Source organism: Dermacentor andersoni, chromosome 7 (assembly GCF_023375885.2).
Source record: "Dermacentor andersoni chromosome 7, qqDerAnde1_hic_scaffold, whole genome shotgun sequence".
Taxonomy (NCBI): Eukaryota; Metazoa; Arthropoda; class Arachnida; order Ixodida; family Ixodidae; genus Dermacentor; species Dermacentor andersoni.
The window spans coordinates 160,622,368-160,683,315 of NC_092820.1; the positions used below are offsets into that span (position 1 = coordinate 160,622,368).

The 60,948-nt window shown below is 48.4% G+C and overlaps 2 protein-coding genes across 2 annotated transcripts; both read right to left on the reverse strand.

Annotated features, from left to right (window-relative positions):
* Nucleotides 1-10,923: 10,923 nt before the first annotated feature.
* Nucleotides 10,924-34,014, reverse strand: LOC129385308 (uncharacterized). The gene is made up of 5 exons (XM_055071887.2): nt 33,602-34,014; nt 25,506-25,684; nt 21,420-21,539; nt 12,815-12,940; nt 10,924-11,036 (listed from the first exon to the last, which is right to left on the reverse strand). Exons 1-5 carry the CDS (start codon nt 33,739-33,741, stop codon nt 11,023-11,025), a joined length of 579 nt encoding a protein of 192 aa, XP_054927862.1. The 5' UTR covers nt 33,742-34,014; the 3' UTR covers nt 10,924-11,022.
* A 2,040-nt stretch (nt 34,015-36,054) lies between these two features.
* LOC126533324 (kelch-like protein 10) lies at nt 36,055-53,475 on the reverse strand. The gene is made up of 7 exons (XM_055071625.1): nt 52,657-53,475; nt 43,053-43,272; nt 41,155-41,304; nt 40,586-40,788; nt 38,907-38,985; nt 37,566-37,765; nt 36,055-36,244 (listed from the first exon to the last, which is right to left on the reverse strand). The coding sequence occupies exons 1-7, from the start codon at nt 52,911-52,913 to the stop codon at nt 36,055-36,057; spliced, it is 1,299 nt and encodes a 432-aa protein (XP_054927600.1). The 5' UTR covers nt 52,914-53,475.
* Nucleotides 53,476-60,948: the final 7,473 nt, after the last annotated feature.

Here is a 60,948-nt window from a genome sequence, read left to right on the forward strand (position 1 = left end):
TCGATTACGCACCGACCGTCGACCAACCAACCGTGAACGCGGTGCGACACCGTTCCGACAAAAGCGCGTTTATCCTCGCCGCGACGGCGGCCATTACGATCAATGCGCCCTCTCGCGGGCAGAACCCGCTTTCCTTCGCAGCCTTCGAGCGGCAACTCGGGCGTACGCGCCGCATTTGAAAGGTTGTTTGAAAGGTTGAGAGATCGCGACAACGATCTGGGCACAATGAAAGAGAGAGAAAGCGTGTGCCGGAGGCGTTTCCTAGAAAAAACACGGCACTTAAAACCACTCTCTCGGCGTGGCGCCAGAGCCCCCCTTGCAAATGCGCCACGAGGACCTTGTGTATATGATCTCCAACACGCACAGAACGCACGTGTCCCAGCGGCCGCGTGTGAGAGCAGTCAACCGTTGAGAGCTCGTGAGCGCTTGTAAAAGGACGCGGTGTCGAGCTCTCGTCGTTTCGTTTTGTGTATGCGCGTGTATACGTGAGACCCGAAACGAATGCTGTTATGCTATCACCCCTCAACTCTCACGCCTATACATACCGCGGCTCACCAACCTCACTCGGCACCACCTCCTCCCGGCATCCGCCTATACTGGGTGTTGTGAGCGACTGTTTGACGCCCCTTCGCATTCGCTGTCATACGAACGATCCGACGCACGTTTTTGTAGACACGCTACGCTTTATGCGAAAAAGCACTTCCTTCGCTTTATGCGAAATCGAATCTCCGGACGTATAGCGAGCACGAGGGACTATATACCGGAAACATTAAAAAATCCACAAAGAAGCGGCAAACGCAGAGCAAGAATATACGCAGAATTGCCCATGCGCATCGCTTAAAGCAACCAGACAGTTGGCGCTGTGACTTCTGTTGAAAGGGTAATTCTATTTAGTTGTGTTTGCTAATTTTCGCGTTCAGCATGTTAAGCAGCTGAGCTCTCTAAACAAGTATCGACATATGCTCAGTACTTACCTCATTACTGCTTTTCTTTGCGGATTATATCGTAGCGCATCGACACAAGTTTAACACGTACGCGCATATCGCAGTCAGCGCCTCTGCGTAATGGATAATCATAACTTTCCCGCGTTGCCGTACCGATGATACGAGTATCCTAACCTTGTACCGATAGCCGCATCGAGTAAGTACAGCATTTAGTGCGCTTTGCTGATTGTTCTCAGTTGGCCGGCAAAGATAGACGCGTACGGTGCAATGAAAGTGAGATAATTTTAGCGCTGCAAAAAACTGCGTTGCACATGCTTTGTTTTTGTCGGGCGGAAAGATTCACCTTACGGTCAGATGCGTTTTTCTGTGAGGAAATACCGTGTTGCTAAAACTCACTAACAGATAGTTAAAGCACCACCATACTGGATCAAAGCATTGTTGTACTACTGATAAGAATTACGTGGTGCGGTTAAACCTCTCTAATAATAGAGCTGGCGAGACACATCCACTGCAGACTCCCTAAAGTTTCCGACTCGCAGCGTCAGCAAGACCTTAGCATGAGAAAGTTTACTATTCTGTCATACGCATGTGTTTTATCCCTTCATATCCAACTATTTGAGACTGTGTGCTTCGTTTCTCAATATCCATATGCGCCCATCCTGCCAGGCTTAAACAACGGGTCTGCAGATGTGTAAACAAATAAAGAAAGTATGGCTGTAACCATTGTACCACCATTACCAAATACCACTTAACCCCAGCTGAGCATGCGCGATAAACAATGTGTATGCGCACTCGATGACAGGGTGTATCTACAAACGTCGAACACTGGCGTTACGCTAAAGACGCTATACTTCTGCATCTGGTATCCATTTGTCTGTACATATACGTGAGCGTTATAACTGACGTGTCATACCCGTGACTTTAAGCGGCCCTACCGTTCACCTTATATAACAGCGCTTCCGAAAGTGAACGGACATATATATAGACTCGAGGTCGCCATAGCGGCACTGCATTTAGCGGGCCACCGAACAATAATATAAAAAAAGCAAACCCGAAGAAACTTGAAACGGACCGCGAGAAACGGAAGGGGCAGGGCCGCGCGTTGAAAAGCGATCGGTGCTCCAGACGCAGCGTGCGTTCCCTTCGGCATAGTGCTCCTGCGAGCGGCCATACCTAATGGTTTGGGTATAGATTTCGGGGTTGCACGCCCCAACGCGCCCCTTGAACGGGACGGACAATGGCCAGCTTGCGCGCGCTACGCGGGACACACCACTCTATACACCTATACTCGCACCGTGAACTCACCCCCCCGACGCCATGGCCACCCCCCTTTGCGCTACCTCACTTTAGTACCAATCCCTCGCAGAAAGCATTAGCACCGGTCTCTTTGCGCGCGCGCGCGCATTCACACACCCGCTGAGCGCGCGCGCCGGTAAAGGATACCGGGCTTGAGCGTCGACCACGCCGGGCAAAACAGGCAGGAGTGCGAGACCGGACGAGATGGAAGAACTATACCTGGCTCCTTTGTAACAGTTGCGTGCACCACGACCCAAATATGGATGTGTGCGTGTGTTTGTGTGTGCGGGGGTAAGCGGGTGAGGAGGGGGGGTGAAAGTGGTATTAGCACACACATACGGGAGAGCCAGTCTGGGGTCCCGCAAATTTTCGTGCCCTAAGTGCACGGAAGCGTTTTCTCAGGAGAAACTACGCAAGGAATGTGTTTCTGTTACTAATATATTAATGTTTTTTAAACGCGCAATATACTGTTTTGTAGATTTAAAAAAGAACGCAGGAGAAGTGTATGCACTTGCTGGCGGAGTTATACCCCAGTCACACGGGGGCCACTTTCGATGTTCGATCGAGCCCGATCGGTATCGAATTTCGCCGATAGCGTCCGGCGCCTTTGCGCGAGGGAGCCAATTAGGATAGAGAAATTTTCTCCCGATCATTTCTCCCATCGCGATTGAACCCGTGCGAGATGGGTGTTATTACGCGGGCAAACTCAACCCCTGCCTCCGCTCTGGTCAACCCGCCACTGCGACTTTTACAGTCACTGCACCAAACTATATCGGCACGGGGTTAAGTGTCGGCGAGTGCTCTGGACAGAGAGCGTCGGGTAACGTAGGTGTCGGTGCTTATTCGCGCACCGGGGGATGGGTAAAAAAAGTACATATATATAGAAAGATAAAACGACGCCAAAGTGAGCGGAGGCGTGAAGGTGTGAGTTAGTTTGAGAGGTCTGACGAAGACCCGGGCTATATACGGTTTCGCTGCAATTGTGCTGCCATCCGTTGTTGTTGTGCGCGCGCCGAGAGATAATGCATCCCACGCCGTTTGTCGGCATGGGTGCGCGTTTCACGAGAGAGCGGCCGCAGTACGTTTCATTGGCGCTGGCGGCCTTCCTAAATATACGTGTTCATCGAATGAGAGGGATTTCTTCTATACATTCGTTTCTTTTATTCCTCCTTGAGTCCCCCCTCTCTCTCATTTTTTTTTCTTTCTTTACGCGAAGGATGGTAACGATCGCGCCCTGTGAGAGCGGAAGTGCGGCTCTGCTGCAAGGCTCATCTCTTATTTATTATTTATCTATTTTCCTGTCGTCATGCAGCAGTCTGTAAGTGCCGGCAAATATCGTTCGATTGCTCTTATCCGTATGCACCAATATTACGCCCCCTTTATGCCCGTAGGAATTGAAAAAAAAAAAAAAGGCGTTGCAGAATTTCTTTTCCTTTACCTAATTTTATGGGCGTTCCAGGGGTGAAACCTTCGCGCAGAGTCGAATAAGCCCATTTGAGAAAAACGACCTTCAAATAACTAATCGAATACTGCATATTCCGATTGCTATCAGCGAATACCGATGTAAACTGAAATATAAAGCTCATACGTAGAGTCCGCTCGGTAAAGAGAAGAAGAGAGGCTTACTATTTACGTTATTCTGTACACGTAACGCTCTTCACAGCTGGACTTCCGGTCAACTAACTGGGGAGATCGTTAATGCGAAACTGAAAGATTGTCGTGCACCTGGCGCGCCATGACGTTACAACAATGTCAGCCTTCTGATGACAACAATGAAAACAATGTCAAAGTTCTGTTTTGTTGAACAATGAAAGACAGCAACGGCACGTGTAAACGGATGCCCAAAGGAGGCAAGTGTAACACTGCAGCACGACGAATGTCGCCCTATAGAAAGATACGAACGCGCTGAAATTGACCAAATAAAAAAAAAAAATATCTGCTAGATAAATGGCGAAAACAAATATTAGGCTGCACGTAATTTAACCGAGCAGACACGTAGTCTTTAATCAGCGTGCACAGGCTGGGGGAACTAACGCCGTAACTCAAGAGTTTATGGATAGGAACGTCATGAGAAACAACGTCAAATGCTTTTCACAGGTAGAAGCACACGGTGCCAAATTGTCTGCGGTTAGCAACTGCGGGTCCCACAGAATCAAGAAAAGAAACAATTGGTTTGTTTCCACTGACTTACCATGACCAAAACCATGTTGGCGTATACTAATCGTATGCTCAACGAAAAACGACGGATATGTAAACATGGCTATTTCAAACCCTTTTGCAAACGGAGACAAGAAGGGAAAACACGGGGCGATACGTTTTCATGCCGCTCATGCTGCCACATTTATGAAATAGCACAACTATTATATTCTTCCAACAAGAAGGAAAGGCAAAGAGGTACGCAAGGCAAGGCTTAAAATGTGCGTAGGGAGAGGAACCAAAATAGAAGAACAGCCTTTGATAACAAAACTTCGTATTCGGTCGTAAGCAAGAGAATGCCTTGGTTTCAACTTATACTTACGGTCGCCGCGATATCGTGTTTGGGTTGTGTGTATGAGAGCGGGACTATGCATCTTCGCGAAAGAACAAATTTGATGCAAAATATAATGCTCGTACAGGCTGTACTCTTTCTTGGCACCGTTTGGTGTAGAATATATAGGTAAGGAAATTAAAATTCCGACAGTGTTCACGATTAACATAGCGTGCCGACTGCCACACTACAATAAAAAATCCCAGCAGTGACAAATAACTGTCTGAAGAAAGGGAACGAGATTTTCTTTCAGCTTGCGTCAAACTCTTAAAGGATATGTAATGTAAAACTAACCCCAAAACAAATCTCCATAAGGGATCTAGCCAACATATTGAAGCTATCAATTAGTCGCTCCAGGAAGACGTCATACAATTTTAGTGAAACTCCCACTATATAGATGGAGCTGCGGGAAACGTGCTCCGTTTCTTAAAACATTGTATAAAGCTTTTTAGAAGTGACCTTGATATTTCTTGCGAGTTTTCTGCAAATTAAACGTATTTTCGCAGACGGAAAATACACGCGCAACTGCATGGCGTATCACATATGATACGCGATCAATTTTGCATAATATAGTCGCAACCGATCGTTTGTTTATAAACGCGAGCTTGGCATAGGCATATCTGGCTTGAGTAAAGGCTTGTAAATGATTTCTTTCACTAGAAAATTAACATGCACGCAGTGAGAGGTTAACTGAAGAAAATGAGTAACAGGCGCTGGAGAACAGGACGGGACTGAGACAGACAAAGCGTTGTTGTCTAGCGCTGTTACTCATTTTCTTCAGACATGTACCAAAGCAGCTCAAGTTAGCGCGTTATTGGAGATGTTAACTACTGCGTGTATTTGCTGGTGGAGTCTCCGCAACTTCACTGCCGTAAGAATTCCATCCCATACCCCTATGTCCAAATCCACATTGAAATTGCTTGAGTCACAGCTGAGCTTCTAAGTAATGTAGATAATCTTGCTGATATGACCTCGGCACATATTCTAGCTGCCTCCTCGACTTCGGCCAGCACATTTTTTCAACATTTGGGAGAATTACAAAACTCGCAGTGTCTCATTAAGGAGTTATGTCAAGAGCATGGATGTTTTAGCATAACGTCGTCAAATTGTGAATAACTAGAGAAAGAGAAAAAAAAAACGAAAAGGAAAAAGTATGGAGGTTAACGAAGGACGTGGCCGGTTGGCTACCCTACACTTGGGAAGAGGGAAGGGAAGGAAAGAGAAGACAAATAATAAAGAGTCAGTCATTGAGAACAAATTCGCTGAGGAATGTCCGCTGTCACTTCTTTAAGGCAACTGGACTGTACGAACGCTTTAGACAGTGAATAACCAGGGTGTATCGCCTTTCTACCTAGCTAAGAGTACGTTTATCACTTACGCTACCCGTGCCTAGCCTCTTACTGCTACATTCCAAGCCAGTTTGTAGAAAGAGGCTTCTGCCATCCTCACGCCGTTGTCATCCTTCGTTACTTCTCCACTAGTTCAGTACTTAGCATAACATTACCGTTACTGCTTCCCACAACTTCCTACGCGCAGTTAGGGGGAATCGGTAGCAGTAGAATGGTAACACTAAAACAAAATGATTTAAGGTGAGTTTCGAACTTTATGAGCCTCGTCCGCGTCCATCTGTTGCCACGCGACCAAAGAACCACAGAACTTGATCGGCGATTTCAAACTATCGCCGAAGACAAAGAAAATGGGGTATAGCAACCTGATATTTCGCACAAACAGTGTGATGTGTGGGAGAGATCGAATACGGCTCTCTAATTTTTTTTTATAAATGAGCTGATGTAATTACGGCGAGTACAAATGATTACTACATTTGTCATAATTGCCTAGTGAGAGAGTGTCCTCAGAAGCGTGTTTGCGATCTGCAAGCGGTCCCTGAGGATGAAGCGATAGAAGTGTTGTGATGAAATTTTCCAGAGAGCTGCAGTTGAAGCTGAACATATGCAATTTCTGAGGCTGCCATAGTAACCATCTAGTGTACAGCCACCGCTATACGTAACCTGAACAGTTAAGACCCATCTAAGTGGCTTTACTTTAACAAACACGGGCTGCAAAAAGTAAAATAAGCATCGAATGCTTTGGAAGGAAGATGCATTCAGCTATAACACATTCAAGGCCCCCCAACCAGAAACTTCCCGCACCCTCCGCAGGTGAAGTATAAAGGCGTTTCAGGCGTTTTCAGGTTAAGTATGGCGGTGACAGTGCCTCCCGCAGCTTCTTGGTGTTAATTTGTATACTGCATTTCCATTGGTTTGTCTCCCTTTCTTTTTTTTTTCTGTCTTCCATCCGTTGGGGTGCTGTTGCTTACAACGGATTAACAGCTACAGGTCGGTCAGACACCGTCAACTTGCTTACCGCTGACACCTGAGTACCTCGATCATGAAAACCAATTAACTGTGCTCAGTGGCATTGCCTATTTTGTTACGTTCTATGAATACCATCAGCACGCACACTTACCAAAAAAAAAGAACTATTTCATATAGGACAACCTGACTTGAAGATTGCGTGCGAGAATACAGCTCTAAAGGTCGAAACTACGGCGAAAAGTTGTCGTCATGAGGACACTTCCACAGAGCGCGGGCTTCGCATCTAAAATTCCATTTTTCCCTGGCGATCGCCCAAACGCCTTCGAAACCACAGCAGAAAACAGGGAGAGCGAGAAAGATGGACGCAGAGGGGTGTATACCCGTTACAAAAACAAATTTCGCACCCGAAATCTCGCACCAGATACGCGCATTACTGCCCGAATATCCTAATAGAAATTAAAAAAAAAAAAAGACGGAGAAAGGAAAAGTAAGCGTGGCTTCCGAAGAACGAACAAAGTCAAAAAGAAAAAAAGATCAACACACGAGAACAGTCGCAGTGATAAGACACCCATTACATCCGATCAACCTCGAAAGCGTTTCATTATCTTGACAGGGGAAGCGCGTTTCTTGGTCTCCTGTCCGTCCCCGACAATTTGCGCTCCTTCTGAACCGTTTATTCGTAGACTCGATTTCTCTTAGATAACCGTCTAGCTGTTCTCAATATACATACAAACACACTCATATAAGTCTCTCGCCACGTCTTTCAGCTTTGGAGTTCGGCATCAGGGGGACGATCATGTGGTAGCCGGTATATATATATATATATATATATATATATATATATATATATATATATATATATATATATATATGGGCGCAGTGTTCGATTACCGGTCGCTCTATAGTCGTCTCGTCGCCCCGACGCCCTCGCGATTTCTCGCTTTCTGCTGCAAGTATACGCGGACACTTGCTGCATCCGCGCCACTTTCTAACACCCATCACTTTACCCGTGGGTTGACTTCTCGCGTGACCGCGGCTAGAGGGCACCGACGATAACTTGGAAACGTTGCGTACATAAAGACCGGGGACCGTAGACGGAGTTCATAACATATTAAGAGCGTCAATACGAAGAACCTTGTTTTTTTTTCTTTCTTTCTTTCTTTCGGTCTGAAGGCAAGCACACGAGCGCGCAACAAGAACCAAATAGAGAATACTTGACACGACGGCCAGTGTCGTGACGGTTGGGGGTGGGGGGCCGACGATGATCGCGTCGATAGGGCGAGCGGTTTTCAGGGCCGTGCGCGTGTCGATGGCGGTTTGTCAGCTAACGCCATCTCGCGACAAGCGACGGAGCGTTTCCCCACCACACCGCGGCGGCTTCATGAATTATTTAGCCGGGAACGCGCGCCGAGGTGACCGCGACGACGCACCTCGGTCAGTGTTCTGTCTCTGTTGTTCGACGTTGCTTTGTTTTGTTCAACGTTTCTTCTTTTTTTTTATCAACGAAGCTGTTAATATTCCTGCAGGGGGGCGGGGGGGAGCGAACTGAACGGGCTGTAATTTCAGGGGAGCGGTCGCAAAATGTCTCGCTTGCTGCCGCGCGCGACGTGCGATGAACAAACGCAAGCCGTGGTACGCGGGCGTGGCAACAGTGGCTCGCCCGTGCGGTATCGGGTGATTTTGCATGCAAATTGGGGCGCCGCCCTCCCCCCCCCCCCCCTCCCCCGCCCGTTCGAAAGTGTCAAGTGTCATTTCGAGCGTGTCGCGTCGCGCTTTCGTCTCGTCGTCACGGTTTTCTGTTACCCACCCGTTGCCATGGGTAGGATTTGACTTTCTTTTGTAGCGCGGCGAAGGAAAAAATGTGGTTGTTGCCGCGGGATCATTAACGCGCGTTTTTCGTGCTGTAAAACGCCCAGTGGGGGACAGGGGGCGAAGTTGTACAAATGCTGTACAAATGTGCAGGCTACGTATATGAAAGGGACACTAAAGATAATCGATAAATCAGCGCGCACTGATAAAGCATACCTTCAAAACTCTTATTTTCGTTATTTTAGTGGTATAACTAGATTTTTCTTAGAAAGGGAAATATCGATTATTGAACATGATGTCGAAACTTTATTGCAGGTACGTCAGTGTGACGTCACTGATTTCAACGTTGTATTTCCGATCGTTTTTTTTTCTCTAATGTTCTTTAGCAGTAGAAGAAAGCAAGTGGTTTTAAATCAAGCGGCATGCACGAATAATTAAATTACGATAACGAGAATGAACACTATAGTTGGCTTCTCCTCAAACTAACTGCAAACGCAGTGAAGCCCACTTTAACAAAGTCCGCTTTGCTCCTTGTTTTTTTTTTTTTTAATATTGTTTATGTAACAGAGCAAACAGCTGTGTACGCACGTCCGACAGCTATTAGCGCTTTATAAACGCTTTATTTTTGCTTGAATAGATGTATGAAATAACTTCATTGGCATCCCATTCGAAATGGGCTGGTAGCTGCCGTTACCAAGCTAGCTATTTTGACCTTTCCGCTGCATTCATGGTCGGTCCTTAAGGCCAGTGGTTGATGCTAATTAACCACCTAACTTCGAAGAAATAACGTTCGTTCATTCTTCCTGTGTCCTGCGTTTGCGCCACTACTCCAGTAGTCTTTTACTTTTCGCCACGAGATATTCACCTACCTTTTTCTTTAGGGTCTTCTAAGGCCAAATGCAACCGCGTTTCGCTTTGGCACATTAGTTGTAGTTCAGTAGTACATACTAACGAAGCCATCCTGACCATAGTGAAGGGCTGGATGTTGTCTATTTTATTATTATTCTTGTGTTTAGTAGCTTTTATATGGCCCCTCACCAGACGACGAGAGCACCTCGCCATTCGCATATATGACGCCGATCCGAAGTAAAGAGAACAGTTTTCTGCTGATTCGGAGATACGTGGTTGTCAAATTTTTAAGTATAGTTAGAAATACATGTGCCCCGTATTAGCGATCCAGAATCGCACGCACTAAACAACGTAATAACACACAGCGCTTCAACGTCAACATTCACGACACAAATACATTGAACAATAAGTTCAGAATGTGATCAATAATTTCACTAGGCAAGTATTAGATATACCACCTCTACGTTAGTTACTTCGGAACTGGGAAATGTCTCTATATTCTTCAATACTAAGCACTTGTTCGCAACGTCGTTCTCTGCCGAACGCTAACACATAAGACTTCACATGCACATCATTGCATAATGTTGTCAATTCATCACCTTTCTTTCGCAAGCTAAAGTCAGTCAGGTGAAAATGAGAAATAAAGCTGCCAAGGTCACTACAGAGTCATTGCGAAAAAGAACGCAGGCATGTACTAATCAAAGCTTTGTGTTCGTGCTCGAGTATTTGTGGATTCCCTGGGTTATTCACATGCGACCTGCGAGTTAAAGCCAGATGAGAACCTTGCGGTTCCGTCTAGATATAGATGCAAGCCCATTGGACGCCGCGCTCACCTCTGATTTAGTTCCCCGCTGCCTCCCTGCAAGGACACCTTGCCACCCCTATAAAAAACAAATGCGTAGCCTTATAGCGCGCTCGGGATTTAGGAAAACCCAGAACCTCTCCATCCTGCTTCGTGATATTTTCGATTATTAAAGTAAACAATTGACATTTCCTCTTAGTGGCGTTTGCGTCCGGGTCACTGAGTGACATCGACCGCGTTGCAGGAGAGACAAGAGCATGCAGATCATAAGCATATATTGCGGTGTTTCATGCCATCATGCCAGAGAACTAATGGGTGACATAGACCGAGTTCCCATACATGACGCAAGACAGAGAAATGAAGACAGAAACGAGAGATATATAAACGTTTCGAAGCCAAGCGGGAACATTTTTAATTTGATTGGGGAGACGGGATCGATCGCTGTAGATCTATTCCGCAGGTGAAAGCGACGTGGCTGGCTCATATCCACGACTCTAGATAGAGAAATGAGAAAAGAAAGGAAGAAAGAATCGTTATGAAAAAGACAAGACAAGAGAAGACACTACGAGACAAGGCAAGAGGAGACAATGCGTGACCAGACCAGGCAGACAGACAGATGGATAGACAGACGGTCCTTTCGAGACGCGACAAAAAGCTCAGCAAAACGGTTTGTCAACTTGACTTTGGACAACGGCAACGGCTCGCCACAGATTCAGTGCGCTAGCGACCGTCACGTTGCTGATGAGCTCCAACGAATCGCTACACTAAGTAGTTCGTCTCTGGCGTCCTTGTGCGCAACTCGATTCGGCGGCACTGAGACACGAACGATGTTTTTCCGCGGAGAGACTCAGCGAATCGTACCGCTCCATCAAATCATGATTTATAAAGGCGAAAAAAGAACCGCATCGATTGCTCAAACACCCGGCATGCTGAAAAAAAAAAATTTAGCCAAATCTTAAACAATTCTTCAGAACCACGCAGCAGGATTAGCAGTATCTTATGGGGTCCTGAATCGGCGGCCCGTTTTCACAGCGTCTGAAGCGCACGCGAAACTTCGAACGTTATTGGTTGTTATACCTCAAAGCTGTATTTCATCCTTTCCGGCAACCGAGACTTTCTATGCGAAGCATACTAGCCGCACAACCACGCTCTTCCTTGCTGCGCCGCGCGCGGCCGCGTAGCTACCATATGACGTCATAACAGCTGCAAAAGCGGAGGCTCAGCTCGTGCGCTCGCCTGCGGTCGCACAGATGGTACTGTGGCCTAACTCCCGCTAGGGCACTGACGTCACAACAGCTGCATGCCGGGCTCAACTCTTGCAAGATGGGCTGGGTGGGAATCGAACCAGGGTCTCCGGAGTTTGAGACGAAGACGCTACCACTGAGCCACGAGTACGATGCTTCAAAGCGGTACAAAAGCGCCTCTAGTGAATGCGGTGTTGCCTTAGAAACTAGCTGTTTCTAAGGCTCCGGCGTGCGTCGCTTGCTCAGGCGCACATTTCGTTGCCGCGCCGAACGCTGCGTTGCTCGCCGCTCACCGCGTCCAATGCGGGGCGCGTAGTCGCTGCGCCGTAGCCCATTGTCTTACACCCCTTGGCGGGTCGACGGGAACGCTTTCGCGTTCCACTCTTGAAGGCGAAGCAGAGTAACGCATGAGTTGTTTCTTCGTCTAGCCGAACCAAATATAGCCAAGCAACAGCAGTTCACCAGGCTAAAGAGTGGTTCAACAACTAAAATAAAGGCTAGTATGCTTCGCATCCTGGGCTTAACCTTAGCTAAGCCACAGCCATTTTTTTTTCGCCCATCGCGGTTAGTTATGATCAGAACAGAAATAAGTTCTAATCTTAGCCTCACGCATTGGGGGTGGGTGTGGGGTGGGGAACTAATCAACACCGACATACATTTGTGTATTCGGCCTGTCCCAGTAAACGTGTAATCCACGATCACTAGCTTGGGTCACGTGGTCGGGGTCTCGGCGTCTTGCCGGCAAGGCAGTAATCGCTACGCCGCAAAACGCGCTGCAGTTTTATAGGATTTAAACAAAAAAACTTTACAAAAGGTTCGCTTCACATATAAATTCCGATATGTTCGTTGGATCAGCATTTCTTTTTTCCGGAGCGCTTTCATCACACAGAGGTGACGAAAAGGTGACACATAGTAACGTGAGCCGGTAATTTTTGCAATTATCGCTTCACGCTCCTAATCATTACTGCCAATGGCAAACTGGACATAATTGGGATGATGATCGTGCTCACGATGCCGATGACACCTACCAGCGTTGCCCACGTCGCGAACGACGAAAGCGGCGGTCGCGCTGCAGCTCACGTCAATCTCGTGAGCCGAGTCCCACTTTCCGGCTTCGATGTCGTATCGCTCCACCGTCCGTACGGTCGTGACTCCTGTTCATAGATAGAGAAGAGCGACGTAAAAGATATCGTAAGAAGCAAAAATGATAACTTCTCGCACACGATACTCCTAAAGATTAATATATGGAAATTTTTGTTATGCTTAATGTGACGCGGAAAGTGAGGGGGTTGTTGAGAATACACGGCTTGTCGGAAAACGCTGCAAACTGTTAAGGCTGCAGAGACTTTTTAACTAGGGCGCCAAAACATCAAAAGCGCTCCACGAAATCCGAGCAGCGCAGTTAAACCTAGGAAATCAATCAATCAATCAATCAATCAATCAATCAATCAATCAATCAATCAATCAATCAATCAATCAATCAATCAATCAATCAATCAATTAATTCCATCAATCAATCAATCAATCAATTAATTCCATCAATCAATCAATCAATTCCATCAATCACTTGGGAAATAAAACCAAGAAAGTGGCCTGTTCTCGTGTTCCATGCCGCAATCATTCCGAGCGTGGCACCAAGTTAGACGCAAGAACTACGGTTGAAACACTAGAGGAGCGTTCCGTTTAATTCAACAGCAACTAAGCGCTCGAAAGGGAGTCTGCTGTGTCCGCCCGTCCACTGCTACTTATATGTCCTCTTATAGGGAAGTACTCACGTGACGTCACCGTGCGCTATGTTGTTGTGCGCTGTACACTATTTCCCCTGTGCTGCTGCAGATAAGCGTGGTAGAGATAAAGGGCAATCCAATCTCAGTACTACAACATGGCGGCCACGATGATGTCAGTGCACACCCCTTATGTTAAAATTAAAAAAAAATGAAATTATGCGGTTTCACACGCGAAAACCACGATCTGATTATGCGGCACGCTGTAATGGGCCGACTCTGCATTAGTTTCGACCACCTGGGGATCTTTAACGTCCACCTAAATTTAAGTATACGGTTGTCTTTGCATTTCGCCCCTGTCAGGATTAGGGGCTCAATCCCATCGCTCGTGATCCGTTGTCAAGCTTGGAGTCGGGCATGAATTAGAAGGTAGCTGGCCCATGTCGTCGTCCAACTTATCCACGCTGAGGACGTTGATGAAGGGAAGGACTGCTTCTCATCGAGAAAACGGGAATATGGGTTTACTTACAGTATTTATATCAGTCTAACATGACTGCTTGAGAGAGAGTGTCCTGAGCAGCCGCTGTTACGTTTCGCCTACAACGCGCGGTAATACCGGCGCGGATGCAACGGACGCCGGGGCTTTGTCAAAGCGGCGGACATTTTGGCCCGTTCGAAGCCGCCACAACGCCTCCCCGCCAAGCGTGTCCAGGCGTGTTTCAGTGCCACGTGTCTTCGTGTGTGCGTGTGTGTGTGTGTGCCCTCGCTTGTCAAAGCGCGGCAGCCGGGGAGCGGAGTTCCCCGAATGGAGGTCTCTCGGCTCAACCGTTCGCGCCGTCGTGTGGGCGGGTTGGCGATGCGTCACTGCACTCGGTTCAGCAGGTCTCTCGGCTCGACCGTGCGCGCCGTCGTGGGCTCATGCTCCGCCGTCCCGTGACCTTCATCCCGTGACCTTCATCCCGTGACCTTCCCTTTTGGACCGCGACGCCGAGGGTATAAGAGCAGCTGCCCCCGGACGCCAGGAGAGAGAGGCTCCGATTTGTACTGTTGAGTTACGTGCTCTCCCGTCTCTCCACTTCGGTCGAACTGACCGGCCGCTCTTTTGCTATGTTAGAATAAACAAGTTGTTCTGTTACCAGTGTTCTCATGCTTTGCCGGGACCTTCGGATGCTTCCAGTGCCCCAGGCCGCCAGGCCAACGCTACCCTTGGGGCTTGCGACCCATTGGCAATAACGGGCGTCAGCACCGAGACCCCAACAACTCGTGCCAGCGGTGCGATTCTAACATCTGGTTGCCAGCGGTGAGATCGCGACAACGGAGGCCAGCAGCGAAGAGATGCGGTTGACTGTATGCTGAGCAGCACAACGACCATCCGGGAGCAGTGCAACGAGCCCTGTGTGACGACTGGTTGCCTGCAGCGGAACGACTGCGCTGAAGTCTTGGCTGCGAGGTTTGGTGAGTGCGGGACTTTCTTCTTCTGAGTTTTGCCAGGCTTTTGTTAGTGTTAGAAACAGAGCTGGTAATTGTGGTTGTCGTTGCTACCGGGTTAGTTTGCGGCAAGACAATAGTAGGCAGTAGAGAAAGCAGCATTCAGAGCAGCCATGGATTTGAAGTCGTTGCGCAAACCGAAATTGCTGGAGCTTGCGAGAGAGTTGGGTCTGGATGTCTCAGACAAACTCAGAAAACCAGAACTGCTAAGGGCTATTCTTGAGTTAGAAGCTGAGGATGACGAGCTGTCGGAATGCCTTGAGACCATTGAGGAGAGGGAGACGGCAAAAAGACAGGAGCGTGAACTTAAAGAACAGAAAGAGAAAGATGAGCGTGAACGAAAAGAACAGAAAGAGAAAGATGAGCGTGAACGAATAGAACAGAAAGAAAAAGAAGAGCGTGAACACGCTTTGGAAATGAAGCGTCTCGAGTTAGAGATGGAACGCGCTCGTAATGGAAGTCAGGCACACGGTGCAGGAGAACGAGTATTGTTCAAAATGACTGACCTGATGTGGCCGTTTAAGCTTGGAGAGGACATTGGTTTGTTCCTGGTTAACTTTGAGCGAACGTGCGAGAAGCAGGGGTTCTCTCGGGAAACGTGGCCACAGCGCTTGCTCACTTTGCTACCCGGCGAGGCGGCCGACGTAGTCGCTCGCTTGGAGAGAGAGGAGGCAGAGGATTTCGACAAAGTGAAATCGAGTCTCCTAAAAAAGTACAGGCTGTCAGCGGAGGCGTTCCGTCGGAAGTTTCGGGAAAATGAGAAGGACAAGAGTGAGTCATATACAGAGTTTGCCTATAGGCTTATGTCAAACATGCATGAGTGGCTCAAAGAAGAGAAAGCGTTTGGTGACCACGAGAAAGTTCTGCAGTGTTTCGGGCTAGAACAGTTTTATAGTCGGTTACCTGAGAACGTGCGGTACTGGGTCTTGGATAGGCCAGACGTTAGTACGGTGGCTAGAGCCGCTGAGTTAGCCGAGGAGTTTGTGACGCGTCGGGCTCGCGGAGCTAAGGACGGTCAAAAGGGTGAATTTGGCTCCAAGTTTGAGAGGCCAAAGTTCACACCCATGAGAGCAAAGGGGGATACACGTAGTGCGGATGCGAGTGAAAGCAGTCCGACCGAATGTAAGGAGACGGCGGCAACCGAAGCCGAACGCAGAAAGCGGTTCGAGACGAGGCAAGCGCGCGTTTGTTATACGTGCCAGAAGCCGGGTCACTTTTCGGCGCAGTGTCCAGAAACAAAAACACAAGTCGTGTTTTTGTCTATATGCAGCACTGACGAGAACATGAAGCTTCTCGAGCCTTACATGCGAGACCTCCTCGTGAACGGGAAAGAGTGCCGAGTGCTTCGCGATTCCGCAGCTACAATGGATGTAGTTCACCCCTCTTACGTAGAACCCGATATGTTCACGGGCGAGTGCGCATGGATCAAGCAAGCAGTGGAAGCTCATAGCGTGTGTCTGCCGGTAGCAAAAGTGCTTATTGAAGGACCTTTCGGAGCACTTGAGACGGAGGCCGCAGTGTCATCTATGCTGCCCCCCCAGTACCCGTACTTATTTTCAAACAGGTCCGATCACCTCCTGCGCGAGAAGGGGCTTTTGTTTGGTGAGGCTAGCGTTCAGGCCTTAACCAGATCGAAGGTTCGGGAGCTCGCTGAAAAGGCGGTAGTTGCGGGGCCGACGTTGTTGAATGATGAGAAAGGGTCAGAGGCGCAGCAAGCTGGTATTCAGAGCACGCCCGAACGGGATAAAATTGAGCCTGTAGCGTTAAAGGCACCAGATACTGGAGAGGAAATTCCCGATGCGGGAAAGTTAGAAGAGCTTCCGGTCGAGCTTCCGGGACTAGGCTCAGTGACGAACAGGAAAGACACCGATCAAGTCATTAGTGACTTAATAAGTAAAGCATCGCTGTCGCCTGAGCAGAAAACCGAACTACACCAGCTCTTACAAGAGTTTCAAGGTCTGTTCTCTGAGAGGCCTGGTAGGACTTCTGTCCTTACTCATGACATAGAACTTACCTCCCCAGAGCCAGTACGATCCAAGGCGTACCGGGTGTCACCCCGCCAGAGCGATATTATGGAGGCTGAGGTAAAGAAAATGCTACAGCTCGGTGTTATTGAAGCGGGTGAGAGTGATTATACCTCCCCTTTGATTTTAGTTGAGGTACCGGGCAAGGAACCTCGTCCTTGCGTCGACTACCGCAGGCTTAATTCCATCACTAAGGATCAAATTTATCCGATCCCTAACATCGAGGAGCGCCTTGAGAGAGTGAGTAGCGCTCAGTTTATTTCCACCCTAGATCTTGTCAGGGGTTATTGGCAGGTTCCACTTACAGAAGAGGCTAGTAGGTATGCGGCGTTCATTTCACCAATGGGGACATTCCGTCCTAAAGTTTTGAGTTTTGGTTTGAAGAACGCGCCATACTGCTTTTCAAGCCTCATGGATAAAGTGTTGCGGGAACAGCAAGAATTCGCTTTACCGTATCTAGACGACGTAGCGATATTCTCCGCATCCTGGCCCGAGCATATGGCGCACTTGCGGGCAGTGCTAACCCGCCTGCGCGATGCGGGCTTGACAGTCAAGGCTCCCAAGTGCCAGTTAGCACAGGCCGAGGTTGTCTACCTCGGACACGTGATTGGTCGGGGTCGTCGCCGCCCCTCTGAAATAAAGGTGGCCGCTGTGCGAGACTTCCCGCAACCGCGCACGAAGACCGATATTCGGTCGTTCTTAGGTGTCGCCGGCTACTATCAGAGGTACATCCCCAGGTACTCTGATATCGCGGCTCCCTTGACGGATGCTCTAAGAAAGACAGAGCCGCAAACAGTCGTCTGGGATGAGACGAAGGAAAGAGCTTTTAGCGCCCTAAAGAGCGCCCTAACAAGCCAGCCTGTGCTACGATCGCCCGACTACACAAAAGGGTTCGTTGTTCAGTGTGATGCTAGTGAGCGAGGCATGGGCGTTGTACTGTGCCAACGGGAAAATGGAGAAGTAGAACACCCCGTCCTGTATGCTAGTCGTAAGCTGACGAGTCGTGAGCAGGCGTATAGCGCCACCGAGAAAGAGTGTGCGTGTATCGTGTGGGCCGTTCAGAAATTGTCATGTTACCTAGCTGGCTCGAGGTTTATCATTGAAACGGATCACTGCCCTCTCCAATGGCTGCAGACCATCTCTCCCAAAAATGGCCGCCTCCTGCGCTGGAGCCTCGCTTTGCAACAATATTCCTTTGAGGTGCGTTACAAAAAGGGGAGTCTCAACGGTAACGCCGATGGCTTAAGTCGAAGCCCCTAACGTGGGAATCAGCCTCAAAATTGCTTGTTACTGATGTTTTTCTTCCTGAGGCAGGATTTTTAACCTATTGCTTTTGTGTAGTGTTTCAAAGTGATGATGTGCTTTTTAGTGCAAATTTTCCGATTTGTGGACGCGTTCTGAGTGCTGCTAAACTACTGTAAGGAACTAGGCAGCAGTATAAAAGGGGAAAGAGCCTGGCAGGGCTTAGTGAGGGTTGTGCCGTGCTTGCTGACTGAGCGGTTGACTTTCGGCGTAGTTCTAACGCTTGCCGGAAACGAGAACAAAAATGTCAACTCTCCCGAAGTCACTTTGCAGTGTCCTGTGTGCACCTGAACGTGAGAACGAGGCCTTCTCTGTGCGCTGCGCTCAAGAAACGCCAAAGGACGCCCGACTACGGTTATGAGCATCATCGAGCGACATCCCTCCGGACAGCGGATGCAGTCCCCTGACCATCGGGATCTCCTTCCCCCGGCGGGGCGGTCTGTTACGTTTCGCCTACAACGCGCGGTAATACCGGCGCGGATGCAACGGACGCCGGGGCTTTGTCAAAGCGGCGGACATTTTGGCCCGTTCGAAGCCGCCACAACGCCTCCCCGCCAAGCGTGTCCAGGCGTGTTTCAGTGCCACGTGTCTTCGTGTGTGCGTGTGTGTGTGTGTGCCCTCGCTTGTCAAAGCGCGGCAGCCGGGGAGCGGAGTTCCCCGAATGAGGAGCCTGGAGGTCTCTCGGCTCAACCGTTCGCGCCGTCGTGTGGGCGGGTTGGCGATGCGTCACTGCACTCGGTTCAGCAGGTCTCTCGGCTCGACCGTGCGCGCCGTCGTGGGCTCATGCTCCGCCGTCCCGTGACCTTCATCCCGTGACCTTCATCCCGTGACCTTCCCTTTTGGACCGCGACGCCGAGGGTATAAGAGCAGCTGCCCCCGGACGCCAGGAGAGAGAGGCTCCGATTTGTACTGTTGAGTTACGTGCTCTCCCGTCTCTCCACTTCGGTCGAACTGACCGGCCGCTCTTTTGCTATGTTAGAATAAACAAGTTGTTCTGTTACCAGTGTTCTCATGCTTTGCCGGGACCTTCGGATGCTTCCAGTGCCTCAGGCCGCCAGGCCAACGCTACCCTTGGGGCTTGCGACCCATTGGCAATAACGGGCGTCAGCACCGAGACCCCAACAACTCGTGCCAGCGGTGCGATTCTAACACCGCACAACAGCGGTTTTTAAACACTCGGTCCTCTCCCGATACAAGGTGATGCGAACGCTCGTTTCGTCATCGCAAACTAGCCGCCTCCCCGCAGGACGGTCTACACACACACACGCATACACACAGGTGCGAAGGTCCGGTGCCGACGTCAGAGGGGCCCCGTAGAACTCGGAGCCATTCCGGGTAGCGCGTTGTCTTGCGTCTTGGTCGGTGCGTGGGAAGCAGCGCAAAACGGCGTTCCCGCGGCAAGTCGCGCACCCGTAGCAGATCAGGTCCGCGTTGGGGAGTTTGGGAACAATAGTTGGCCCGCCGAGGCTAGAGGTTGGCGGCGATGCTCCCGAGATGTTGCTTCCACAGTCGCAGCTGGGTGGCAAACTTGCACTGCAGCTGGCTGTTCTTAACACCCCCCATCGAAACGCGGCCGCCGTGGCCGAGGTTTGATCCCGTGACCTCGTGCTTAGCAGCGCAAGAACACAGCCGCTAAGCACGCGTGCCGGTTACCCCCCTATATTCTTATGATCACGTTGTGCCGTCGCCGTGAGCCACCACCGTACAATATTGGACGAGCGCTTACTATCAACCAAAAGGACTTATTACGAACATAGTTATCGTTTCGGATGCGCAGTTATCGTTTCAGGCCATAGCTCACATGTCAGTGGCGCAGGGGAAGGTGCGTCTCCAAAAAACACAGAAAAGGCCACAGGCTGAGAAACACGCCCACAATCAGAGGCACGCCGTAGCGGACGACTCTGACTTAGCCTTAAGCACCTGGGATTCGTTGACGTACACTTAAATCTAAGCGCACGAGTGTTTTCGCATTTCGCCTCCATTCGAAATTCAGTCGCCGCATCCGGGATCAAAACCGCAACCTCAAGCTCGGGAACGTGTTGCGAAGGCGGCGCTTCGCACTCTCGGATGCCGGTCGGAGAAGTGCCATTGTCACTGTCATTTTGTCATTGTCCTCTCGTCGCAGTCGCAGACAGTTGTTCGGTTGGTGCGCATGCAGACGAATTGCAGCAGTTCAGCACAAAGGTGGCGACGTATGGAAAATAGAGGAACAGTAATTGCCACAGCAAGTTAACTTCAGCAAAACTGAGAAAAAGGCGGCTGTAATTCAGTTGTAAGTCGTGTATGTCTCCTCCCTACTCGTGTTTCGTTCTCGTTTTCTTTCTTGTTCTTTTGTTTTTCTTTTGATACACATAAATACGGTCACAGTAAATGAGTCGGAAGTGAGGCGCAGTTATCGGCCGACACGCAAGTGAGAGTAATCGCGTTCGGCTCCGGCACGTGCGACTTTGCTCGTTTCTTGCATGCATGACGACGGTTCTCGTTGTCATGCCAATGTCTAGCCACACAAACGGTGGCTTCTCTGCACAAACGATCCTATTGCAGGAAAGCCAGCCGTCGAGCAAAGAAAAGGTATGCACGCCCGGACATTTCTCGACGCGAATCAGCATTGCTGTATTGCGAAAAAAAAAGTACCAGTCGACTAAATTTGTCCAGCCTCCATAGCGTAAGTTTTTTCTTCATTTACTCTTGCTCGCTGCTGATGTAGTTATCTTAATTAAACTCTAAATAAAGTTTACTACAGAAAAGGATGTGGGTAAAAATACGAAAAAGGACAAAGGAATGTATCAAAACAAAGTTGCAGGTCATGGTGATCACGGCAGTACGCAATCACATCATACTGCTGTTTTCGAGCCGTATGGTGAAACCCCACTTCCGGAATGTAGGGCTTGCGTGTGGGGACGTGGAAATTCCTGGACTGTTCCGTTCAAGTAGTTGCAAATAATAATAATAATAATAATAATAATAATAATAATAATAATAATAATAATAATAATAATAATAATAATAATAATAATAATAATAATAATAATAATAAGTGAGAATGGTCTGGCAGCACCGCAAGTAGTGTCAACCGACGCGTACGCTTATCTTACCATCATGTCCCCCTATAGCGTAGATTTGGCCTTCGAGAACGACGGCGCCAAAGTTCATCTTCGGTCGCGGCATGGCGGGGAGGTCGGAGACTCGAGCTCTCCTGATGTCCAGCAACGTCACTGGAAAAACAGAGAAGCAAAAGTCGGAAGAACGAGTCAGAAGGTGCGACACGCCTGCAGGAACTATGCGCGAAGGCTGGTATCCTCAATCGAGCTCGAGCCGAATTCTTTAGTTTTCGATAAGAGGAAGACATGAACGAAGATTTAATCATGTCATAGTAATCAAGCCGACACGCGTATACCGTGAGAGCAGGAACTGATAAGCCATTTCCGGCCAAATGAACAAAATGTAACAAATTAATATTTTTATATATATACTTTTTGATTTACATAATACCGCCAGTCGCCTTTTGGCACCCAAAGCAGGGCGGGATTACAATACATTGCAACAAAACTAAAGAAATAAGAATGATGCAACTGATATTACTCGCGAATAAAAGTACTCTTTAGTGTGTCTTTGCATCAACCCAACAGCACGCAACTCGTAACATGTATTAGAGTTTGCTAGGTAGGGGGAGTGGGCGCGGGCTCCACGATCAAGCGTCTTTTATTGAAATGTTGGTGGCGCCAAAGTCGCATTCACCAGAATGGGCGGCTCCGCGCACCAGCCGGACGCGCGTCTCGTCGGAGACTCTGTCGCAGCTGCATGGAGCTTGGACAGGCGTTTCTCTTTGCTGTGTCCAGTTTTGTTTCTCACTGGCGGAAACAGTGGTTGCATTCCACACAGACGTGTCGTATTGAAAATGGAGAAGGAGTGACGGAAACATCGCAAGCGAAGCAAGAACGACGACGCGTTGAGCAGATGACAGCAACTTGACGCGCGAGCTCACGGGATTCAGTTGGCGTAGCCGAAATGGTCGGAGCTTGAGGATATGGTGACGGCAGCGCCACCGCAATTTCAACACTTTAACGCGAGAGCGTTAAGAGGCCCGTGTCACAGAAAATTTGGCATCGGCGCCCCGCGTCCAGCGCCAACCGTCTTTTCGCTAAAAGTAATTCCCAGCAACGCATGCCCAACTACGCAGGCCCTCTGCATAGCGCAGAAACATTACTGAACTAATTGAATTACTCAAAGTAAAATGCGTCAGAAAAATCGTAAAGTATGACCTACCCACACACTATAGACAGACATGATAGCGTCGGATTGTAAATTCACTCTAAAAAAAGTTTACACCCTTTGGGGTGTATATCTGCCACACAACAATAATCGTCATGTGCCTTGATTGCTCTTCCTTTCTTGAAAACGCCGTGCCCGCTACTTTCCTGTCGGCAATGCTATGTCATGCTGATAACGTGCATGCCGTTCGTTACTGGAAAGTACAGGGTTCGCAGCGTTAAAGAAAGGAAATGTGGACTAGACAGATGTCGTCGATTGTTGTGTGACAAGATATGATTCAAAGGGTGTAAACTTTTCTTAGAGTTTGAATATACGAGAAAATATAGTTCTGTTGCGCGGAAACTAAAACACAAACCCATTTTCCAGCCTTTCTGCCATTCACAGAGCGGCGCGCCCGGCTCCTTGCAACACCTCCAGATGGCGCGCTCTCCGCGCATCCACTGCCCATGCGAGAGGTCGCATTTCTACCAGAAAGCTCGCCTTCGTACATAGCTTTCGCCGACAGCGTTTCCCGGTAAACATTACGGTTACATAAGCTGCAGTTGCCGGGAAGCGTGAGAAGCAGTCAGGGATCTTTTAATGATATCGTGATCCACTCTTAAAAGCGAAGCTTAAGCGTCCTCCATTCTTTTTTGTTTTTTGCATAACCCTCTGCGCTTGCCGTGACGTCCGCTGGACCCACTCCCCCCAATCTAGTACACCCTACACATATCAAAGGCCATCCACCTAATCGTGACGGCCATTAGCCGTCGTCCTTATTGGTGCATCACATTTAAGCCCAAGAAGTGGCGGCGATTACGAGGAAGAGGCAGAAGGTCTTCATGGACAAATTGCGTGCGCTCTGCTGCCTGTCACAGCACAAATACACTTCGAAGGTATTCGTGAGAGCATCTATAGCGACTCGGCGGGCTCAGACGCGTTTCACTTTTCCTAGTTGGATTAATCTGATCAGAGTTGCGGGCAATTCGTTGCGTAGTGCTTATTCTTTTTTCGCCACGCGGTGGATCGTCCCGAAGGGCGTACGAACGTGTGTGCGCACAGTGCTTGTCTCCCGCACCAGCCGCACGTCATTCAAGCCGACCCTGTAAACACGATGCTTATTTTTCACATGATTAGTGGGAAATATACGCCCTAAATAAGAACAAATGTCCCCTAATTAACGGTAGCTCTCCTCAAATAATGCAAATAACACCAATGATGTTGTCAAGGTCATAGATTCAGTAAAGCTGACATCATCCACTGCTATAGATGGCATCAGCGCTAAAATATTGAAGAATACCAAAAGTGTGACAAGTGTGATCCTGTCGGCATGTGTTTCAGCAATTTCTTTCACTTGGACTGGTCCCACAGACTGGAAGGTGGGCAAAGTCATTCCGGTCCCAAACAAAGGTGCCCGCATCTTCGCTCAAAATATTATCGCCCTATATCCCTGACAGGAATACGCACAAAAGTAATGCAACATACTATCTATTCGCACGTAGTTAAATTTTTAACATCTCTGAATTTTTTTCAATGAATTTCAACGTGGCTTAGAGAAAAGTGTTTCCTGCAATACTCAACTTGCGCTGCTTGTTAACGACGCTAGCTCTGGCGTTGGCGTAAATGCACTGGTTGGCGTTCTTTTTCTAGATTTCCCGAAAGCATTTAACAAATTTCCTCCATAGACGCCTCTTTCTAAAAAAAAAAAAAAAAAAAAACGTGCTTATAACCTCGATCATATTGTTTTTCAGTGGATTCGTGATTTGTTAACTAACCACCAGCGATTCGTTTGCGCAAATCAATCTTATCCCTCGCGCCCTGTTATTTCAGGCGTGCCTCAGGGTACAGTACTTGGTTCACTGCTATATTTAATTAACATGAATGATTTCCCGGGTAGCATTTCTATTAAAATGATACTCCTCGCAGACGACTGCGTCATTTATCGTCCAATTAACAACGCATCTGATGTTCACTCGCTTCAATCTGGCCTTCATTAAATTGAAACCTGGTGTAACAAATGACTGATGCCCTTGAACACATGCAACGCATTGCTGCTTTCCTTTCGTTGCCGGAAATTCCACTCAGCGCTAAAAGATCTCATTAACAACACCTGAATTTCATATGTAAGTGCATACAAGCATCCAGCTGTTAATTTGTCGTCAGATTTAACATGGTCTCTTCACTTCATGCTCGTCACTAGCGAAGCTAGCCGCGTTCTTGTTTGTCTGCGTAGAAACCTTTATCTAGCAGCGCTTACCGTCAGACTACTCACCTACCAGAGATTGATCAGACCGAAACGTAAAGACGCATGCGCCGTTTTGGATGCTTCATCAATGCAACTTTATTAAAATGCTATGAAATCCTTGCTAAATCGTGAAGCATGGTTTCTACAGATTTTAACTTAAGTCTCCTACTAACCTTGCAAGCTTTTCATCACACCGTTGCACAGCTCTATCGTTTGTGCCTGTTCTTCAAGTTTTATTGCGCATCCTGCACCTCGTGCTCTAGCCATTAAGCAACCCCATCGTCATTCAGATCGCGTAAAACGCGGAAAAGCTATACGTACACGCCATCTGCTTGCGCCACTGCGCACTTTTCTTCGTTTTCCTTTCTTTCCTTTCTTTTTTTTTGTCTAGACTGCCCAACATTGGATTATGGCCTTCCTCCTGACCGCTCTACTTCTACAGTACCATCAACTTCAATGCAACGATCGGACAGCTGTATAACAATCAACTCTGCCGTAATAGCCCAACCGTTGTGTAAAGCCCTTTTTCGTTTGGGCCTTTGAAGTATTCCAAGTAAAATATGAGTCACAATTTGACGGGAGCACGGTATAGGATTGCGCGTATTGCCTATAGCACAAATAATAACTAACATTGTTGCAACCTTCCGACAGTGGCTAGAGTGCTAACTAGCGAATAAAGGCGTACTGGAGGACATATATCCATGGAAGCCGTAGCCGCCGATGAGGTAGATCATATTCTTGTGGGCGACCGCCTTGAGGCCACGGCAAATCGACGGCATAGTCAGCACCAGAGTCCAGGCGTCAGTCGACGGGTCATAACACTCCACGGTGCCCAGAGTCACTTGACCCGTGAATCCGCCCGCGCTGTGCGAGAGGGGTAATGTCGTAATCATTCATCTTCGCCATCATATTAAGTGCACTGTGGGGATAGCGTTCTCATCCTAGGATCATTATTAGGGACTTTTAGCTTGTCCGCTATTCCGGCAAACGGGAGTGGTTTGGGCGGATTGCCGGATGGGCGGGGGCGTAAACATGAACGGCCGGAGCGGTGCAGCCGCCTGGTGGCGTAGAGCTTAACCACACAAACACAGAGCTAAAATTCCATTAACCTACTATATTCTGCTTCGCTGCTGGTGCAAATTTACGGCAGCGGCGTAATTTTGAACACGATTATGGCGCTGTCAAAAATTTACACCAGCAGCTATGCAGAACATAGTAATTGGCTCTGTGTTTGTGTGGTTCAGCTTTGCACCACCAGCTGGCGCCAGCAATCTGGCCGCTCCCGTTTACGCCTCTGCTCATCCGGCAAACCACCCGCGCTTGCCGGAATACCGGACGCACTAAAATTCTCTATTGACCCTTGTACTGCGTGAATACGAAGAACTTCTTTATCAGGCCTTCGAACTTCGCCTTTATTACTACAGACGACGCCACGAAAACCTGCGCAGAACTGCAATGGAACAGACGAAAAATGGAAATGAAACAGACAAATGGTTTTCTGCGTTCACGTCTCAAGTCCCACCAAGGCGCCTTCTAAGTGGTACTTTATGCATATACAGTCGACTCCAGTTAATATTGGACTCGGTTAATTCAAATTTCGCTTTATTCGAACGCACTGAAAAGACCCGGCAAGATAATATAAATCTCGTTTAGTTCGAACGCAATAGCAAACTACCCATACTACGGAATGTGGCGAGTGAACCATGGTTCGCGAGTCATGTTTAGAATACAGAAAAGAAATAAAGAGAAATGAATGAAATGAAGACGGATTGCTTGATTCAAAAGTTTGCTTCAATTTCAATGCGTTTTCTCCCTGTTGTTGCGCCACTCTATCTCCACGAAAGGCTCTTTTACGTTGCCCTGACTGATATCGAAATTTAAACCTTCCGGAAAGCTAATTACTTCCACTTTGAGCGCTGCATGGATACTATAACCCTTTACCAGAACGTGTTCAACGGTAGTAGTTCTTGTTGGGCTAGGGGGTGGAACATAAATATTAGAAGGGAGCAAGTCAATGCGCATACGCAGATGAAGTATACAAAGGACGAGTGCTTCCTGTCGATATACTTCATGCACCTACTGTCCATGCCCTGCCACTACTGTCCCTGATGCACATATCTCTAAAGAAAGAAAGAATAAAGAAAGAAAGAAAGAAAGAAAGAAAGAAAGAAAGAAAGAAAGAAAGAAAGAAAGAAAGAAAGAAAGAAACAACGAAGATACCGTCGACTGTCGTTATTTTGACCCTTGCGAGAACGCAATATTTGGTCGAGTTATCCGAACTATCAAGTTAAAAAACGGCTGCGAAAATTAACCGACTCAACATTGTTTCCTTTATATTGCTTGATGTAGTCTGTAGTCCTTTCCTTGTTCCCCTTGAAGCGCGAATCAACCAGGATGCGTCAAAAAGCACTGACATATTTAAACGCTGTCTCAGCTTTGGCCTTTCGCGCTCCTGTCAGTGCCGTCGTCCGTGTGTGGTCCACAAACCTCGACAATGTCGTCGGCGCTGATAAAATGCTCAGCAGAGACAAAAGAACAGCGCCGTCTGGTGAATTTTTTGTGTTCTGAATGTTTTAATGTTTTATTAACCACTAAGCGCGTGAGGGGACACCTGTGGGGGACGAATCAACCGAAAAGACAGGCTATCGCGTTCGAACTAAGCGAGTATTCCTTCCATAAGAATGTATATTATCTTGCCGGGTCTTTTCAGTGCGTTCGAATTAAGCGAAAAGTCGAATTAACCCAGGTAAAGTTAACTAGAATCGACTGCATATGCATCAAGTACCACTTAGAAAGCGCCTTGGTGGAACCTGTGACATGAACGCGGAAAACCATTTATCTGTTTCATTCCCGTTTTCCATCTGTTCTGTTGCAGTTTTGCGCAGGTCTTCAAGGTGTCGTCTGCAGCAATATAGGCGAATTTCGAAGGCCTAATAAAAACGTTGGTAGTTGTGCTCGCCCTATGTGTATTTCATCTGGCTATGTGTGTTAATTTATACGCCTCTCATTTTAATAGCTACGTTCAGTGGAATCTGCGGCATTTGCACGTGCCATGCAGTAGGAACCTATGGTTCTTCTTGCTTTTCTCGATATTTTTGAAAACAGTTAACGGAGCGATTCTTCAGACACCCACGCACATTTTCCGAATCTATGTGGTTTCGTACCTAGCAAATGCGCCTGATAGGGTCCTTATGTATGTGAGCTCTAAACTACTGTCGGAAACAGTTATTTTTATGAACGTTAACCTTTTGACCAATATTGTACACCTTAGAGTCTATAGTACATCACTGTTGCACTCATTTGTTCTTGCTTGCTACAGTGTTGCGGTTGAGGGCGTCACCCACATAAAAATTAAATTCCCCTTAATATTCTCTTCGGCAGTTGGTCTTGCATATATAGCGCCTTATTCGTCTATGCCAACGGCACTGTTTCTACACTGCAATGGCTGTCTTTTTTTTTTTCCTGAGAATTAAGTTTTAAAATGGCTCTGAAATGTACTAGTCCCTCTGAATTAAGCACGATTGTTGCGCATCAGCGCCTATCGACTCTGAGTTTCCTGCATATGAACATACAGTCAGCCCGTTCTAAAGAAGACGAATTGTGGAATTTTCTAGATGAATTTAAATTTAAATTTTCTGTCATTATGTTGACTGAAACTTGGTACCGCAATGACACCGATATTGTGCATATTGATGGGTATAATGTGGCCTATATAAATAGAGAAACTAGAGGCGGCGGTGTATGCATATATGTGGAAACAAGTATTGGCTATCAGTATATTGATGAATGGTCTCGATGCTGTGAAGACATTGAAATTCTGTGTTTAAAATTCGAAAGCTCTCTATTTACTGTTGTGTATAGACCTCCTCAGGGCAACATAAACAAGTTTCTTCAATATTTAGATGAATTCTTTTGGTTTGTTAATGAAAATAATTATACATTAGTACTCAGAGGTGACCTCAACATTGACATGCTCACAAAGACTAGCAAACAAACTGACCTGTCAAATCTACTTCTTTCGCATGGCCTTTCAAATGTTATAACTACCCCAACTCGCATTACAGCTGCTACAGCCACCTTGATAGATCTATTTATAACAAATTCTGCTAACCTACTACACCATGGTCCGATAAGTATCGCTATCAGTGATCATTTGCCAATTTGCCTAATTACTACGGTTGAAATTAAACAGAGGCACCCGGTGAAATCAGACATTTATTTCCAAGACATTAATTCACAATCTCTTTCTTGCTTTCGTGACGAAATAAGCTCGCTGAGCTGGGATTACATACTCTCCTCTTCATCACCTGATAGCGCCTATGACCACTTCATTAAGATCGTGTGCACAGTATACCAAAAACACTTTCCTTACAGGCACGTAAAAAAACCCAAACACGCTCGCAAGCCATGGATCTCCTCTAAGCTAATCAAAATGATAAATGAAAAGAATAGGCTGTACCATGCGTTTTTGAATAGCCGTGACCCAGATGATTTGAAGCAGTTTAAGAAATATCGAAATAACCTGACTAAGCTGCAAAAACAAGCTAAATGCGACTATTACTACTCCATGTTCGATGGTATCGTTGATGCAAAACAGACTTGGAATAAGCTGAATTCTGTTATATCATCAAGGCGACCCGCCAGTACTATTAAAGAGCTCAAGGTTGGTAATGAGGTTCTTAAATATGAAGCACTCGCCAATAAATTTAATGATTATTTTGCCTCTCTAGTTGAAAGCACTTATGATCAAGATGCCTTGATGTATTTGCCCAGTCCCCTTACACATTCTTTGTATATTGATGAGACTGATGACACTGAGGTTTTAAATGTGTTCAAAAATTTTAGGCGATCTAAAAGTGAGGATGTGCACGGATTAAAATACAACCAATTCTTTTTGTTATTGACCTGCTCACCCCTTGCCTCACTCACATTTACAACATCTCCCTAACCTCTGGCATTTTTCCTCAACAGATGAAAATCGCAAGGGTAGCTGTGGTTTACAAAGGCGGAGAAAGGGAAAACTTAAGTAACTATAGACCAATCTCAATTCTTCCACTGTTTTCAAAAGGTTCAGAAAAAATTATTCTCCTTAGGATGACTGCCTTTTTAAACAAGTATTCTGTTTTAACACCATGTCAATATGGCTTCAGGTCAGGCTGCTCGACTGAAACTGCTCTTCTTAAACAAAAGGAACTAATTTTGAAAAATATAGAGGCGAGGAAACTAACATTGGGAGTATTCCTAGATTTCTCAAAAGCTTTTGACAGAATTAACCATGGAACACTATTAGAAAAATTGAACTGCTATGGTACACGCGGAATAGTTTTAGATTTAATTAGAAGTTACATAACCAATAGAAAGCAATGCGTATCAATACATAGAAAATTATCTTCGTTTAAACTTATTAAGCAAGGCGTGCCTCAAGGTAGCATATTGGGACCACTTCTATTTATCATTTACATAAATGACATTGTTAATATTGATGTTTCGATTACCTATATTATTTACGCAGATGATACTAGTTTATTCTTCTCAGGAACTAAGGAGGATCAACTCATCAATTTTGCAAATGAAATACTTCACAAAATATATAACTGGTCTGTAAAAAATTCGCTCCTGTTAAACTGCTCCAAGACAAAAGCGGTCCTCTTTAGAGCGAAGTCGACGCCTTGTGATCTCACCCAATGCCTCACACTCAATGACACAAAAATAGAACTTTCCGCTAGAGCAAAAACATTGGGTGTTATCTTCCATGAATTGATGCTATGGAACCACCACACCGATTACTTACGAAATAAACTTAGTAAAGCGTTAGGTATGTTGCGCAGATGCCAGAGCCTACTACCAATACCACAGAAACTTATGGTTTATAACGCACTATTTGCTTCTCACCTGCGCTATTGTAACCTGGTCTGGTCAAATAGTACTAAGAAATCATTAGGTAATTTAGTTTCAGTTCAGAAGAATGCCTTACGTGCTATTTCAGACTCACCTTACAATGGACATACGCGTGACATATTCCGGAAGTTCAAGATTTTACGTGTAGACCGCCTTTATGAGTATCAACTTATGTGTTCCTTTAAACGTGACATGATTAATCATATCATAAACATCGCGAACTTGCAGCGGAATCCTCCTTTTCGCCTAAATCGATATACGGAACACTGGGAAGTCCCACGCCCTCGGACTAACTATGGCCTTCAAGCACTCTCCTACTGTCTTCCCTCTACACTTAACAAATATAGTCTAAATGATGTAAACATACGCCATATATCCAAGAGCACATTACTGCAAAAATTTCTGTGAATAATTAACTTTTTGGTTTGTCGGTTGGAAAGTATTTCTTTGCTATTTCTAAGTTGTCATTTCTGGTTTTCATGCATACATGTATGCGTATATGCATGTGTGTATGTATATATATATATATGTATAAATGTGTGTATATATATGTGTCTGTGAATATGTATATATTGACCTTGCCACAAGAATGTACCTCGAATATCTTGCCATGTTGCTGCCTGTTGTTCATGGGGAGGTGGGACTAGTCAAGCTGCCGTTATGCAGCTTTTATCCTGCCATCCCTACCGCTTTGTATATATCAGTGTACTTATGTGGTAAAAATAAACTTCTTCTTCTTCCTCTTTAATTCGAACAGCCAGGGCACCGCCTTCATAAACTTTTTTCTTTCTGATTTGATTCCTTGCGGTTCGATACAACTCCATAGCCGACTTCCGTTGTATTGTGCCAATTCACTGTGCACTTTCTGTAGACCTGACTATGTTAACCACATTTTTCAGTGCCAAAGGTCACGACGCTAGCGTAACGCCTATTCGTTGTAGCTTCCACATCTTATTTTTTCATGTACAGGTATTTAAGATACCTAGCCGCTCATATATTCTCATTTGTACTGCTCAGACGTTCTTCGATGCACATTTTGCGAGCTTCGAAGGACGCCCAGCCCATGTCCCCGCGTACTGTTTAATTTGCATATTTCCCACGCGGACCCACTAGTACTCTTCAAAAAGACCGATGATTACCACCCCTATCAAGCGGGCAGGTTAAGGGCACTTACGGAGAGTGCACTCGGTTTTAAGTGCACTTTCCCAAATCTAAACGTCGCAAGCTGAGCGTACTCGCAGAAGAGTGCACTCCGGTCGGAGTGCGTTCACGGAACGCACTTTGCTGGTCGAGTACATACCCTTGCCGCCAGCGGTTTCAACGCTACAAAATGTAATGCATACAAAAAGGAGACAGAAGTTAATTGTAGCTACTGAACAGCTCTTAGCAAAATAATCAGAGCATAACTCGCTGGCATTCTGTTCTAGCAGGATGAAATGCCGCCTCGTCGCGCGCCACCATCTTGTTCTGGATTGGCTAGGCATTCGTCTTGGTCGGCTTTGACTTGCAACACTCTTAGGATAAAATACTTTCGTTTTTTGTTGAGTAAATATAGATTACGGTTGTTTTTTACTTATAATAAAACTGATGCAATCGCTTTTTAGAAGTTTTTATTCTTTATTTTAATCTACATCTTCAAAAAAACATGGTTTTAGTCTGTCGCCATTTTTTTTAGTACGAGTACACTCTGTTTTCCCGTTTAGCACCACGTAGCCTAAAGTGTCACTCAAGGTCCCGAAGTGCACTCTACGTAAGTGCCCTTAACTAGCCCGCTTGACAAGGGTATAACATCCAATGTCGACCGCAACACACAGCATGGAATCGGCAAATGCAAGCCCGGGCACCATTAGCCCTTCCCTTACACCTGTGCTTGACATTCGGTGCACCCCCGTAGAAATCAATAGAACTCTAGCAAAGTCGATGGCGGCGCCGTTCCTTGGCTGTCTCATGCTGTCCCTAGGATGACGCGGTACTACACTGAGGCTCCGCGGCGATTCCTCAACTGAAATTTAGTGAACATCTGCTGCCCTCGACGACTACGCATATGCACTGGCACGAAGGCGTGTTTCTCTGGGACAGCTTCTCATTGTGTAGGATTCACCATGCGGCGTTAATGAACGGCCTCAGAGATTGGGAGCCGCATGCGGGAAACATCACGCGCACTGCAGGTCTCGGACACTCCGATTATTGAAGCGCGATTTGTTTTTCAGCTAAGAAACGTCTCATTTAGGAACGCGATTACATTACAAGGGGCTTACAGAAGAAGCTGACCTGCGAGCAGCAGGCAAGAAAAAAGAATACTTCGGGGACAATTACACATATATGCAAAAATGATTGGAGCGGTGAACATAATAACCACATGATTACATTATCCTGTGGGCACGGACTAATTTTTATGCTACGTTCGAGCAGAGTAACGGTGAATAAAAAGTAGTGCACTAACCACAGAGTGGAACAAAATAAAACTTGCATAAAACATCAATGGTATCCATAAGCGCGACTGAACGAGGATGTAGAAACAGATGCACAAACACAGCGCTGTGTGAAGCGCTGTGTCTGTGTATCTGTTTCTTTCTACGTCCTCGTTTAGCCGCGCTTATACAGTCTACCATGGATTCTAACCAACTCGCCCGCCAACGTGTTTTAATCAATGGTATGATGGGACGTCGTGGTACGTGTGATCTCCCCGTTTTCAAGGTTAACTAACTCAACCATCATCGTTGTGAAAACACATCGCAAAGAAACCCACCCTGCCTGAGACGGAGCAGAAGTCCACATTGCCTCGATTTCAGTGAATACATCCAAAACGCAAGCCATTACTTTGCACGAGCGACTCGAAAGCCAGTTCTTTTTTTTTTTTCTTAATCCCAAAAGCGACCTCACATGTAGATGCGTCCGCAGGCCGAAGCGGCGCTGGCGTCGCTGCGGACCTCGTTCATGTCGGCCACCATGGACCACCGATTTTTCTTTACGTCGTACCGCTCCACCGTCTTAAGGCGAGCACGGCCGTCGAAACCGCCCATGGCGTAGATGTGGCCCTGCGACAACACGACGCCCCGTTTAAAGGACTGCTGCGTAATCTCACTTCACCTCAATTTGATTTTTAAAAAAAAACGAGCCATAGCGTAATCAAAGTGGTTGCGTCAAAGCAACCACAGGCATGAGGAGCGTTCATATAACCTGTAAATAGTTGCTCGTCTTACTGACTCGTACTTCGCGTAACTATATTGAACAGTATAGCAGACGACAGGCGACAGGCCCTAGTGGTGTGCCAGGAAACCATGTAAAGTGTGACGGATATGACGTCAATTTCCGTATCGCACTCGGCATGATACATTTTTTTTTCACATAGTTCTAGAATATCACGCTAGTTATGTTAGGTTAGTTTAGGTTATGTGAAAAGTAGCTGGCAGCCACTACGGCCGGCTCGGGATAGGCTGAGTCCGGGTGATGCGTCACCTACTGCGAGCTGTAACAGCGGCACTTGCACATCCGCTGTCAAAGGCGTGGGTGGCGCTGGCTGACCCATTCCAAATCCGGAGACCACTGAGCACGTCCTAATTGAATGCCAAGGGATTCCACCCATCGAGACCAGTACACAACGTGCATCTTCCAGAAGCGCTCGGATTTAAAGTATACGGAAGACATCAGTCGGTCAGCAGTCTAGATAAACAGTAGACGTTTGGAGTACTGGTGAAAGCAAGGGAGGGGTTCATACGACCGGATCATGTACCAGCATAGGTAGCGATAAAGGGTAGATAAAGTATTGAGAGAGAGGGAGAGATTAAGGAGATGTATACAAAAATGCTAGGATGGAAAACATGTATAGCATACCTGATTTAATCAAGCAGGCTAGGTGACTATTTGTCACCACGCCGCTTCAAAGGGGATGCCAATACATCATCATCGAGGCCTCAGAGATTGGGTGCACGCGGCGCCTTTTCTCGCATGCCATGCACTCGCAGCGCTAACCTTGCGAACGATCGGTCACGTGGCTGCTGCTTCGTGGCGAGTTCTGACCGTTTTTAAGCGGAATTACGCGTCATCGGTATCGAGCGCGGCTTTGTTCCGACATATATTTTACGAGCTCCCGCGCTGATCGAGGGAGCGACACACGTCACTATACGACTGTTTCAGAGCCTCTCCACTTTAAGCGATTTATCGCTGACAACGATGTGCAGTTACCATCAATGCGCCTCGCCGAAAAAAAAAAAAAGTCTTTATCTTATCTGCAAACCGCGCTTGAGATACACGATGGACCCCAGGCGGCGTCATGCTTGTTTCTAGGGCTAATGTCATGATGGTTCGGTCTATGAACTTGTTGATGCTAGATACCGGCAAGTTCACTGGAACGGAAAGGGAGCGGTAAGACGCACATTAAAAAAAAGGCACGACATGTGGTCATGTTTGTGTTATGAATTAATGCACTGGATTACGAAAAATAAGCAGAGGGAAATCGCATGCCAAGACCGATAAAAATACAGTGCGACGTAACTTGAGAAACAATATTGAGATGTCCAAGAATTTAGAAGACAGGAAAAGATTGAATCGTCGCGATGGCACATAACAGTCCCCGCAGGCGTCGAAGTCTCTATAATGAAATTATTTTTGAACAGTTCTGATAGCGTCCACGGAACAATGGTAGCTAGTGTACTGTGAAATGCTCATATGCTACGGTGCAAAAACGCGTTCACAGCGAAAGCAAAACATTGTGCGCGTACATGCATGCAGACGCGCAATCGGTCGCTGCGAACCCGTGCGATCGCTGCGTTGAGGCTTCATTCTGTTATGCCCCATTGGTTATACAGACAGCCCACTATAAGAACATATTTCACATAGTTTACTCTCAGCGTTTGCCTACCTTTCACGCAAGAAGCCGGTTCGGGAGCCGGCTCCATCGCGGCGACAGCGAGCAGTGTCGTTCACTGTACGTATTCGTTAAAGAGATAGCATCTGTAAACGATTCTGTAAACGATTTCAGTTTGCCCAAGGTTATTATATCGACAGTCAAAAACTTCCCTCGTTTTGAGAGTAATATACGTAAATGTCCAGGAGGGCTACCGTGTGTCGTTTTTATTGAGCGCCGTAAGCGAAACCTATGAGGGGCGCGTCGCGTCATCCCTCATACTACGCAAGGGAGGCGCTTCCGACAGATGGCGACTCCGTAACTCCTCGCCGCCAATAATAAAGATGCCGCTACCAGCGCCGCCCTGCTGGCGCACACGTTCGCGATGTTCCAGAATTTCAAAAGGGGGGCACAACAACCGGCATATATCTGGTTATGCTAAAACTACAAGCCACGCAAACTCTACGGCATAGACGCAGAGCGACATGCGCTATTCGTCACCGGTGCTCGCCTGGAGAACGGCGACGCTGACGTAGCAGCGCGCGAACGCCATATTCGCCTTGGCGCTCCATCGGGCCTGGTGCACGTCGAAGCAGACGACCGAGTGGTAGCAGACGCGGCCGTTGAAGCCGCCCACGAAGTAGACGCACTGGCCGATCACCGCGGCGCCGTGGTACGCCCTGCGGCCGACACGGCGCATGTGGGCGAATGCCTTTAACAATGCTACAACTGCAAGGCTAATCCCAACGGTAGCCTACAACCACTCAACTCAAAAATGGCCAGGCTTAGCTTGGTTAAGCCAAGAATGCGTTGCATATTGCGCGAGTTGGGGCCCAGCTTTTCCTCCGGCTGTCGTGACGTCACGTCACGTGGTTGCGCTAAAGGTCAAGGTGGCTGCCCGGCCGCGCCCAAGGGCTGAACTGAGTGATTGCAATATCCAACGCATAAAAATAGAAGCAGCTTAATAACAAACATAGCAAACTTAAAAGAGAATAGACCCACATATGAGACGCGCAGCAATGAACAATGGCTCATACCCTCAATGGTGGCTGTCCGGCCGCGCCCAAGGGCTGAACTGAGTGATTGCAATATGCAACGCATAAAAACTCAACAATGCTAGAGCGTTTTGTTGCGCACTTCCCTCAGGCACTCAACCTTCCCCCTGACCGCTTTCCTTCTTCCTCCCTCTACCCCATTTCAGAATTGTATTGTGTACACAACTTGCGACGAGCCCCGTCCATTCGTGCACACCTTTATCTTGCTAAAGTGCCCCAAACGCTCGCGATAGCAACGGCAGTATCCATGTCTTCTGTGGCCCAGTATTGTGGCCCCACCTATAGAGTGTACTCGAAAAATCGCGGCCGTTGCCTCGGAGATTTGGATATGCACCACCCTTGCGTTTCCCCCCCATCTCATTTTTCTTGATTGGACGTGTGACAGACAAGAGGCTTCAGACAAAGTGACACGAACCAGTGCGAGCATCGTGATTTGCTGTCACAAATAAAAGCGCTCGTCAAAGCCGGTTTCTCACCCGCCGTGGTTGCTCAGTGGCTGTGGTGTTGGGCTGCTGAGCACGAGGTCGCGGGATCAAATCCCGGCCACGGCGGCCGCATTTCGATGGGGGCGAAATGCGAAAACACCCGTGTACTTAGGTTTAGGTGCACGTTAAACAACCCCAGATGGTCGAAATTTCCGGAGTCCTCCACTACGGCGTGCTTCATAATCAGAATGTGGTTTTAGAACGTAAAACCACATAATTAAACTAATTAATGAAGACCGATTTCTCCACAATGCGAAGCCGTTTCAGTTATTCCCATTGTTTAACGGGCGGCAACCATCATCTCCGTATCTATTTACGCGCGTAACGTCTCAGCAAGGCGGCGAATCACTCTAACGAGTTGTCCTGCCCTAGCACAACCTGAAAGCATTTCCATCGCCAAAACTATATATACGTGCGAGAATTGTTCAGTGCGTGAGCGAACGACAGAGTGGACACATTACCTGGGCGGGGTGTTCTGATTGCCCATCACGCGCCATTTGGCCGTGCGGCAGTTGTACGTGAGCAGCCTGTTGGTAGTGGCCGTCGTCCAGCCGCCGACAAGGAACAGGATGTCCTTGGGCAAGCGAGGCGTGAGCCACAGTTTTGGGGACAGGTCTAGGCCGGCAACTTCGCCAACAGCCATGGATTGCCGGGAGAGCGTCTGCGTTAAAAATAAAACGTTTTAAGCAGGTTGCCCGACGAATTGCAGGACGCGCCGATTTGGCGGAAATCCGGACAAGGGCTGAAACAACAACCACTATGCGCGAAGTACAATACACTAGGTCACTGCAGACGGTTTATATAACCAGTGAGGACACGGGTTCTTACTGCATTGACCTATCATATTTTACTCATATTCCGTTGCGCATTGGCGTGCAACGCTGCGGAAGCTACGCAAGAACCTGGGTCATCAAAATGCATTACTCTTCGCGCTTAGTGGTTAAACTCACGTGGTCACACATGTATACGTGCGAGCTTTCCCGCGAGGCTTCCGCGACGGGCTGGCAATGTGAAACCAGAAAAGTTAGACAAGGAAAAGCAAAATGATTTAAAACAGTGCATTAACAGCCGTATGACACAGTTCTCTTGCCGGCGCCTTATAACCAGCATGTGAGTCAGCAGATAGCTTAGTACCGAGGAGTTTGAACATAAGGTCACGTGATGGCACTACCACCACTGCTAGCTGCTCGTATCCATATAGGCGGGAGCGGTAGGATCAAGGGATTTTGCGCCGCGAGACCTCGAGAGACGGCAATGTGTTCTGGAAGCATGGATGGCTGTATAGCTTGACAAGCCTTCCTAGCTTCATTTACCTGTTTCGTTTTCTATGCTGCATTCACTTGAAGAGTTAACCTGTCTTTCTAAATTTTATGATCACGAGAATCGCTAATTCGGTATTTCTAATCATCCAATCACCTGTAATTTGTGTATAGGTGCTTTTAACAGCACCTATAGTGACTGTGAGGATTGCACATGTCACGTGCGATAATAGCACAGAGTCTGCATACGGCGTTCGCAAATGTGCACTAACGGAACACGACATATATTGTCGACGCAGCATGCACCAACATCCCTATAACAGCACATGCATTACATTTGCATTTCGCGTGTGCCACCCATACTAGTACGTGTATCATGCTGGAACGCGTCATTCGTTTCTGGCGGGCGAACCTACATCACACGTGCACCTACATCGCGATCAACGCGTTACCAACTGCATGCCACTGCAACCGCAGACAGCATTGTCTCGATCAGTGAAAACATTGAGCAAGTGCGCGCAGTGCAGCAGAGTAGCAGCTGACCTGGTGAATCACGTTCAGCACCTCCAGGCTGTCTCCATCACCCTGGACTTGTTCGTTGGTGATGACTTTCTCGAAGTCCCTGCAACAAGAGGGACGTGAAGAGATAAGAATCGGCAGGTGACCCGGCTTCTGGGGGCCCCGCGTAACGCGCTACTGCAAACAACAATTTTCGAAACAATTCTAATTCCCGGCACCTATAGAAGCAGAACACGTGACACACGCAAACATGTCGCCCGCATCTCGAGGACTATAGTTCAGAAAGTGCAGCGAAATATAAGAAACCTATCATCGTCGCAGTCTTCGTTCTCTACGCCTTTGTGCGATAATTAACTACGAAGTACCTAACTGCAATTAAGTACAATCATAGGGGGGGGGGGGGGTAGGGGGCAGCATAAGCGGACATTCGCTCATACTCACTCACATTATTTTCGCAGGCTTTATGCATTCAACTGCACTCACGTATACTCGCACTAGCTGTGGCACTCGCTTACGTTCCTTCTCGTGCACATTCATGCTCACCAACACTCGCTCACTCGAACTCACACTTGCACTCGCACCTGTCGGACCCGATTCACTCTCATAACTCGCGTCCAGTCAAACTCGCCGACAGTCACTGATGTTCATCAATCTGTCCACCCACATCCATCGTCACTCACTAATGTTCTATCTCAAGCCCGTGAAACAAGTGTTGCAGCGAGTATGAGTCAGCGCACAGCGGCAAATGAGCACTTCGGCCTATGCCTAAAATAGCCGGGCTTCTAGAAGAGAGTGGCACATACAGGGCTAGCTATAGAAGCAGGTTCCACAATAAAAGTGGCGTATTCTCCTGCTGGCTTGCACACAACGCGCTGGTCCGAAATCTCGGCAGTTACGGCTCGTCGACAGCATGAACCAATTATGTCTTCCAGAAATGATTGTTGACGTTCAGTGTTGACGTTCAGTGTTGACATACCGTGTTGCCGCAATATTCTGCAATTTATTTATCTCCTTCCCACAGCAAGCGCGAACCTATCAACATCCTCCTTCCTTTACCGTTTCCCCCACCGACGCGAAGAAATTGAGGAGAACCGTTTGTTAACAAGCAAATGCATTCCTACTACATTCGGTGACAATCTAAGAATTCAGTACAAACTGAAGAGTGCGCTGTGCCACATTGAAAGTAAGCGCAGATTGTAAGATTGGTGGAAGAAAAGTAGGGGAACGACAAACAACGGAGGCGTGTGAAAACAAAGTTCACTATAGAGGTTCAGGAAGTTTGGTTATCGAAATTGAACGCTAGTTTTTTTCTCGTTTCCTTTTTTTCTTTTCTTCTTTTATGTAGGTGGGAGTAACAAGAGTTCGGTGGCGCAACCCACCGCCTCGTTCCAAAGGGGACGCTCATAACATACATACATACATACATACATACATACATACATACATACATACATACATACATACATACATACATACATACATACATGCGTACATACGTACGTACGTACGTACGTACGTACGTCCGTCCGTCCGTCCGTCCGTCCATCCATCCATCCATCCATCCATCCATCCATCCATCCAAAAGTTCAGTGGCTCGACTGGGACGTCATGAAATGGAATGAGGTCCCGTGCGCGACGACAAAGCCGACGCAACGCGCAGCCATCGCTTCAGTCTAAAGACGCGTGAATGAGGGTGCGCTCACGTGACAGAACACCGTGTGAAGCGCACGAGCGGCAGGAACTTGGCGAGGTAAACCGTCCTGCCGGCCACGTCGGCGGAGATCCACTTGAGAATGGCGGGGAACGTGTCCTCTAGCTCCTTCGGAGCGTACAACCGGTTGTCTTCCAGGAGGGTACGCAGCTCCTCTGGTGTCAGGGCCTGGAACTGGGCGCTGTTCTTCCACACCTGCAATTGCGTGGGCCCTCTCCAATCTCTACGAAGGGAACGACAAACATCCGGCTTCTTCGGATACTACCAAGAACCGCAGCATCGGCACTAGTGCACAGTTTCCCAGAAAAGTTACTAGAGTGAAGTAACACTGTGGCTGTTGAACAACCACGGATAGGACGTGTAGTACGTGAATTTCTATAATATTCATGTTTGTGGTTTCAGACGTCCTCGAGGCTTTATCTTTTCGAAGTTCAAAGCAACCATTTTTTTTCTTTCCTATTATGCATAAAGAGAAACAAGTTGTTGCGTGAGTGGGAAAGGCTAAATGTTGCCTTTATAATGCATTATTAAGTTGAAAATGATTCATTTCAATGCTCTTACCTCACCGAAGTTCCGAAGGAGATAGCGAAAAGATTCTCGGGCAAGGTTCTCGTATCCGCAACGGGAGGCCAGGTGGTAAGTGTCGACGCAGCTCTCCGGTTCAAGGTTCTGCTTGAGGGTGCTCAGGCAGTGATCCCGTATCCGGATTAACTGCGTCGTCAAAATCAAATTGGAGGAAGTCTCCGCTGAACTTCGGCAAACTTTGTTTATATAGCCTTAAAGAGCAAAATACGAAAGTCAACGAGCGGGGTTGCAAAAAACAGGCTACACCCTCTTTCTGTACACTGCTTTCACTGACAAGGTAGAGGAGAATTAGGCAGCGACAGATGTGTTGTTCGTTTGTGTACTAGCTCTCAAATCGATTTGATTAATTTGTGTGGTTAATCGCCTCCAAGCCACACTTCGCCTAGTTGAGCCGGCGTAGTTGATGCCTTCGGAGCAACTTCAGTCACCTGACGTTTTTTTTTTTTTTTTTAAATAATGTGCAGCCAAATCTAAGCACTTGTTTGCGCTTTTGATGCCACAAACGAGGTCGTCGTTCTGACGCCGAGATCTTGAAGCAAATCCGTAGTTGCATTTTAGTACGCGTGAGTAAAGTTTCAGCTGTGGATAGCTGAACGAACCGATTACTCATTGGTTATTTACAACACCGATTAAGTTTTAACTAAACTAACAGTTCAGCGTTTCATGCACAAATAATACAAATGTGCTCCCCACTGCCAGAAGCAAAGGCGAACAAGTTGTTGCAATTTTCTTTTACGTGGAACAGTGCTTGAGCATTACAGGGCTAAACGTCACTCGATTTGTACACACTTGCAGTTTTGTCAGTCAACAACAGCAGCTGAGCCCACGACTATGGCCCATGACGCAGCGATCACGTTCTCATAGCTGCGCAATTGGGTGCGCAGACTTCGACGATTTCGTTTGTTTACTGACATTCGCCAAAGATGGAACCGCTTGAATAAGTCGCATTTATGAGCTGGCACTGAAACAACATCGTTTCTTGTTTTAGGGCAAGTCGATGACACGTCGAGCGTCTTTACATAAGGTGTTCTCACCTGGAAACAAAATATTCAGCAAAATTGGAGTACATATTGTGCCTACTGCTGCGAACCGCGAGATGTTCGTTGACCGAATATCGAGGCAAGATTTCATTCTGTGTCGCTGGTCGTACAGCGTAACACAACATAACTCATCGCAATGCTATACTTGTCTAGTTTGCTAAACAATAGAATGGAACAGCAATAGTAAATAAAATAAATGTGACGTTGCCTTCGTTGGGATCCCTGATTGTGTACATTCGACCTCAAAGGCCATGCTTTGCCGTAATGCAGGTGACACAATTGGCTGGGTGACCTTATAGACGCCATGTTTTTCTAGGAAACACTCATCGCGAGTGTCAAATTTAGGTAGCTTGACAGACTAAGCAAACAAAAAGCACCGTGTGTTATACGATCATTACCATAACGTGGCCCCTTTCAATGCTGCCTTCTGTCTCACAGCCGAGGCTAGCCGCGTCACCTGTAACTCAAGGGTCCCTCCATCCTCCCTCCTGCATTCTAACATGCTTTCAGCAGCTACACGTGGTCGCCCCACTTCCTGCGAGTTATTCAACTTCGTAATCTGTACCAGGGTCAGGAATGGTATATCGTCCCTTCAGGTAGACTTCCCACCGCGCCTATGCAGCGCAAATATATAAACACATGCTCAGAAAATTCCAGCTGCCATCGTCGCGGTTTGCAATCGCCGCCGTCAAAGCCGTGACCTCGGCCCGTGGCTTAGAACGCCGACCGACGATCACGGTATACGTCGGCCATGATAACGGCAACGCTTTAGAGAAGCGTGCCATCCTCCTCGAAACGAAGTCTCAGAAGCGCCTCGGGCAGCTCACGACTGACCTTAAGCTTCTCGGCGAGCTCGAGCACATTGCCGACATTGTGTAGACCGATGTGCTCGTGCAGCGGAACGTGGTAGGCGAAGTCGACGAGCAGCTTGATCATGTCGTTGTTCAGGTCTTCCACCACGACCCGGATGGGCGGGGTCCACTCGTTGTTCCGCTTCTGTTCGGGATTCACGCCTTCCTTGGCGAGAGTGAAGAGCACGTAGCAGCCCGAGTACCTGCATCGCAGAGGGACCGACATGGTGACTTACCAGAGGGTGCAAAGCCGGAACAAAAGGAGTTCTGGCAGCTCCTTTCTTTTTTTGCAAAAGTTTAAGTTCCTCTTCTAAACTTAATTCGCTACTGAAATGTTCGCGACTTGTGCCTTCCCTGACGAGAGTGAAGAAACGTAGCAACCAGAATACATGCACGCGAAACGACCGATAGCGACAACGTAGCTCTTCGGCAATGCGTATCCGCGATGAACAAAACGAGTGCCTGCAACTTATCTTTTTTTTTTTACCGTAGAAGTCACAATGGAACAGAAACGCTTGAATTGGTATAAGACAAACGAGTGCATAAAGACGCACGTCCCTCACTTTACCCACCTTGAAAATAGCGTGCGCATTACATGCTAGCACCACAGGCGCTTGTTCTTTCCCCCGCGCGCCACGTGGCCTCGGTTGGTTGATTGTGCCCAGTGAAATTGTTGTTGTTGTTGTCCCCTCAAAACAGGAAATTGCACAACCTACTCTGGGGGATCGATCATGAATGGGGCGGTGCAAGAGTTTAAAAAATATATATTAAGGGAAAATGAATCGAAACTAAATTTGCAACTCGTAATTGTAAATGAAAGTTAATAGTGAAGTGAAGTCAAGTCAAGTCAGTTTTATTTACATCAGTATGATGTGGGTAGGCTCAGGCAAAAAAGCGAACCATTTTCGCTTGAGGGAGCCCGAGCTCCCCTACATGGCGTACAGCAAGGTCAAAAGTTTTCAAAAAAGTACAAAATCCACACACACACTACATAACAGAATATAATAGAGGAAATTCAGAACAATCGATATAAACTCTTGGTACATGCTCATAATAATAATGGATATGAAATATTACACTAAATACCTCTTCGGGTTGTCGTCTTCTTTCAGTCTCCGCAACCCCCAATAATGCTTTGCGCGTTAACTAGCCCAAACCTCAGTCTCAGAGCTACGAAATTTTGCTTAGTACTTATGCAGCCTCCGAAATTTAAGTATGCTGCTGTGTTGACGATTAGCGTCACTGCACCACTATTTTTGTAACCACCCCCTGTTCCTCTTTTGTTCCTCCCTTCCCATTTCCCTTTCCCATGTGCGGAGTAGCAAGTTAGAGCGCACAAACTCGAGCCGACCTCGCCGTCTTTCTACAAATTATTTCCACAACTAATAGACGCTGTTCAAAACATGGCGTCCATGACATTTCTGGTTCTGCAATTGCTTCCGGCTCCTGCAGCCATCGAAAGCATACTGTTGGGGTCCCGGTGCTGACGCCCGTTATTGCCAATGGGTCGCAAGCCCCAAGGGTAGCGTTGGCCTGGCGGCCTGGGGCACTGGAAGCATCCGAAGGTCCCGGCAAAGCAAGAGAAGACTGGTAACAGAACAACTTGTTTATTCTAACATAGCAAAAGAGCGGCCGGTCAGGTCGACCGAAGTGGAGAGACGGGAGAGCACGTAACTCAACAGTACAAATCGGAGCCTCTCTCCTGGTGTCCGGGGGCAGCTGCTCTTATACTCTCGGCGTCGCGGGCCAGAAGGAAGGTCACGGGATGAGCCCGCGGCACGGCGGAGCATGAGCCCACGACGGCGCGCACGGTCGAGCCGAGAGACCTGCTGAACCGAGTGTAGTGACGCATCGCCAACCCGCCGACGGACAGACCTGCTGGCTCCTCACTTGGGGAGCTCCGCTCCCCGGCTGCCGCGCTTTGACAAGCGTGGGCACACACACACACACGCACACACGAAGACACGTGGCACTGAAACACGCTTGGACACGCTTGGCGGGGAAGCGTTGCGGCGGCGTCGAACGGGCCAAAATGTCCGCCGCTTTGAACGAAGCCCCGGCGTCCGTTGCATCCGCGCCGGCATTACCGCGCGTTGTAGGCGAAACGTAACAGACCGCCCCGCCGGGGGAAGGAGATCCCGATGGTCAGGGGACTGCATCCGCTGTCCGGAGGGATGTCGCTCGATGATGCTCATAACCGAAGTCGGGCGTCCTTTGGCGTTTCTTGAGCGCAGCGCACAGAGAAGGCCTCGTTCTCCCGTTCAGGTGCACACAGGACACTGCAAAGTGACTTCGGGAGAGTTGACATTTTTGTTCTCGTTTCCGGCAAGCGTTAGAACTACGCCGAAAGTCAACCGCTCAGTCAGCAAGCACGGCACAACCCTCACTAAGCCCTGCCAGGCTCTTTCCCCTTTTATACTGCTGCCTAGTTCCTTACAGTAGTTTAGCAACACTCAGAACGCGTCCACAAATCGGAAAATTGCACTAGAAAGCACATCATTACACAAAAGCAATAGGTTAAAAAAATCCTGCCTCAGGAAGAAAAACATCAGTAACAAGCAATTTTGAGGCTGATTTCCACGTTAGGGGCTTCGACTTAAGCCATCGGCGTTACCGTTGAGACTCCCCTTTTTGTAACGCACCTCAAAGGAATATTGTTGCAAAGCGAGGCTCCAGCGCAGGAGGCGGCCATTTTTGGGAGAGATGGTCTGCAGCCATTGGAGAGGGCAGTGATCCGTTTCAATGATAAACCTCGAGCCAGCTAGGTAACATGACAATTTCTGAACGGCCCACACGATACACGCACACTCTTTCTCGGTGGCGCTATACGCCTGCTCACGACTCGTCAGCTTACGACTAGCATACAGGACGGGGTGTTCTACTTCTCCAGTTTCCCGTTGGTACAGTACAACGCCCATGCCTCGCTCACTAGCATCACACTGAACAACGAACCCTTTTGTGTAGTCGGGCGATCGTAGCACAGGCTGGCTTGTTAGGGCGCTCTTTAGGGCGCTAAAAGCTCTTTCCTTTGTCTCATCCCAGACGACTGTTTGCGGCTCTGTCTTTCTTAGAGCATCCGTTAGGGGAGCCGCGATATCAGAGTACCTGGGGATGTACCTCTGATAGTAGCCGGCGACACCTAAGAACGACCGAATATCGGTCTTCGTGCGCGGTTGCGGGAAGTCTCGCACAGCGGCCACCTTTATTTCAGAGGGGCGGCGACGACCCCGACCAATCACGTGTCCGAGGTAGACAACCTCGGCCTGTGCTAACTGGCACTTGGGAGCCTTGACTGTCAAGCCCGCATCGCGCAGGCGGGTTAGCACTGCCCGCAAGTGCGCCATATGCTCAGGCCAGGATGCGGAGAATATCGCTACGTCGTCTAGATACGGTAAAGCGAATTCTTGCTGTCCCCGCAACACTTTATCCATGAGGCTTGAAAAGCAGTATGGCGCGTTCTTCAAACCAAAACTCAAAACTTTAGGACGGAATGTCCCCATTGGTGAAATGAACGCCGCATACCTACTAGCCTCTTCTGTAAGTGGAACCTGCCAATAACCCCTGACAAGATCTAGGGTGGAAATAAACTGAGCGCTACTCGCTCTCTCAAGGCGCTCCTCGATGTTAGGGATCGGATAAATTTGATCCTTAGTGATGGAATTAAGCCTGCGGTAGTCGACGCAAGGACGAGGTTCCTTGCCCGGTACCTCAACTAAAATCAAAGGGGAGGTATAATCACTCTCACCCGCCTCAATAACACCGAGCTGTAGCATTTTCTTTACCTCAGCCTCCATAATATCGCTCTGGCGGGGTGACACCCGGTACGCCTTGGATCGTACTGGCTCTGGGGAGGTAAGTTCTATGTCATGAGTAAGGACAGAAGTCCTACCAGGCCTCTCAGAGAACAGACCTTGAAACTCTTGTAAGAGCTGGTGTAGTTCGGTTTTCTGCTCAGGCGACAGCGATGCTTTACTTATTAAGTCACTAATGACTTGATCGGTGTCTTTCCTGTTCGTCACTGAGCCTAGTCCCGGAAGCTCGACCGGAAGCTCTTCGGGAACGTTTACCATCATGCACACCACTGCTTCCCGTTGCTTATAGGGTTTGAGCAGATTACAGTGGTAAACTTGCTGTGCTTTCCGCTTTCCTGGCAGACTCACCACGTAGTTAACGTCCGACAGTTTTTGAACAATCCGTGCTGGGCCCTCCCACTGCACGTCGAGTTTGTTCTTTAGCGATGTGCGCAATATCATGACCTCATCGCCCACCTCAAAACGACGGGCCCTGGCTGTCCGATCATAATAAACCTTGGCCCTCTGCTGGGCCTCTGCCATTGCTTCACCTGACAACTCCTGTGCCCTTCTTAAGCGTTCGAGGAGCTTAAGCACGTACTCTACCACGACTGGGTCGTCGCCCCTGCCTTCCCATGATTCTCGAAGCATGCGAAGCGGAGATCGCAGCGAGCGACCGTACACCAGCTCAGCTGGCGAAAACCCCGTAGCCGCATGCGGCGCGGTCCTTAATGCAAACATCACTCCAGGCATACACAGCTCCCAGTCAGTTTGATGTTCAAAACACAATGCTCTCAACACGCGCTTCATGACGGAGTGGAGCTTCTCAACGGAATTCGACTGGGGGTGGTGCACTGAGCTGTGTAACAGCTTTACCCCGCACCTTTCGAGAAAGGCTGTCGTCAAAGCGCTAGTAAACACTGTACCCTGATCTGACTGGATTTCTGCAGGGAAACCAACTCGCGCAAATATGGACAGTAGTGCATTGACTATCTCAACTGAGCTGAGTTCTTTAAGCGGCACTGCTTCAGGGAACTTTGTCGCTGGGCAGATCACAGTCAAAATGTGTCGGTACCCCGTGGCTGTTACCGGCAGAGGTCCCACTGTATCAATAACGAGCCGTCTAAAAGGCTCCGTAATGATAGGTACCAACTTCAACGGCGCCCTCGTTTTGTCCCCTGGCTTGCCCACCCGCTGACAGGTGTCGCATGTCTTCACAAAGTGGTCTGCGTCCCGAAAACACCCTGGCCAATAGTACTCTTGCAAGAGACGGTCCTTAGTTTTCTTAACTCCTAGGTGTCCGGACCACGAACCCCCATGCGACAAGCGCAACAGATCCTGACGATAGCATTGAGGCACGATCAGCTGATCGAACTCCACTCCCCTGCGGTCTAGATACTTCCGGTACAGGACCCCACCTCTTTCCACAAAGCGAGCATTTTTCTTGGCGATACCTTCCTTGACAATGCAGCGTATGTTTTCTAGGCTGCCATCCTTCTTTTGCTCGGCTATCAAAGCCGACCGGCTGACTTTTAGCAACCTGTTAAGTCCGTCTGACGTAGGCGCGATGAGCAAATCTGGAGACAGCTCTTCTAACTTTCCCGTGTCGGGATTTTCCTCTCCAGTATCTGGTGCCTTTAACGCTACAGGCTCAATTTTATTCAGTTCGGGCGTGCTCTGAATACCAGCTTGCTGCGCCTCTGACCCTTTTTCATCGTTCAACAACGTCGGCCCCGCAACTACCGCCTTTGCAGCGAGCTCCCGAACCTTCGATCTGGTTAAGGCCTGAACGCTAGCCTCACCAAACAAAAGCCCCTTCTCGCGCAGGAGGTGATCGGACCTGTTCGAAAATAGGTACGGGTACTGGGGGGGCAGCATAGATGACACTGCGGCCTCCGTCTCAAGTGCTCCGAAAGGTCCTTCAATAAGCACTTTTGCTACCGGCAGACACACGCTATGAGCTTCCACTGCTTGCTTGATCCATGCGCACTCGCCCGTGAACATATCGGGTTCTACGTAAGAGGGGTGAACTACATCCATTGTAGCTGCGGAATCGCGAAGCACTCGGCACTCTTTCCCGTTCACGAGGAGGTCTCGCATGTAAGGCTCGAGAAGCTTCATGTTCTCGTCAGTGCTGCATAAAGACAAAAACACGACTTTTGTTTTTGTTTCTGGACACTGCGCCGAAAAGTGACCCGGCTTCTGGCACGTATAACAAACGCGCGCTTGCCTCGTCTCGAACCGCTTTCTGCGTTCGGCTTCGGTTGCCGCCGTCTCCTTACGTTCGGTCGGACTGCTTTCACTCGCATCCGCACTACGTGTATCCCCCTTTGCTCTCATGGGTGTGAACTTCGGCCTCTCAGACTTGGAGCCAAATTCACCCTTTTGACCGTCCTTAGCTCCGCGAGCCCGACGCGTCACAAACTCCTCGGCTAACTCAGCGGCTCTAGCCACCGTACTAACGTCTGGCCTATCCAAGACCCAGTACCGCACGTTCTCAGGTAACCGACTATAAAACTGTTCTAGCCCGAAACACTGCAGAACTTTCTCGTGGTCACCAAACGCTTTCTCTTCTTTGAGCCACTCCTGCATGTTTGACATAAGCCTGTACGCAAACTCTGTATATGACTCACTTTTGCCTTTCTCATTTTCCCGAAACTTCCGACGGAACGCCTCCGCTGACAGCCGGTACTTTTTTAGCAGACTCGATTTCACTTTGTCGAAATCCTCTGCCTCCTCTCTCTCCAAGCGAGCGACTACGTCGGCCGCCTCGCCGGGTAGCAAAGTGAGCAAGCGCTGTGGCCACGTTTCCCGAGAGAACCCCTGCTTCTCGCACGTTCGCTCAAAGTTAACCAGGAACAAACCAATGTCCTCTCCAAGCTTAAACGGCCGCATCAGGTCAGTCATTTTGAACAATACTCGTTCTCCTGCACCGTGTGCCTGACTTCCATTACGAGCGCGTTCCATCTCTAACTCGAGACGCTTCATTTCCAAAGCGTGTTGACGGTCGCGCTCTTCTTTTTCTTTCTCTTTTTGTTCTTTTAGTTCGCGCTCCTGTTTCTCTTTTTGCTCTTTAAGTTCGCGCTCATCTTTCTCTTTCTGTTCTTTAAGTTCACGCTCCCTCTCCTCAATGGTCTCAAGGCATTCCGACAGCTCGTCATCCTCAGCTTCTAACTCAAGAATAGCCCTTAGCAGTTCTGGTTTTCTGAGTTTGTCTGAGACATCCAGACCCAACTCTCTTGCAAGCTCCAGCAATTTCGGTTTGCGCAACGACTTCAAATCCATGGCTGCTCTGAATGCTGCTTTCTCTACTGCCTACTATTGTCTTGCCGCAAACTAACCCGGCAGCAACGACAACCACAATTACCAGCTCTGTTTCTAACACTAACAAAAGCCTGGCAAAACTCAGAAGAAGAAAGGCCCGCACTCACCAAACCTCGCAGCCAAGAATTCAGCGCAGTCGTTCCGCTGCAGGCAACGAGTCATCACACAGGGCTCGTTGCACTGCTCCCGGATGGTCGTTGTGCTGCTCAGCATACAGTCAACCGCATCTCTTCGCTGCTGGCCTCCGTTGTCGCGATCTCACCGCTGGCAACCAGTTGTTGGGGTCTCGGTGCAGACGCCCGTTATTGCCAATGGGTCGCAAGCCCCAAGGGTAGCGTTGGCCTGGCGGCCTGGGGCACTGGAAGCATCCGAAGGTCCCGGCAAAGCAAGAGAAGACTGGTAACAGAACAACTTGTTTATTCTAACATAGCAAAAGAGCGGCCGGTCAGGTCGACCGAAGTGGAGAGACGGGAGAGCACGTAACTCAACAGTACAAATCGGAGCCTCTCTCCTGGCGTCCGGGGGCAGCTGCTCTTATACTCTCGGCGCCGCGGGCCAGAAGGAAGGTCACGGGATGAGCCCACGACACGGCGGAGCATGAGCCCACGACGGCGCGCACGGTCGAGCCGAGAGACCTGCTGAACCGAGTGTAGTGACGCATCGCCAACCCGCCGACGGACAGACCTGCTGGCTCCTCACTTGGGGAGCTCCGCTCCCCGGCTGCCGCGCTTTGACAAGCGTGGGCACACACACACACACGCACACACGAAGACACGTGGCACTGAAACACGCTTGGACACGCTTGGCGGGGAAGCGTTGCGGCGGCGTCGAACGGGCCAAAATGTCCGCCGCTTTGAACGAAGCCCCGGCGTCCGTTGCATCCGCGCCGGCATTACCGCGCGTTGTAGGCGAAACGTAACAATACCATTCGGTATTTGTTTCTGCTACTCTGAGGCGGGAGATCCGCACTTGAGTTTTTTTCGTATTTGCCCTGGCGTCGTGCGCATGCGTGAGTTGCGAGAGGGACATATGGAGACTTTTGCTGAAGACTTTCACGAGACTCGGGGACCTTCCGCTGGGCATTCTTGCTTGTATACATACAAACAAAAACAAAATGTGCGTTTGCCTACTTGATACAGAAGAAGGTGCACTTTGCTCGATCCCCCGCGTGTAAGCGCCGCTTAAACTTCTATCCAAACGGGACCATAACTGCCTGTGCAGGGTCTGTAATAGCGAAGCGGCAGTTGTTTGTTGTCAGCGGGTGATCCGTCTCACTGTGGCACACGTGGCCCAAGGCTTCACGCTTCGCGGTGCGTCTTCAGTGCTCTGCTAGTACCACGGCACCTCGGCGACAGAAGGAGTACATGTGTGTCACATGGGCTCGCTTTTCACATGCGCCGCCAAGCTATGCGCACAAACTTAGGTATAATCTGCAAATGAATATTTTCACAATGAACCGCTGGGGAAACGCGCATGCAATCGAGTGCATATATACGAGCCAGGACGCGTGGCTGGTCACTCGAAAAACGCTGAAAAATAAAAAAGAGTGCGCAACGGCGCGTCCTTATCTCCTATAAGCGTATACCGGCCGTTTCGCACGGCACGTCTCGGCGCAGGACGTAACATGGAACCGACAAAGTCGTCGCGATTCAGTTTCGCCTCGCTCGGTTCGAAATCACGCAAACTAAACTCGTCATGTCCGAGTCACAAAATAACCGGGTTCTTGTACTTTGTCTAAACGCGGCAGTTGAGCCGGGAACGTCCAGATGGACCAGCCGGTCACGTCGACCCGCACATTTCGAGACCACGTGCAAACGAGTCCGGACACTGTGAGCTTGTGTACCTAAGAGCCGGCGCTTCATTCGTGAACAAAAAGCGACACCCCAATACCGCGCACGTATGCATACGGACGACAATCTGACAAATAACAAAAAATTCAGGGGCGATTCAGCAGTAAATCCGAGAGAAAATGGCTTAACATTATATCGCACCTCAAATAGGTACCAGATCCACGCCTTAAACCGCGGTCGCCACATTGCATATGTTTTTCGGGAGCTCACTCGACACACGTCCTCACCTCTTCGAGGAGCGAAGTGCAACTGACGGCGGTGCGAAGCAGACCACCATCAGTTGCACTATATACCCCTATCACGTGATCTGCTTCCCACACTTCACGTGCTTTTTTTTTTTTTCACTTTGAAACTCCTAATGTTCATGCATTTTAAAAAAAATTATGGGGTTTTACGTGCCAAAACCACTTTCTGATTATGAGGCACGCCGTAGTGGAGGACTCCGGAAATTTCGACCACCTGGGGTTCTTTAACGTGCACCTAAATCTAAGTACACGGGTGTTTTCGCATTTCGCCCCCATCGAAATGCGGCCGCCATGGCCAGGATTCGATCCCGCGACCTCGTGCTCAGCAGCCCAACACAATGTTCATGCATTAAAAGGCAAGCGGGAACGTCACTAACTTGGTAGCCAACACGAGCCGATGCGCCCAGATCTCCGAACCATCGGTAGCCCGGAACACGACGTCACAGAACTGACGTATTTGCCTCTGATCTCGAAGTCCAGGCATAAGCCTGGCCACCACGCCAGGTGTGAAACCACGCTGCCGGTCATCGTCGTGGAAGAGCTGCGCTGCCTCGAGCTCCACGGTGATCATGTCGCCATCGCCGGTCTTGTCGGCATCGTCGTCGGCGTGCACGACTTCGACGGCGGCGCACATCTCTGTCTTACCACGAAGGATCGGTGGTTAGGGCAGAGGCTACCAAGCGAGTGAGCTGGCCACAAGCAAGGGACGCCCAGCCGGCCACAGATTGCCGCGTCATCGGCGCTCCAAGAGATAGCAGCCCACCGGTCCGATCGAGCCGACTAAGCCATGTCCTGGGGTTTGACGCTTCAAATATACCGCTACCGGCTATTTGAACGTGCTGCGTGACACGCGCTTCCCGACTATCTCGTCTTCGCCTTCGTTGTTGCTGCTGTTATTGCTGTTGTTGCTACTGTAGCATGATGTATAGAGAGAATCGTTCATAATGCCAGGGTTCTGTGGCTACTTCTTTTTCTCAACGCCTGTTCCAGTTGTTCCCTTTAGGATTCGTGACATCATACACGACAAAAAATAAAGGAGGGTCGTAGTGAAATCCGCTCTGCAGGATGTTTTGATGAAACAATAACTGTAACAGCTGGGGGTAAATTATGTTGGCCGAGGTTATGCTGAAGTAGCTGCAGGATGCAGAGCTGCACACATTTTAACGCGTGAGCATCAAGAATGTCAAAATGAAAAAAAAAAAGTCTGTGTGTGGGTATATATATATATATATATATATATATATATATATATATATATATATATATATATATATATATATATACTTGCACTTATACAGACAACAGGTTTGCCAACAGCATCGCGTATCGCTCCATCCGTCATCGGCCCTTCGTCGAATAAACCTCTCTTATCAGAGAGGTGCAACGTATTTCTAACGCATTGCTCTCCTATTTAGCGCTAAATCGCCACTAGATATTTCTTAATTACCACTTTGTGTTTCGTTCAACCAATGTAATTATACATTGGCGTGGCGCGGCGCGTAAGGTAATTCGTTGGTCCTCGTTTGGTAGTTTGGAGACATGCCCCATCTTCCCTTTCCCGCCAGGAGAACTGGCGCAAAGAAGTTAGGCGTGGACACACACATGCCAAAAAGTGGGTAATGTTTTCAAAGAATGTTAATTAACGCTGTTATTGTGTCCGTTAAGATGGGGCCCCGAGGGGCCCCATCCTTACAATAATAGCATTTCCAAGGATTCACATCTACATGTATACAACAACGAAGATCCACCGTGCTTGCTTATACGTATAGTGGACCGATCCCCTGCAGTGGATTGAGCCATAGCCACAGGCACTAAACCAAACCAAAATCAAACTGGAAAGGTGGCGGAACGAGCGTGGGCGGATTGCCCCGTCTTCTGTTAATCACATGTGCTGTTGAATTGGATGTAGAATAAGTCAACCAGTAAACGTCTAGATAGAGATGTTTCTCTGACGGTGGTAGCTGGCGTCCCTCTTTCTGCTACCCGAAGTTGCGGTTTCGTACCAACAAGCCCGATCACAGTGTCTGCCAAGATGACAGCTGCTGCGTCCCACTGGATGATATGGCCTGTCTTCTAGTAATGCTCGGCCAGCTCGTTCGATACCGTGTTTGTCTTTGCCACGGTTGAGTAGTAGTGTTTCTTTCTGTTCCTAAAATTGTCGGTTGAGTCACAGTCTATACAAGGAATCTTGTAAAGACTGTGATGACCCCATCAAAGTCACGTTCTATAAGGTCTTCCGTGCGCACCAACTTGTCGCGGAGCTTTCTGGGAGAAACATGAGCCACCCACACGTCATAGTTGTTGACGCCTCACTTACACCACGCGTACACGAGACAGCAACGCGTTTATTCTCCTTAAGAACCGCTTGGCGGACAGGTCCGACGTCCCTGTTCGGCCAGTAGGTTACCAGGGTGACCTTTAGTGCTCAAGTCTTGTCTATTTATAAAGTTCAGCTCCCGTCGTCGTCTCTAGGAATTAGAACATACATACGCGGAAAGCCAGTTCGGAAAGTGCAGAACCTGTAAACTGACCGCTTGTGTCCGGTCCCTGGGGTGCACTGAATGGAAGTCGAGTTACCTCCCGGTGTGGGTGGGCTTGTGGTACACGCTTGTGCGAGCCCTTTGCCGATACGGTCAATAAGAACGTCCAGAAACGTAAAGCAACCTTTCTTCCTCTTCATCCAAGGTAAATTAGATACTAGTCTAGATGGAGTGGTCCAAAACTCATGTGACGTCGTTGCCGCGAATTGTGTGAAGGCAATCGCCGAAGCAGTGAACAAAAGACGCGGGAGCCGGGCCAAGGAGTGTCACTGCCGATTCTTCGATAGCTTCTGACAAGATGGATGCAAACCTCTCAGACTGAAGCACCCATGGCCGTTCCGTAGGCCGACTTGTAAAAGGACTTGTTGAACACGATGTAGCTGTCGGGCAAGCAGAAGTTCAGGAGACGGCACAGATCTATGCCAAAGGCTGCAGTGTGCGGGGAGTCCAGTGCGCCGTCAAATTCCAAAGCTTTCCTGTTGCATTGCACAGCAAGTTTGCGGCAGTGCATAGCAGTGCCGCAAATAAAAGCCTTCGAACGCATAACTCATTTATTGAAGCGAAGCTGTATTTGCCTACCTTCCCCGGCTTTGGTGCGTCTGCTGGAACGATTGTCTGACTGAGTTGAGTGTGCCTGCATCGTTGACAGTGAAATAAGTTGAGGTAGATCCCGGACTGTAATCAGCGGTCGCGTAAGTCACGCGTTGAAGTCACGTGATGGAATCTCTACCCGGATGCTACCGCGCTTGACAATAACGGCCAACGGATATTCCAGCAGATTTGAAAGAAACAAGCACACTCATTGACGATCGTTACCGACTAATTCTTCCGGAATTTTTTTTTATTCGTTTAGTTTTTCATAACTTCTTTTTTATCTTCTTTCATATTCTTTTTTTTTCTGCCCGCCTCCTAGCGCCATTCTTCCGTCCGGGCGAATTCGCAAACTCAGCGTCCGCTACAGGCGCCACGACGGACACGGCTCGCGTTCCCGGGAAGACGACGGCGGGCTTGCGCGTCGTCAGGATCTGTCGCGGTGTTCCGCGCCGCGTGACTGACATGCTTGGACGCCTATACCCAGGCGGCTGCACGGAGAGAAATGAGATAGGAAAATAAAATCAGATAAGTAAGAGAGATAATGGGTGTGCGAGACGAACAAAGCGCAGCCACCATAAAGAAATGGCTGTGGCTTAGCTAAGGTTAAGCCCAGGATGCGAAGCATACTAGCCTTTATTTTAGTTGCTGAACCACTGTTTAGCCTGGTGAAATGCTGTTGCTTGGCTATATTTGGTTCGGCTAGACGAAGAAACAACTCATGCAGGCGAGCGCACGAGCTGAGACCCGGCTATGTAGCTACGCGGCCGCAAGCGAGCGCACGAGTTGAGCCTCCGCTTTTGCAGCTGTTATGACGTCATATGGTAGCTACGCGGCCGCGCGCGGCCCAGCAAGGACGAGCGTGGTTGTGCGGCTAGTATGCTTCGCATAAAAGGTGCACAAGCCACGGATGGCGACTGTCAACGCAAGCGAACGGCAGAACGCTTCTAGAAAGCTAATCGCCTTAAATGAAGCGCTTAATGGCGTGCATCTGTTGCAGTATGTCCTGGTAGCGTTTGTCGTTTCAATCTGCAATTATGTAGAGAACAGAACCGTTAGTCAGCACATCTTCAGCGCTATAGTATAGGTGGCGCCGTCATGGGAAGCAACAGTCATCCTCCCCTCTTGCAGCCGCCACAGATGGAGAGGGTAGCGGAAGAAGAGGAGGAAGAACTTCCTACCCGAGCGTTCCACCACAGCTTCTAAACGACGCCCCAAAATTGTCGCACGACGGCATGTGCGCCCCAAAACAAGATTTCTTTTCAACCTCCTTTAATCGAAACTAGCTACGAAGTTCTAACGCTTTCAAAACATCGCTATAAAGCGTGCCTATTCTTTCACTTTAATTAAGCCTGTGTAGAGTGGGTTGCTTCAGACGCTGCTGTGAAAAGCTCCGAAGTTGCAGGCTGGACGTGAACGTACGTCCACGCCCTGTCCTTCACTTAAAATCGTCAGTGTAACACTGAGCGCGATATAATCAAGCCCGTGTGCTTGACGCGCATGTCGTCGTGCCGTCATCGTCGTTCCATAGTCGCCGTCGTCGTGTAGACTGCCCGTTTTTCAGTGGCAGTTCGGCCACGGCGACGAACGATTTATCATTCCTATATTGCGCCCACCTCGCTGCTGCTCCAGCTAGACTCTCGGTTACCTGCTTCCTAATTATTCCCCATTTGCCCTTACTTAATATTTTTTCACCCCGCAATCATTTTGCAAGCTAGATAAGGAGGGCTATGTACATGACTACGACGTTGATGGCATACCAGGGTTGGGGACGTCATGAACAATGCAAGCGGCGCAGGCGCTGCAGTTCATGCCTATGGCAGGTGCCGTGTACCAGTGCCGGGTGGCGATGTCGTAGCGTTCGACCTGCGACACGGTCGTCTTGCCTGTTTGGGAGTAGAGAAGTGTGGTGTAAACGAGAAATGAGATGCTATCGAGAACGCGTGAACTAATCGACGAGTACTGCAACCAACGAGCCCAAGTATATCTATCGAGCACAATCAAAGCTTCGGGTCCCACCAGAACAATGTCCATATTGTCTGACCGTGGATCGTCCCATGCATGAAATAATGTTGAACCGAAGGTCCACGGGATCAAGTGTCGTGCAGAACATGCGAATTGGAGAACAATGGACGTGACCTGTGTTTACCGCGACATCAGTTACGAGCTTGAAAATGGGCTAACTTGCCATATTTCCGCTCCTGCGTCAGCCTATTTGTCTCCCTGCAGTGCACAATCGCAAAACCTTGGTTCATGCGCGTACTTTCTTTGTCTTCAATGATGCATTCGCCCCGGAACGTGAAGTTCATCCGCGCCTTTTTAAAGAAACTGGCAGTTTAAGATGCGCGCACCAATTGGCAGGTCAGTTAGCGTTGCGCTCGTGCTTATCGGGCGGTGCTCCAACAGTACACACGTGGTGACGCTTAGGCGCGATGCAATACGCCGGGAAACAGCTACCGCGCAACAGAAACAGCGCCCTGGCAGCTACCAGGCGTCTCACAACGCTGGCGCGACGAGCAACGCCCCGCCACGGAGTTGCAGGCATCACACGCTGATGTCACTCGAGACGAGACCGCCCGAAAACCATCGGCATTCGTCAGCGCTTAACTCAATGATTAGATAAGTTTAGTCTGATGTCTGCGCTGTCCGTTCCGCCGAGACCAGTCTATACGTACACTAGAGTGTAAGCAAACGGCAGATCAGCACGAACGCTAGCGTGTTGGATGGATAGATGGATGGATGAATGGATGTTATGAGCGTCCCCTTTGGAACGGGGCGGTGGGTTGCGCCACCAAGCTCTTGCTATTATACTGCCTAATGTCCTACCTAGGTTAAACAAAAAAAAGAAAAAAAAAGCACTATTATCTCCCTCAACCAAATTTTCTGACCCCTTGTTGCGAACTTTGCTTTTGTACGTCTCCGTTTATTTGTTTTTCGTTTCCGTACTTTTCTTCCACCAATCTTCCAATCGCCTCTCACACGCGCGCACAACCAGCGCCACCTATAGACTCTCATGCCAAGCAGTGGAATGCAGGACGCTGCCCGGTTTGCCTGAGCGATCGCTTGGCTCGCGTATCTGGAGATCTAAACTTCCGCGACTGGACTTCTCACGCGCTTTCGATACCGTGGCAGCACGGCGTCGTCAACGGTGACGGCGAAAACGCGACTCGAGTGTCCGTGTAACTGCTGTCGCAATAAAATCTTTGTTTTGTCTAACCTTGGATATCAGCTGCACTGGCGAGAATGACGTAGCGCTGTTACCGCAGTAAAAAAACTCGCTCAATCAGTTCTGCGGGGGAAACAGCGCCGCCTCCTGCTTTCCTTTCCCGACTTGAGTTAACAGCCAAGTCAATCGTAGAGCAGAAAAATCGGCATATTAGCAAAAAGTGGCGGGAACGATGCTTGTCGTCGCCACGCCAACGTCCACGGCTAACGCACGCCTATAAAACGAGTCGCCTCTATAAGAGAACAGTCATTGAGGTCTGGCTTCTCTGCACAGTCTCTGTTAATGCGGAAAAGCCAGCTGTGGCGACCTCGCAAGACAGTTTTCAATGTGCGTGCTCCCGTCCATATTCTCTCATAACCCATTATTTGCTAATAACCTCTTCAATGTACTTTCGCCAAACTACCACTCTGCATTTTCCGTAGCGTCATGCCGCACGCTGGATTACCTACGTTCAAAAGATACCCGCCGCGGTAGCATAGCGGCAGTGGCGTTACAATGCTGGGGTTCAGGTCGTGCATTCGATGGCCATATTTCGATGGGGGGCGAAATGCAACAATGCTCGTGCACTTTTATTTAGGTAGTTGCTAAAGAACCCCAGGTGGTCAAAGCTTCTTTCTTTTGGTTTATTCGAGGTAAATTCCGTACAAAATTGGCTTGGGAAACACGGCCAAAAGCAGAGGAAATGCCCGACTTGGTCATACCTTCCCAGGGAGCAAAGCAGCTAAAAGATACAGTATAGTAGCAGAAAAGAAAAGAACACTTGATAGCAAGCACACACTTATGCTTTACAGGTTAAAAGAAAAGACCTAGGTTATGAACATAACCTAACAATGTTATGAATTTTAGACATAGTGAGGACTATCGTAATTTTCGGCTATTAGTTCTCTTATTATTTTACAATATGTTTTAGATGAAGTTCCACGCTTCAGTAAATGCAATATTGTTGGTTTAATGCAGAGTCCCCCACTATGGCGCGCCTGATAATCAGATCGCTATTTTGGTACGTAAAAGGCCCACGATTCCCGAAAATCTCGAAGCCATACTTTCCTCCAGATTACGAAAATAAAACGACTACTATAGTGCTCAGCGCGCAGTGACATTACTACTATTTATCGTCCCGTGTGTACAGATCGTCTTACGGACTTGCTCGCTTGGATACAACTCGGAGACCATGAAGGGGTTCATTGGGGTAGTCACACGCAAAGCGTGGTTGGCAACGCAGCCCCATTGGCCTGTCTTACCATTGAAGCCTCCGATGACGTAGATACAGCCTTCCAGCACGACTGCAGAGAAGTTGCTCTTGACGTGGGACATGTTGGGCAATCGTGAGCAGCGAGCTTTGCTCACGTCCAGCTGCTCCACTGAAAACCGCAAATGAAAATTCGCAAGGACGAGTCACTGCAGAATGCATGGCTCGTCTTCAGGAACGAGAAAATCAATGTTGCAGCGTAAAGCAGAGCTGGTATAGCACAGAGTCCGAGTTCCTTTAACCCTTTAGCATACGCACAATTACAAAAAGTGATGCCGATCCTATACGCACATTGCTCGCACCGGTTAACACACACGTATAAACAAGTCACCTCTACAAGAGACCAATAAGCGAGGCAGGTTCTTTAAGTTACTGTGTACTACACTCTGCCACCGCCTCTTAGTGATACCATTGCTTGCGCTAACCAATCAGCATCGCTCCACGTCCTTCCTTCGCACAACGACGTCATTTCTCGCACCAACCAGTAGGCACTACGAAACTGCCTCTCCTCTCGCCTTCCTCCTTTCAGGCGCAGCCCCTTTCCTTTATCACCACTTTAGCGTCCCTTTAAAGGGGCCGGCAGCATATCTTTCTTTTTAGGCCCGAGACGTCCCGACAAAAAAAGCCATCTATTTAGCCGAGACGTCTAATCAAGCCGAGCCTAAGGCCGTCGTGTTAATTGGCGCGTCACAATATGCGGCGAAAATACGCGGCCATTACGAGTCGCTAAAAGGCAGACGTCCTTTAGAAACAAATTGCGTCTGTTCAGCTGTCTGCCGCAGGAGTAAAATGCAGAACGGGTTCTTTATGGAAGCATTATATAGCGATTAGGTTGGTTTATTAAACATGTTCTAAAGGTGCTTCAGAGCCTTTTCATATATGGCCTGCAAAAAATAATAAAGAAGAAAACACGCTGCGTCGTCTATTGCTCAGAAAGGTCTATAGGAAGGTTGCCGCCACCCCCGTTGCTTGTCTTGCCTTAAATAAGAATAAATGTGTACTAGTTAAGAGTAAACTGCCCCCACAAAATGCTAATATGCTGCCTAATATGCATGAGGTAAAA

Bases quoted from the DNA above. Each gene is read 5' to 3' on its own strand.
- LOC126533324 (XM_055071625.1), bottom strand. From the start codon at position 52,913: ATGTGCGCCGCCGTCGAAGTCGTGCACGCCGACGACGATGCCGACAAG. The intron at 43,273-52,656 runs GTTAGTGACGTT...TCTGCGATGCAG, and splicing joins CGGCTCGTGTTGGCTACCAA to GTACTCGGGCTGCTACGTGC. The intron at 40,789-41,154 runs GTAAGAGCATTG...ACGCAATTGCAG, and splicing joins TCCTTCGGAACTTCGGTGAG to GTGTGGAAGAACAGCGCCCA.
- LOC129385308 (XM_055071887.2), bottom strand. From the start codon at position 33,741: ATGGGCGGTTTCGACGGCCGTGCTCGCCTTAAGACGGTGGAGCGGTAC. The intron at 21,540-25,505 runs GTACGCCTTTAT...CTGTTTTTCCAG, and splicing joins CCATGGATATATGTCCTCCA to TGACGTTGCTGGACATCAGG. The intron at 12,941-21,419 runs GTAAGATAAGCG...ATCTATGAACAG, and splicing joins CGCTATAGGGGGACATGATG to GAGTCACGACCGTACGGACG.